The 72,089-nt window shown below is 37.8% G+C and overlaps 1 long non-coding RNA gene across 1 annotated transcript; it reads right to left on the bottom strand.

The window, feature by feature from the left end:
* Positions 1 to 25,724: 25,724 nt before the first annotated feature.
* Positions 25,725 to 33,575, bottom strand: LOC109118501. The gene is made up of 3 exons (XR_002025833.2): positions 33,511 to 33,575; positions 28,625 to 28,802; positions 25,725 to 25,849 (listed from the first exon to the last, which is right to left on the bottom strand). It is a non-coding gene; the product is annotated as an uncharacterized LOC109118501 (long non-coding RNA).
* Between the last annotated feature and the right edge of the window lie 38,514 nt (positions 33,576 to 72,089).

Here is a 72,089-nt window from a genome sequence, read left to right as displayed (position 1 = left end):
TTCTCTCTCTCTTTTTTTTAATTGAGTTTACTGGTACATTTTAAGTATTACAGTACAGTTACATTCATCATTGGGATCTTGTACCTCTACATGACAGGTCTTGGTTCTCATTTTTTCCCCTTGTCCCTGCCCTCCCTTCACCCCTCTCCCTTCCCCATTTACAAACACTTTATTTCCATTTTTTCATTTTCTCAGCTTCTCTTGAGAGCCCTGGAGGCTCTGGCCTCACACTAGGGTAATAAAAGAGCTCACTGGTGGTGGCATCTGTGGTGTCACAGCAGCTACTGCCCCCACTACTCCTTCATGCTGCCCGATTCCTCTGTCATACTCATTTTGTCTCTCTCACCTGCAGTATTTGGGTTTTTTGCGTGTGTGGTTGGTTGGTTGGGTTTTGTTTTCTTTTGTTTTGTTTTGTGTGTATACCAGGGATCGAGCTCAGGACCTTGAGCTTTCGAGGCAGGAGGCAGTACCACTTAGCTAAATCCCCAACCCTCACCTGCAGTGTTTGTGTTTGTGTACCTGGTCACACAAATCAAGAAAAAACAAAAGAGAGGTATTAGGTACTGGATTAAAATGTTGAAGACTTGGTCAGGTGTGGTGGTGCATGCCTGTAATCCCAACACTCGGGAGGCTGAGTCAGGAGGATCTCTGTGAGTTAGAGACCAGCCTGGGCTACATAGTGAGTTCCAGCTCAGTCTCAACTACACAGTGAGACCCTGTCTCAAAAAAACAAAACAAGGTGTTGAAGTCCTGTTGGATCAGGAACCTAAGTGATGAAAGCATTTTATATAAGGATTTTTGATCAATGCAAACAAAGACTTTGAAATCTCCATGCCCAAATAAGAAAACACCTATTTCACTTATCCTTGCTTCCTTCCAGTCTTTAAGATTCATTTATAGTCCTTAAAAAATGGCATTGTCTGTGTTTAGAGCTTGAAACTAAGAATTTAGTACAGAGGTAGAAATGCTTGCAGAAATGTGCCCAGGGCTTTGCCATCTCTGAGCACTTGCATAATAGTAAGGTGCACAGGCATTTTTGAAAGGAGATGGCATTCATCCATCTGAAGAGTAAGCAGTTGAGTAGAAAATGCTAATTCCAAGACCTGGTGCCCCCCAAAGACATTTAAATTCACAGTGGGAAAAGTGGTCAGCGGGTACATGCCCCTCTGTCAAGCCCTTGGAAAGAAACTGGGAAACAGGAAGCTCTCAAGGTTTTGAACTCTGAGACATAACTGTTCTATTTGCTTTTGACAAAGTGCAATCTAATTGTAATCTGGTGACCTCAAAGGGGACTCTTCGATGATTAAATTTTAGAGTCAAGAACCATGTATCTACTTTTTTCTTTCCATTTCCAAACCATAAAACTTAATGAGGTAAATGCAAGGCCTTGCAGAAGATGAGGATAAAATAAAAATCCTTACAAATAAGGAAGAAAAGCCCAGATGGTCTGATCAGGACTTTTTAAAGTTGGCTGAAACCAGTGTTGTGAGGCCCCCGCCATTATTTTTTAATCTCTCATTGACAAGACGAAGCTTCCCTGCAGACTGCGATTTGGGACTTGCTATCTCCATTTTATTGGCTTCTTTGCCAAGAATAGCAGGGCCGATAAAACGCAGACTTCAGTCAGCAGGGAAAGAGGAACGGACACTAAGGCCCTGGGGACAGCACAGAACAGCCGCTCAAGTTCCCCGTGGAGGCAGTGGAAGCTGCTTATTTAATAGTTGGCAGTGAAAAAGAACTAAAGGCAACAGGAATCAGGTGGGGCAGGAAAAGGAAGATAAGAACGGAAGGAAAGAGAAAGGGAAACGCATAGGCAGAAAGGAAAGAGAGAGATGAATCTGAAAAAGGAAGGAACGGAGGGAGAGAGGGAGAGAAAAAATGATAGTGTTTAAAATGGATCAGAATTCAATTACACCTTTGGTGCCTGCCTCAAAAAGCAAAAGTATTAAGCAACACTGTAAGATAATTCTTTCTCACTTGTATTTATGATGTTTATGAAATAAAATAAGGGATTTTTTTCCTACACTTATAATCACAAGGTGCTGTGAGATTTGTCCCTAGTAAATCTCCTTAAACTTTTGTCACATAGCACCCCCAAGGGTAACCCTAACCTCTGAAATTCCTTCAGTTTCTCAAATAAAATGTGCACATTCTTACTTCTCTGCTTTATTCAGGATGTTCCCACTGCCCAGATCCCACTCCTCTCCCTGTGCCATGTAACTAACTTGCATTTAACCCAAGATGCAAGGTTTTTGTGTTTTTTTTTTGTTTTTTGGGTTTTTTTTTTTTTTTTTTTTTGGCTTTTCTTTTTGACTGAGTGTAAAGGAAGGGTGGGCACAGGATAATTACATAGTTATCTGAAAATATCTCAAAATAATGGTTATCCTCAGATGGGAAGTACCTGATTTGGGAACCAGAGAATTAAAGGAAAGGCCAGGAAAAGGTGATGTGCGAAGGGTTTGGCAGGGTATTTCTGGAGTAACCTGTGAGGCCCCTCTAAGGGACGCAGGCAGAGAAGCGGAGAACCTGGTGGGCTGGCAAACTTCAGGGACTAGTACACCCCAGCCTGCTGCTCTAGGTGGTGGCAACTGTGCAACAACCGCTTGTAAGATAGTCATAAAATTTCATCTTCTGTGCTCATCCAGTGTCTACCAGATATCCTGATATCTCTGCTGACTGTGTCTCTGGACCCTTTGCATTTCCCCAGGCAATGGGGTCCCTGGAATCTTCTCCCAGTCAGATGGTTCCTACGACTCACCCAATACAGGCTGCGGAGTTTGGCTTCTTTGAAGTTGTTAAGAAGTGTCCCTCAAGCCCCTCAACAGCCAAAGTAGCTATATGAAGGAGCAGTGAATCAAAGGCACCGGGCTTTAGGGAAAACAATGACAAAAAACATTGCAGTAATTCTAAATCACTAACTGGAGTCGTGCTCTCCTGTTGACCCAGTGTACCTGCTGAAGTATTCCCCAAAACCGTGAATCCATTTTTTCAACTTTCTCAGCTGTTGGCCTTCTTTCTGTCACTTCTTTCTGTCACTTGCTCCTGTCTCATTCTTAACAAAGACTACTTTGGATTTCTTTAATTTTTAATCTATCCTCACAACTTTAGGCTAATAATCTTTTCCTATATTTTATCGAGCAAAACAGGAGCCATCAACCTGGAGTTTCAATGCTATCATGTTCAGATCCTTTCCTGAACCTGTAGAAACATCCTTCTCCCCATTTTCCCCTCTGATTCAAGGGATTAAGTATCTGTCCTCTGTCAGGGGACTCCTCACCTGTTCTGTGTATCACAAAGCCCCCACTACCACCACTATCTAAAGGACTTTACTCTCTCCGTTTTCACTTTTTTGCCCTCAATCGTGACATTTATTTTCACTAAATTGTTTGCATTTGCATATTAACACGATATGTCATATGCATTAAAAATAAAACAAAATAGCATAAAAGTCCTCCCACGACCTTATAGTTTCCTGTCATCTACAGGAAAATTTCTTGATTTTCTTTTATCCAACCTGTTGACATGATTGTCTAGCACACCATCTCTACTCCTTTAGCTCTTTTCATTTTATTACCCACTCACATTTATCTTGTTCCATTGAAACGGGTCCACAGGGCAGCAGCACTGCACACAGCTCCTTAGCACTGTGCTCTTCCCTCTTCATATTACTTAGGGGCACTGTCTCCCCCTTGATTTCCTCCCTCCTCTCTGATGTCTCCTCATTCTTTTCTGTAGGTCCCTCTCCTCTCCCTGAGATCTGGCTGTTAGTATCCTTTGGGGGCTTTACCCCTTCTTCTCCACTTCTTTCTAGACCCTCTTCTTTTATTTACACAGTTTTAACTGACATTGGCATTTTCATATGCAAAATTCATACTCGGTCTAGATTTTTCTAACAGTGGCTCCATTGTGCAGAGGCTACAGCTCAGCTCAGCCAATCATGAAGAGAAACAATGATCCACAATAAATTGGAACAACCGCATATCCCAGTGGCTTCATAGAGCTCAGGTGAAGGAGCTCTTGAGAGGACAGAGGTATCTCCCAAAGTGCTACAGTAAAGAATTCCATAAGCTGATTTCTGTGTGGCATCTGAATTTGCATCCAGCAGGTAAGTGGCTCCCTCAACAGTGCTGGGTGAGATCTCAGGGTGAGATCTCCCCCACTCCCTTAGCAAAGGCATCTGATGGCTTCCTCTACTCCCTCCCTCTACCTCCCTCAAAACACCTCTGCATATATATGATCGTCTGTAAAGAATTTCCCTTTAAAAATACTTTCACAGTCATTTTGACTTGATTTATTCTCAATAAAAATATGGCAAGTGGCATATAGACTTTGCTTTGGTACCATACCCTTCTACGAGCACACTCGTTTCTTTATTTAACAAATATTTATTGAACATCTAGCCTCTATCAGACACACAATTGCACCATGATTTACTTTCAGATAAATTGAATGGCAAAGAGATATGTTTTTCTTGGCTGCACATATCTGTATGTATATTTGTATTAATACACATGGATGGAAAAGATGAAGTCTATGAATGATATATATGTTCACATAATTATGCAGAAGGCTAAACATTAACATCTTTAATTAAAAGCATCTGGCTTGACAACAAAAGTGTGTTTGTATGGCCACCTACAGTTATATTCATACTCTTACATTTTGTGTTTTACAGAGGAAACCAGCTGTTGCCATGTGTTACCAGCACTACATCAGCAAGATCACAGGCATTAGTTAAATATTTAAATTTCAACATTAAGGTATAGGTTGTTGCTGTTTTCATACCATAGATCATTGCTATATTTGATGACTGACTCTCTGTCCCCCTCTCCTACCCTCTCTCTCTCTCATGAACCATTTGCCTATTACTTTCCTGCAGATAACCAGAGGATGGATATTTGCCGTCAAGATATCTCACGCCCTCGGTAGCTCAGCAAGACAGTTTGTGTGATGCCTGGGATTCCATTTGTTACAGGACCTTTTATGAGGGAATAGAAGATATAACTTTGCCTCATTTTTCATTTCCTGTTATCTCTCCGATTTTGGTTTCCAGCTGCTCTGCTTTCCTGTACCTCAACTAGAGCCGACATTATCAGAGCACCACCTGCTACCACCACTGCAGCTGAGGCTCTGTCAGGCTTTCCAGGAGGAAGACGCTCGCTTCCACAGCAGCTGGGCACTCCCTCTGGGCCTGAGCAAACCAAGTCCACATCTAGGTCTATCTACACAGAGCAAGGTGAAGATACTACTACTAACTCAGTTTCAAGCAGGAACATTCCTGGATTTGCAAAGCACTTTTAGTTTTATGGAACCCTTTACCATCTGTATTTCACTAAGTCTTCAGAGCAGTCTGAAAAATGATAAGTCTGATATAATTATGCCCATTGGCACTTGTATGGAGGAAATGTTTTACATATCCCCTGAAGTTAGAACTTCTTAGGCTTTGGGGTGCAACTCAAGGATGAGTGAAGGAGTCAGAATCAAGGATGAGGAGCTCAGGCTAAGATGTACAAAGAAATGTTCACACATGCCATGAGTAGGAAGTAAAGAACAGTGAACTGCTGTGATTGGGATCCAATATTTAATTTCTCAAATGAACAAAGAAAAGAAGAGAAGAAGAAAAGAATCAGTAGTAATGGAAAGGGAGAGAACCCAGATCACCTGGAATGACTTGGATCACATACTGTACAGAAGGAAAGGAAGGTGATGGCTTTGGACTAGCCTAGCTTGAGTTTTCGTGGATCTTAGAGTTTACTTCGTCGTGCTAGACTATGACAAATATATCATCGACATACAGATTCCATTGGTCCACCTCTTTTCCTTTGGAACTTACCTATTCTTTAGTCATAGTTTCCTTGATTAGAGGGTCTCATTAATTCTCAAAACCATAATAACAGGTTCTTGTCAACATAGGAGTGTGCAGGTTATGTGGGGGTCTTGCCCAGTCTGAGTCTTAGTACTCTTTCCTTTCCCCATCACTTTCCCTCTCCACCAGAACAATCCTGGGCCAACATCCAGTGATCACTCTTGGATTTTTTGTTCTTCATTTGTATCTCACAATCTGATCACTGAATAACAGTCTTGATAATAGGCCCACACCGTTGAATCCTTTAAAAACAGATCACTGCACAATCCCTGTCATTCTCAATAATGGCTATGGAAAGCTCTAGTGTAGGTTGTGGGTGCAGGGCACTAATGATCGGTTAAATCTCAAGAAACAGTTTCCTAATGTTACTGATTGTGAATCACTTCGTCTACCTAAATTTTACATGGCATCTGTTTGTCCTGCATGTAGCATTTTTCATGGTGGTTTGTAACCCTTTCTATTTGTTTTATATCTATAAAATTGATATCTTCTGGGATTATGCTTGTTACTACATTCCCTTAATATCTACTTTTTTTAATTTTGTGCAGGGAATTGAACTCAGGACCTTACACTTGCGAGACAGGCAGTAGCACCACTGAGCTAAATCCCTGGTTCCTTTAGTATATACTTTTAAATATTATAGTTGAACCTATAGCAGAATCATTCTGATCAGCACTTATTTAAACTAGATGGAACCTGAGGACCTCCTTTCTGATTCTTCCTTTTTCTAGTCCTTTCAACCTCCTGAACTCATGCTTTTTCATGTGTATAAAAGGTAGAAGTCATTGCCACAGTTATTACAAGATATTTCACATTTCAGTTGTACACTGAGAACATTGCGATGCAGCACCGTTTAAGCCATGGCAGAGAATTAGTTAAGGCTCACAAAGGGTCCATTAAGGTTTCATATTCTTGGACCCTTGAGATTAACTCTGCCAGTAAATCTGGGTTAAGCCTGTCACAGAGCCCTACATGTGGCTCTCTGGCCTATGCCACCTGCTTATACTTTCCGATGTCCTAGCCTGCCTAACCTGCTAGATTGTTAAATCCAGAGACTTGGCAATTCATAAATGACAGAAAAATTTTTTTCTTATCTTTCTGGAGGATGAGAAATCCAAGATCAAAAGGCTGGCCAAATCAGTGTCTGGAGAGTACCTGATACTTGGCAGTCTGTCTATCTCTGTGTCCTCAGATGGCAGAAGAGAGGGAGCTTTCTGGAGTCTTTCCATAAAAAGTCATGAGGTCCCATTCATGAGGACTTCACCATCAAGACCACCTCCTTATACCATCACATTGTGGGTTACAATTTAATCATGAATTCTGGGGCGATATAAGCATTCACTCTCTAGCAATGGACTTCTTTTACATTCTGAACATTTTTCTGCTTCAAATTGCACTGAATCTGTTATCACATATGCTGCCGTCGAGATTGTAGAAGATGAAACTTATGATTAATTGTGGCCCTAATAAACTGCTGATGTGAAAGATAGGTGACAACTTGCCATGGAAAAGGCTGAAAAGGATTTTGCACGGGGCTGAAGGTCGTGAGATGATAATGAAGGAACGATGATATTCATGGAGTTGTACTCCCATAACGCAAGAGAAGTGGGCAATGGAAGGCTGAGCACACGGCGGTGCTATAATTGAGCCTTTCACAGAAATACTCCTGCCCATTATGTCCTCCCAGGAGGAACTCTAGGTACTCAAGGTGTACTATTGATCCCTTGCAACTGCTCCATCCAAAGTCATCGTTGAGTTTTTCTCAGAATTTCTGATAAGTTCAGAACTAAACTTGGGTGACTTAGAGCAGCATTTCCTCAAGGGTGAAACGCTGCAGATAATTTTAGGTGGTGCACAAGTTTGACAAATAAAATTGAATCACATAGAGAGAAAGTTATTCCCTTTTCAATCGTCTTTTGATCCATCTAATGACACCAGGATACATTCTCAGTCTGGAATTGTACATCCTCAACACCGCTCTAACACTTGCTTTTTCCATGCTCTCTCTTTTTTCAGCAAAGAAAGTACAGGTTTGGAGCTCAGAGCCTTTGACAGACAATATGTTTCTAGAAATTAATAATGTTTAGTTGTATTGATTTTCATTTTTACTGCCTCTTATGGAAATTAATGCCAGCCATGTATTTGAGAGAATGAAATCAAATTTTCTTTAAAAGAAATAAATTTCTGAGTTAGGAAGAGTGAAGAGGTCTGAAGAAAAAAATTAAACTGATAGTACAATAATATGTTATTACTGATATAAAACAATATTGACAGTGACATGCAAATGACTGGCAGCTAACACAGCCCCGGGTCACAACCCACTCCCAACATTTTCACTTGTCGGCACAATTCCTCTTTCACCTTGCCTGGCCTTTATGCTACCCTTTTGCCCAAAATAATCATTCAGTCGAAGTGCGCCTTGATTGACTTGACAGTAAGCGCACAAGCCTCTTGTGTTCATACATTTCATGGTGGTGCTACAAGTCTCACTAAAAGCTCAGATATACACAGGGGAATGGGCGATTTGGCAGCAGAAGTGAGCAGCCTTTGCTTTTGGTGGTGGAGGAAGCTCATCCCTACAGGATGGGACTGTGTCCCCCTTGGCCCCCTTCCCCTCACTGTCTCCCACAGCGCGGAGGGACAGCAGGGAGGAAGAGGGAGAGAGAGACCACAGCCCATGTATTGGAGTAGTTGCTTTCTTAGAATGAAATAGCATCTTCTTTTATTTCCCTTACTCTCCCCTAATAACACCGGCATACTATACTCCCCACACTGAAACGCGGGTATATAAATCTTCGCAGGCACAGTAAGGCCTTGTTGGATTTGCCTATTGTGTCTGAACAGAATATAAGGGAACATAAAATGTAAGTGAATCAAGCCCTCAGCTAACATTTAATTGATAAGAACTAAAGCTAATATTAGATAACAAATAAATGGTCTGTTGCACAGGCATTTAATTAAACACCAAATTAATGCAGTAATGACCTACTGGAACTAACAGCCAAAATGCTTTACTGCACTCCAGCATCTGGACACTTTCACCTTCCTGTGCCCCTCCTCTTTCCCCCGCCTCGTGGACAGATACATTATAAAGAAATACATTTACTCACATCCTACATCCTCATGTTTTCCTGTCCCGACTCATCACACATAATAATTCCCTTTGCCCAAGGAATCTTGACTATTTAGCCGACTCTCTACCCAATCTTCCCCATCATAGATGTTCCAAACCTCAGCACTCAGGACTATTTGAAACCCTCGGCTTGTAACCCTTGGCTGATTACATGCTGCTGTGAAGATTAATTGCAGACAGTGTTTTAGATAATGGTTTCAGGGACAAGCATGGAAATCATGAAGACTTGAAGAATCGATACATGGCTTTTTCCGGGCCTGTCTGGGGCCTTTTAGTCATATAACAAAACACATAATAGATATAGGAAAGAAACTGATTCCACTCAGATTGACTCTGCTCATGCCTGTTGTCTTTCGTGTGCCTTATATGGGCTCTGCTCGTGCTTTCATCTTCCTGTGAACTCCTGTCCACGTGTGAGACATAAGCCCTGCGGGCACTTTGGAATACCTCTTGCATTCAGAGACTCACTGATGCCTATGGATGCTTCCTTCAATGTCCAGGATACTTCACAATCCAGTGGTGGACACGAGTATCTCTGTATAGGCACAAATGTGACTCTGGTGGAGAATGTCCTCCAGGTGCCAGCAGCTTTCTGACTACGCCTCTTTTCAATACAGGCTTAACAGCTGCAAGTGGATGACTTTTCTGGTACATTGCTGCAAGGTTTGGGGGCCCCACGTAATCTTACTCCTTCCCCTTTGAGAGTTGAAAAAGTAAGATTAGAGTGTCTGACCTGTGCTATATATTGACTCGGGTGGGGTTTTCATCTACTATCTGTGAATTGAGAGGGCCCTACAGAGATCTTTTAATTAGCAAGGAGTAATTTTCCCCCAAACCTCCCCAAAGCAACTGTACCTTTCTCTCACACAATTAAACTCTACTGGCTCTAGAAAGGACAGTATACAATGAAAAATCTCTAAGTAGATCTGTATATATCTGTGTATGCCTTTCATATAATATTATGAGTGACTAGAGATAGAGACATAGCCAAGGCTGCGATGTTTTGTTTATCTTGTGTTTTGTGTTGTGTCTGCGTTATTTTGTACTGGAATTGAACCCAAGGCCTTTACCCTGAGCTAAATCCCCATTCATTTATTCATTCATATTTATTGTGAGACAAGGTCTCACTAAGTCTCTAAGTTTCATGCGTTGGGCTGAAACTTGTGATTCTCCTGCCCCAGCCTCTCAGGTTGCTAGGATTAAAGCATATACCATTGTGCCTGATTTCAGAGTTAAATGGATTTTTTTCTCCCCTTCAAGATTCTCCTGTCTACTCTGCCACACTCCATTCATTTCATGTAAGCCAACATATCTCTTCCAGTTCCGTCATTATCCAATTCCCACATCTATCTCTCTTTTGAGATCAATACCTCATCCCTCCTCAGAATGTTGCACACACCGTAACATTTTCACTTCTCGAAACGATGACTGAAAATCAATAATGACTTCAATTAATTATCTTAATAATTTGTTTCCTTTTGTATGGAGATTGAGATGAGAAAGCTTTTAATGGTGGAGTTTCTAAAAGTACTCAAATGGCAGTGTGAGATGCCTGGGATAAGGGTATTCTAGCATCTTGGAATATCATATGTGTTGTTCTTTCCATGTAGGTCGAAGCTAAGAGGGTGAGAGAAACATAGTCAAATACATAGCATATCCTGTAACTATTGAATTCAGTGGCATGTGAAGTCTTCTTGTTGACCAAGAAATAATGACAGCTAATTTTATCAAGAACTTTTCATATGTCAGGAGCTACTACAATTTTAGGGAAGATTTTTTTTTTACAAAAAATAACACTTTGTATATGCTTTCTGTACATTTGCTCAGCATCTTGTTTTCTCGTTAATACATTAGTCAAAGAATGACTCCTGCCTTAAAATAACTGAATAAAAGTATTTATGATAATTCCTTTAATTTTTCAAATCATCTTTAGCATCAATTGTTCACACCTCTGCAGGATAAATTGGGCAGATATTTATACTCTTTTTGAAATAAATGTCTGAAACCCAGCAACGTCTAAAAACTAGCAATTTAGGGCTGGAACTAGAGAGAACACTTGACTTCCAGGACAAGGTAGTTTTTCCTGGTGTCACATTGTCCCTTGCCTTGACAGGCTGCTTGCTATGCACACTGTTGAAAGAAAGTAGCCAGGAAAAGGCAATCATGTGATAAATTTCAAAAATAAATACATACAAAGATATTAAATTGTCTCCTCTAATTTTTGTTCCTCAGTCATATGTTTGATCCCAGGATAGCAAATTGTTTACAAGCAATTACAGTAATTAAGCATAAATACACCCCAGTGAGGCAAATATTATTATCCACTTTTTAACAGATGGGGAAGCAGAAGTGGAAAGAGCTCTAGAATGACCTGCACAAGGCCAAACAGGGTGTATGTTTCAAAACAGGGAGGGCCTGGAGCTTCAGAAACCCCAGCTATGTCCTTAGACTTCTGGAGGGTCAATGTGTTTTGACATTTTTTTTTTAATTAAGGTGAAAAGAATATAAAGGATGAAGGTAGTTGTTGACAATTCCAGGGAGAGAGATGCCAGAGGTAACAATTACCAAAAGGGAGACAGTTTAAGAGTTGTGCTGTGACACAAACCAATGTCTCAGAGTTGTCTCAGTCATAGTCTAGGATCATCCTGGGGCTCCCTCAGTTTAGCAGCAGAGGTCAAAGAAGGAAAATGAGAGATTTCCTTCTATGAAATAAGATGGCCAATGTTTTTTCCAGATTTGCATCTTCAGTATGAGCCTGATCCTGTAAAATGAAGATCACTGGAACCACAGAATACAACAATGTGCTCATGAGGAAGACACAGTTGTCCCTTCTGAAGGGCGTTGGAATTTGTGAGTCAAATGCATAGTTGCATTAAAATTAGTAAAAATTGCATCCAGGGAAAAAGAACAAAAGACAAGAAGGCTAACTCTTCATGCTGAGTCTTCCTACCCATTATCACATTTGATAAACAGTTTTAATTCAAGCAGAAAGTATACAGTTGAATAGAAAAAGATAGTAATGAAACAATGGTGTTAAGAGTTAACAAAACACATCTGAAATAAGAAGTCAGCAGGAGAGGTTCATGTTACATTCCTGAAATCCAAAACAGTGAAGCCAACACAAATTCTTTTTTGATTCTTTTGTGTTGAAACATTTGGGAAATTTTTTATCCTCTTTGGCATCACTTAGCAATGTAGGATGGATGCAGCCTGCAATCAAACAAGGAGGATTTGAAAGCCTCCCCAAAACAGCTTAATGAAGTTGCACAGAGAGGGCAACATGGTATCTAGGTGTCCATTTGTGAAAGAAAATTTCTATGGGATTATTTCTATGAAACTTATATGGCCATTATATACTAACCAAAAAAGAGAGAGGAAAAAGGATGAGAATGAGATGGAAGGAGAAAGAGTGAGGGAGGGAGGGAGGGAGGGAGAGAGAGAGAGGTGAGAGAGAGAGAGAGAGAGAGAGAGAACTTTATTTCCAAGATAACTGGCCTGTATATGCACATGTCTCAGAAATGCTTTGAATATGTGTATTGGTCACTTTCAATTTTCTCGGAAGATGCAAGAAAACTTTGAGAAGGGTGTGTATTCTTTTGGAGAATTCTTTATAAAAATTAATTTCAGTCAACATTGGAACAAGATGGACTGTTATTAGCTATTACATGGTAATTCCATGTGAATTTAATAAATTCTGAAAGTATTTTTAAAAAATTCAAGTGTCACATGAAATACAGAATTCTAAGTTCTTGACCTAGTGCCACTATTTTGGGGAGGGTACTGGGGATCAGCCTCAGGACCTTGCACTTGAGAGGCAGGTGGTGGAACCACTGAACTAAATCCCCAACCCCCTAGTGCCATTTTTTAAGAACAAACAAAACTTAGGTTTCTGTTTCAGTAGTGGAGGCAACAGTCTTTCCTGTCTCTCACTGTTCATGAGATGAGCCTACATGATACCAGAAGAATGAACAACCTGGAAATAAGAAAAAAAAAAAAACAGGCAAAGCAAGGTGATTGAGCTATGTAGACTGGCACCAACTACAAAAAATTCCACTCAACAATAAATCTTTAGATGTTATATGGAAAGACTGCATAGATCAAGTGTGAGTAAGTAGAGCAAGGGAGGATGGCTAGAACAGTAGAAAGTGTTGGTTCTTCTATTTCTACTCTTTTGTGGGCTTACAACTAGGAATTTCTGAGTTTAGCAGTGTGTATGCAAGTTACCAAAAACCACCGGGCAGAATGAAGACATGAAGGGATGAAGAATGAATGAATTCTGCGTAGACGTATTTGCTCTATTTGAACCAGTTAGGAAATTTACAACTTCTGATGTTTGAATCCTGAATGATCCTAGACCCTATCTTAGACTGTTCAGACATCGCCTTCCTGTGTGACATATTACTTGACACTTGAAAGAGTCCATCATACAACACTGTGCAACATCTAGCAAACGGGACTGTGGGGCCAAAATGGGCCCTAACTGAGGAATCTGGGTTTTGCTTAACTTGGATGTCCACATTATGTTCTATGCAACAAATCCCTTCCGGGTAAAACAGCTTTTCTTGCATCCAAAACATTGGGTGCTTGTCTATGTAGCAGGCTTGCTTTCACCTTTGAACTCAAGATATTAATGAGTCAGGGTGTTTCTATCTTTTTGCTTACTGAACAAAAGCAGGATCCTCTGGAAGCAATTACTAATCCTGGCGGTCAGTAGGTGAGCTATAGTTACTGTTACCGGGGTGTTTTTCAGCGATATGAGTACACATTCTTCTTCTATAATACTGTCCTCTACTGCTTGCTTAAAAGAGAAGCTCAGTGAAAGGAGTACCGAATGACCTCTCCGGCTGGTGAGTCTCCGAATTTTCAATATGACATCTGTACAGTGCAGACTTCTCGGGCCCAGATTCCAGCTCATGTTTTGGTGAATCAGCCTTACAGGATCTCCAGTTTCTCTTCTACTTTCCCCGGATTTTACAAATATTTACAATTCATTAGGGTCGTAGAGTGACAACACGTACTTTGGACAAATGAAAGACAATCCCAATCTCAAACCATTGCGCTGTTCCTCCCAGCCTCTCACCTTGACATCTGGAGGACTGAGGTGACTGAGGACAGGTGCCGCAGGCTAGATAATTATGAAGCTTTAATTGATTTATTTCCAGGCCAGCTGTCACATCAACCTTTGTTTGTCAAAAATCTTAAATTTCTTCTAGACTCTTCCTACACTAATTAGCAATGGCAGGACATTAAGTAAATAAAAATTAATTTTTATTAAGAAAGCAATGAATTTTGTTTGTTTTGCTAGTACGTACAAGAGGGAAAATATTTGTTATTGTTTTTTTACTTGTCTTATAATCAATTTTCTCTCCATCTTCCAAATATGAGTGTCAGGTACATTTAGGACTTTCGTTTCTTTTGTAGTTCTAGTAGTACAGATCTCATTCTCTGTCTCAACAGTGGTGGAGAAAATGTCAAGATGATCTTTAACAATGAGTCAATGCAATTTGATGATTTGAGAATATCACCACTTTTTTCTCACATAGTAATAGTTCTTCTCAGGACAGACTTTGAGTCACAAGTCCTTAAAGCCTAGAAGGATAGATTTTTAATCTAAACAGATCGATGCCTAATGGTGTCACGGTCATATATGAAATAAGAAGCTGAGCCAAAACGGTCCATCAGAGTGGTGGCCTTAGTAAAATCTGAATCTAACCCTGACTCCCTGCAGTGCATGTTGCAATGGATCTGCTGCTTAATGAGGAATCCGTGCCTCTCGTGATTTGGCTTTTGCCACAGTGCCACATCAGTTCCACAGTGCCACATTCCCTGACACTGTCTTTGGCAGCAACACCAAACTGCACACAACACGACCCACTATTCCTCCAACAACCCTGAACATTCCCCAGCCCCTGCACATAGCATGCTGCTTTTCACGTCCCTGAACACCTCCCAGTAACCCCACACTTACTGCACTACTTCTAACATTTTGTACACGCTGATCTCTGCATTCAGTCTGTAATGCTCTACACTCATTCTGCATAGGTCGCAGCAGTGTGTGTTTTACTGACTTACAATTTTTATGAGCAAAATTAAAACATGATGTCATGAGATTTGCATTGAGCGACACTGCAAACCTACTTTTGTGTGGAATTTTTTATAGATTTCTAGGTAAAGAAGTAAATGTTGAATGAAAGATTTCCTGAATATGAACTCAAAGTAAGAATTTTCAGCTGAAAGCTTTCAGAAAGAGTTCATTGAAAGTAAAAATGATATTCAAATGGCAGATCATTAAAAATCATTTTTTCTAATCATTGCACATCATTAAGCAAACTGCATAACACAGAGCCAAAGGCCACAGTGTGTGTCCCTAATAGGCTCACAGCAGAACTGAGATAAAACTCCCACTGTCACACCAGGCAATGGCAAACATGAACCACCGAATCGGTGATGTCCAAGCAATGGATATAATGGGAACAGTGGCAGCACTGCAACTGTTTTCTGGTAGCTTTTTTGTAGGGTCTGTGGTTAGGAGCAAAGAATCTGGACCTAATTCAGTGTAATTAGACTGACGACATGTATTAGAAAGTGGTCTAATACAATGAGTGGAGAGAAGAAAAGAGATTGCATCTGTTTGTTTCATGCAGTGACCCGATGTTTTCACATAAGCTGAAGCACTGTCCTCTGAAGATGATTTGCGACTCTACTTTGTCCAGCTTTGACTTTGAAATTCACTTTCCCAGCAGTACGAAACTGTTTAGGTATGGATCAGATTGCTTGTTCGTTAGCCGATGACTCTGTGGCAGTGATAATCTAGGAGAGTTAAGTGTATTATTATACTGCAAGGAGTTAGCAGTCATAAAACAGCGATGTATGGAGTAGGAAATGCCGATGAACCATGCCCTTTGCATTTTTTTCCCTTCTCTGCTTGTTATCTTATTTATTTTTGCATGAATTCCCCCCAAATTAAAGCATCTTAAAATATAGGTTGTCACTAGCCACAAATTTCCAGTCTATCTTTTTCCTTGTTTGCCACCTGGTTACAACCTTCAGTTTTGCAAACGTCAAAGATAAGCTAAAGCAAATATACATCAGAAGCAAACACTTAGCAACGTCTACCTGGAGGAAAATAAAGATGGGTGATAAATTTTTGTCCATAACTATGATAGTTAACTTAGAATCAGGACCCTTCTGTGATATAAAATCCAAATTTAAATAAATAAAATACACTGTCATTTTCTGAAAATATTGAAATCTAAGAACCTTTAGCTACAATGAAACTACTGACTGAATATGCAGCTAGTGAAATAAGTGTTTATGTTCTAAATTATGGCTTAACTCATGTCTTCACATCCAATAACAAAGACAAAGAACAAAAACAATTATCTGTAAGATTATATACCCTCCATTGGCATTTAAAGTTCAAATGATCTTAGTTTTTCATATTACCTTTTGAATGCTCTGTGAACCTTTAAAATATTATATGTAAAAAGATATATCTAAAATAGTTTTTTAAAGTGTATAATAGCTCAGCACAGGAATACAACTCTTGCAATATTCTTTCCATTTTCCCATTTTCCATTTTCGATCTTCCAGGACTACTTCGCCTCTCTGCTTCTTAAAATTCCTCTGCAGTACACACTAGAAAGACGTTCTTGAACTTGTCCACAGCTATTTCTAATTTGTCTGATCTTCGTCAGTCAGTTTAAAGGAGCATAAAATGTCATCTGCCTCATCCGTCACTGTGTGTGTGTGTTAATGTATTTATCTGATTCACTTCCCCTGACTTGTCTGAGCTTGATGCAGTTTTGAATCTTTCCCATCTCCTAATTTATTTCAGTCACTCCTTGGGTGTACTGGCACTGAATTTCTCAGGTAGACTCGTCTGAAAAGATGCCATGCTCTAGCAGTTCCATAAGCAATTATCAGCCTAATAGCTTGCAAATCCTATTTTGTATATTCACTTTTGGTCTAGTGCCAGGCAGAGGTCCGTTTAAAGCGTTTTCAGAAGCTTTCTGAATAAAGAAGCTATTGTTTGATTTTGGGGGGATGCCCAGAGATGGTTCATGATGCTATATCACTAAGCAGAGTTGACATGGCCACTAGCACAGACATTTGATGGTTATATGGTTACAACTGCCAATACTGAAAAGTTCAAGTCAACTTCCTGCTGCAGTCAAGGTGGTAGAAGAGAATGGTCAAGGCCACTGTATTTTCAGATAAAGCCAGTACAATGTTAGAACTTCCTTTTTTGAAACCACCATCACCATCCATTGATTGCTTCACCAAAGCCTAACATTTACGACAAGCTTATTTTACTAATAGTGTAATATTAGGTCTTATGCATATAAAAAGTGGTGTGATGAAATAGATAAACATCAATGTAAAGTAGCAGATGCTGTTTCTCAGGTGAATGCTATAGATACTAAGTGTCACAAGATTCCAGAGCAGAAAAGGGACAGTCAGGAAAGACGCCAAGATATCAGGAAGCTGATGGAACATTATCTGGCCCTGAAAGGACAGGTGTGGGAAGAAGTAGAGGAGGCAGGAAGTGTGTGGGCAATGACTTGGCAGTCATGATGTGTTGGAATAATCGATAGACCAAACAGTAAAAAGAAAGCATGAAAAAGAACATTAAAAATTATAACCATATAAGTGAAACATCGGTTATGGAAGATTTTGGATTCTTCAGTGTGAACTTTCACTGTACATAGAAGATGCTACTAAGAAGAATCATAATTGCTCAAACCAGGCCCTTTGTCCTGGAACTGCTATTTCCCTGGTATGAAAATCTTCATATCAAGTAACTCATTCTCTATTTAGTAATTCAGCAAAGGACTCTTAAGTAACTACTGCATGTTAGGAACTTTTCTAGGTGTCTGGCTCAGCAGGAAGTAAGAGGAAAATTGTCTTTTTCAGACTATATTATTTTACTGGGGCTTTACTGCCACAGATTGGATAGTTTAAACAAAAGAAGTATATTTTTTACAGGTCTACAGGTTAGATGTCCAAGATCAGGGTGTCTGTGGAGTTGGTTTTCTCTGAGACCTCTGCCGCTGGCTTGCAGGTGGCCACCCTCTGGCTACTTCTTTATCTGTTGTCCAGTATGCAGAGTTACTCCATTATTTTTTAACCTTTTATAAGGTGAGAACTACATTAGTTAAAGCCAGCTAGCAGCCCCATTTTAACTTAATCATCTCTTTAAAGATGTATCCAGGGCTGGGGATTAAGCTCTGTGATGCTGCTGCCTACCTTGAAAGTGCAAGGTTCTGGGTTCAATCCCCAGTACCAAAAAAAAAAAAAAAAAAAAATATGTTCAAATACAGTTACATCTGAGTACTGAGGTTAGTAATTTCAGCATAAGTTTGTGGGGGCACAATTCAACACATAATATAGAGCCAGTAATAGTGAGAAAATCCTCATATTTTCAGAAAAATAAACTTATTGGGTGCCTTTATCTAGGTTCCCCTCATAGGCAATGCTCCTGAACCTCAGGTTGAGGTTTGTTTGTTGCTCACATATGTAAAACTCTTCTCTCCTCTCCCTGGCATCATCCAGGCAAAAAAAGGAGAAAGAAATGACCCATGGCTTCCAGATCATTCCTGTTGTGACTTACATTTTCTTCAACGGTTCTGTTGATATTCACTTTAACCTGCTTTCTCTTGAGACCGATGAGACTGACACAGTGATATTTGGCCTTGGATCCACCTACCTAAGGGATGGCTCTGATGACAAGGCTCAAATAGGAATATAGTAAGAGTTGGAAATGCTTTGAAAGGAAATACACTACATGTAACCTAAATTTCTCACTTTCAGCAGACTGTGGGTAAAATGAGGTCACATTAATACTAATAATCAAATTTTTTCTGGCCTGCAGCCACACCTGCAGAACTGCAGATTCTCATTCTTCATTCCCCTAGCCCACATCTCAAGGCCTCTGATCATCTTTTAGTTATTTCTAGAGGCCACAGGGTAAGTCTCACCTCATGTTTCTTCAGGAATAAATGTACATCTCTTCTTTCCTTCTAAATGCTTGCTGACGTTCACCCATCAGGACTTACCTATCTAGCACTACAGCTGATAGTCTTCTGAGAGGAGTGTTTCTATGCCAGTCTGCCCTACCACTCCCTGTTTTGCAGCATTTGACCAGGTTGTCTTTTGAAAACTTGGAAATAATGTCCTCTCTTAAATTGTCATGCCCTTCATCACTAAGACATGCAGACAGCACTGAGGCTTTCCCAGGTTTCACACAGTTCCTACTAGCTTGGCCCCTGGAGATGGAGAAAATAATGCATTCTACCCCAGCCCCTTCTTCAATCCAAAACTTCAAGCCCTCAATCATAAAAACAGATGACTCCACCAAGAAATCTTTGTGGAAGAACAGGCATACCTTTCCTTCATTCAATTGAACTTCATTTGGTCTACCTTAGATAATCAAATAAGACAGTAAATTCGCATCACTTAAAAAAATGTGACAAATTTCATATCAGGAATTCTATCATTTTGACATTGGTTAAGTTTGCAAGATATTTTTTGTCAAGTTGAAAAATAATAACTATCCTATATATTTTTCTATAATCAAAATGAACTTAATCTATTTCATTCATCATACTTTTGAGGCCTGAGATGTGCAAGGTCTTTTGCAAAAGTAGATCATTGCTATGTGTTCTGGATAAGAAAATAGCCTTAGTTACTTTTTCATTGCTAGGATAAAATACTCAACACTCATAACTTCTCAGGAGGAAGGTTTCCTATGGCTCGTAGTTTCAGTCCATGCTTGGCTGGCTCCACGACAGAAACAGGATGGTAGAGGCCCATGGCAGAGGAAAAGGTGCTCTACCTGTGGCAGCCAGAAAGCAAAGAATCAAGATCTTGGAGACAAGAATACACACTTCTAGGTCACTCCCTCAGTGACTCACCTCCTACCAGGCCCTAGTTTCTAACAGCACATTTAGCTATTCAACTCATCACTGGATGAATCTACTGACCTATCCACCATGATCTAATAACATTTCATATGCTTAAGAACTTTAGGGAATGTTAGGTCTAAACCATAACAAAAGTCTTCCTTACTTTTAAAATAAATATTTTTTGCTATTTTTAAGGGATCAGCAGCACCCAATTCTATATTTTTTTCTATAGATTTCCTTCTTTTGCCCTAAAATTATTAGAAACAATGATAAATGAGATGTATGAGCCCTGAATTAAGTTTCAACAAGTCAAATGTCTTATCTCCAAGATAAAGCAACAGACATTCAACTACGATCTTTTTTGTCCATTATCCAGGCAAGTCAGGTAACTTCATAAACCAAGGAACTAACAGCTTGCTTTTCTCTGTATGTTAGCATATGTGATATAAAAGCATTTAATCAATCTATTCTAAACAAAGGGAACTAGTAAAACCAAGTTATCAAACCACTATCAAGTACATCACTGATTGACCATTCTCTTTTCCATTGTTTGTTGGGTGCCGCACTGGCAAAATTTGATTTTTCAGAATGTCCCCATATGTAGTAAATCAGGCTGATTTCTGTATAAACCTATGCTGAAAGGTCATTTCGCACCTCCAAAATTAAATTTTTCCATAAAGTCAACAATAATATAGCAGAAGGTTCAAACAAGTAAACCCAAAACTCCATGTTTAACAAGAAATCTAGCATTTTCTTAGAGCTCTACTGGGTAAGCTATTGTTAGTCTTTTAATAATTCATACAGCAATGATTATTATCTGAGGCTACTGGAAAAATGACAAGCATGGTGACTTCTGCAGAAGAATAATGATAAAAATTTACTTTTGTACAAATTCAGAATTTACATTTGTATGTCCTATATTTCCTGCCTTATTTGAATATTTCATAACCCTAAATAAATTATATGGAAGTATAATTATATCTATCTGACAGTTGTGGGACGAGACTTAGAAAGGATGATTGCTTTACCCAAAGTTATTAGATCAAAAGAAGCTGCAGATCAAGATTCATAACTTCTACTATATTCCTTTTGTATTGTTGTTGTTTTCTGTTTTGGTTTGTTTGTTCAAGCTGGCCTTGAGTTCACTATATGGCCCAGACTGGCCTTGAACTCATGGCAGTCCTCCTGCCTCAGTCTTTTGAGTGCTGGGATTACAGGTGTGTGCCACCATGCTCAGCTAATACCTAGTGTAGTGTTTCTGCACTGCCATGTCTCATCACTAAAAGGCATCCGTGTAGCTTTCATGTCTGGGATTACAGGTGTGTGCCACCATGCTCAGCTAATACCTAGTGTAGTGTTTCTGCACTGCCAACTTTGTCTCATCACTAAAAGGCATCCGTGTAGCTTTCATACCACCTGAGTTTTTTCATCCTTTCCCCCTTTTAGAACATATAACCATATAGGCAGGAGTAGTTATCACTGAGTTATTTGTAAAATTTTTATGACAGCAGTCACCCTTAAATGACAGTATTTTAAATTCAATCCAAAGAAAAGTTACAGAACATATTTTTTCTAAACTTTTCTAGTAAATATGAATTAAGTATCATTGAGAAGCATAATTCAAATTCCTAAAACTTACAATTCCTAATAATATGTAATCATAGCATTACTAGATATTCAAAGAAGCAGGAAAATGAAACTTAATACCAGTAAGGAAAATTAAGACTAAACATGTAGTTCAGTAGTAGAGTACTTTCCTACCATGTGTGAGGTACTGGTTTAATCATCAACAGATATGAAGCAGGCAACCAAGCATGTACCAAAGAGAGAGAGAGAGAGAGAGAGAGAGAGAGAGGAGAAAGAAAGGGAGATCAAAAGAAAGGAGAGAAAAAACAGCAGGAATAAAAGAGAGAGAGAAAGATCCTAAGACAAACTACATGCTGACATTAGTAGCCAAAGGCTACATAATTAGATATGACATGCCTATTCAAGAAATTATTTTAAGAACTGTCATCTTACATAAATAGATAAAAATGGAGAAAACAAAAAGAAATTCTATAACTGATAAATACAAACTGTGAATTGATAAAGAATTAAATGGGTTTAATAGTGGAGAAGAAAGAATAAGTAAAGCTGAAGGCCTATCAATAGAAATTATTATGCCTAAAAAAATCACAAAAAATAAATGAACCAAATCTTAGAGATGAATATCAAGAGATTTAACTTACATACAACTAAAGTCACTGAGTAAAGTAACAATAATGGGGAAAATATGTGAAGAAATAATGGCAAGATTGGTGAAAAATATCCAATTATAGGTCTGAGAATCTGTATAAATCCTGAACAGGATGAATATTTTAAAAAGCTTTGCTTAGGCATATCAGAATCAAACTGCTGGAAACTGAAAATAATCATAAAAGCATCCAAAGGAAAAAAAAGATATTATATATGGGGGAAAATCAACACCTAACGATGGCAAGGTTATTATTAGAACCAATGAAACCCAGAACACAATGAAATGCCATTTTCAAGGTGCTGTAGAAACAAAACAAAGAAATCAACTCAGAGTCCTATATCCATTGAAAAACCTATTAAAAATAAAGGTGAAATAAAGACATTTACAGATCCATTAAAGCTGAGAGATTTGTTGTAAGCACACCTGAATGGTGATAAATGCTTAAAAGTTATTCATCTTGAAGGAAAGTGACATCAGACGAAAACTTAGATTTGTAGGAAGTAAGTAGAAATAAGAAATATGTGGCTAAATGTAAAATGTTTTCTTTTTTTCTTCTGTTTCCTTTTAAGAAACTGAATACTTACAGTAAAAGTAGCAGAGTTTTATTCCAGGGCTTAAATAGTATACAAAAGTTAAGTATTTGAAAATAAAAGCACACAGTGGGGGGAGATAGTAAATGAAACAACACTTATAAGGTCCCCATATTACAGTAGTAAAATACTAGCTCTAAATTGACTGTGACAAATTAAAAAAAATCACTATCAGCCATTTCAAAATACAAAAAGATATAGCTAAAAAAGCTAATAGATCAACAAAAAAGAAATTCTAAAACTATGTGAGACTAAAGGAAAAAAACAATACAACAATAATAATAGATTAGAAATATAAAAATATACAGCCAAACCATACTAACCAATGAACACAATTGAATGGAACTTCACATATATGCTTAACTAATTTTTTACAAAATGTCAAAAGCGATTCAATGAATCTTTCAAATAAGTTGCACCGGAACAATTGGATATCTGTGTGCTATACAGTGAGGCATGTGGCTGAAATCAGAGAAGTCCAGCAGAACACAGCAAGAGGACCCCCAAGTTAGAGGCAGACTGGGCAACTTTGTGACTTAGAGAAGCCCTTTCTCAAGATAAATTTTTTTTAATTTTTAAAAATTTTTTAAATTAATTTTATTGGTACATTTAAGGTACACAATATAATGACATTCATCATTGGAAATTTGTAGCTTTACATAATCCATCTTGGTTCTTATTTTTTCCCCATTCCCCTGCCCTCCCTTCAACTCCTTCCTATCTATAAAGACTTTGTTTCTACTTTTTCATTTTCTCGTATTAATTCCATTCTCTTCTATCTCTTCCCCTACCCCTCCCATTTCCCCTTCCCCTTTGCACCTTTTCTTCCCATTTCACATTATCTATTACACCTTTAATCAAGATAAAATTTTTTAAAAAGGGCTGGGGATATAACTCAGCATCAAGATTCTAAATTAAGTCCCTAATAACATATACATAAAAACATCGTCTTCTGTTTCCATACATGAAAATTAACTAAAACTGAATTATGAGCCTCAGTGTGAAATCTAAAAATATTAAACTTAAATTTCTACTAAATGTATGGGGAAATCTTTGTGACTTAGTTTAGTCAGGTTGATTTGCATACAAAATCAACTATTCATAAAAGAAATGTATTAATTTGACCTTATGAAAATTCAGAATGTTTTCCCTTTGTAAGACACTATTAAGAAAATGCAAGACAATCTGTCATAAAGTAATTCCAGAAATTGGGAGAATATCATCCTTTATCTAATAATGAATGGGTCTGCATCATTTTTGTAATGAAGAATTGGTCTGAATCAGAATTTGTAAAGAATACTCAAAAATCAAGAGGAAACAACAAATATAAAACATGGGCAAATGATTAAAATGGATATTTTACCAAATAAAATATAAGAATGGAAAAAAGAGACAAAAATGATCCCTTACATCATTAGCTACAAAGAAAATGGAAATGGAAACCACAATGAGATATCACCTTTCCCTATTTGGTGTTTCATGTAAATTATTAGTATTATTTCATGTAGCAAGTATTGATAAGAATGTGGGACAACCATAATTTAGTTATATTTCTGATGAGTAGATAAAATGATACAACCAATTAGAGAACTTTATAAAAAGTTAAATATACACCTATTATTTTACCTCATCTTTACACACCCAGGTATTTACCATGAGAAGAGTGAGCATACCTCCTCACAAAGACCTGCCCCAAAATATTTATAGTAGTTTTATTCATAGTAACCAAAGTCTGAAAATGACTCAGATGCCCATCAGCAAGTAAATAGATAAAAATTTTATGCAATGGAACCCTTATTGCAGAAAGATAAGCAAAAAGATACAAACTACATACTGCATTGATAAAATACTGTAGAAAATGCCAACTCATCTACAATGATTGAAATTTATGGTTACCTGACTATGGGGGAGATAAAGGAAGGGGTTAGAAGAAAACACTACAAAGAACATAGGAAAACTTTGGGGAGTGATGGATACTTCTCTAGTATTGAGTAAAATGATGAGTTCCTGACTGCATGCATACAAAATGCTTATCAAGTTGTACACTGTAAATATGTGCAATTAATTTTATGTCAGCTATGTCTCGGTGAAAATGTTCTAAGTGGGGAACAAAAGACTTTGTTGTAATATAAAAGCAAAACATAATGTAATAGAAGTGCCCATTAGCAGTATATAAATACAAATTTACATTAAATTGGATGCTATACAATAACAAAAATTTTAAAAGAACATATACAGTTTCATGCAACAACACTGATATAACTTCATACTTCTGAATAAAAAACAGCAAATTACAGAATCATAAAATTATTCCAGATGTAAAACCTGCAGATATAGGTAATTAAATAATACGTTTAAGAAAACCATGATTGTTGTAACAAAAAAATAGAGAAGCAAGGGGGAAATAACTACATAATTCAAATTCGTGAGCTTTCTGGGCGGGTATAATGGAAGTGGGAGGAGGAACACATCCACAGAGCTTCAAAACATAATTGTGATGTTGCATCTCTCAAAGTTAGTGGTGGCCAAACTGAGTATTCCTTACAATCCCCTGCTTTATACTGCAGACATGTTTTTACAAGTATCCTTATAAGTATTCATTTTTATCTAATCAAGATTTAATGAAAGATGTTGAGAAGTCTTAGAACATAATGTTTTGTTTAAAAGACAGACTTTTGACAGCATAAACAAAGAATGACCTCATATATTCTGTCAAGAAATTGTGCACTAAAAATACCAAGGCAAGAGAGGTTCTAATTAGAAGGCTGATAAAAAGAGAAAAAATAAAAAAAACAATCATCACTAGAATGTTGGTTTGTCTATATTTGCATCAACATAGTCTTGATCATAAAGAGCACTATCAACAACACAGAGGACTGTTTTATAATGATAAGAGAATCAATTCATCCAAGTACCGATAATCTACAAAATACGGGCAAACACCAGGGCAAACTGACAGAACAATAAGGGACACAGAGGGATTATTTCCTTCTTTGTTGTCACTGGGAATCAGAGTAGTGGGAAGGATCATATTTCTGTGGCTTCATGTACCCGTCATTCCAGTCTTGAACTGTCTTCCTTCAGATTTCCTTTACATCTTATTAATAAACTTTGCTACTATTAAAAACAGAGAAACAAAAATTTTAGTAGCCCATCAAAAACAAAAAATAAATAAAAGTGTGAAATTTTTAACAAAGCAATCAATTATAATTATTAGCATTTCATAATTATAACACATTTCATAATATTATTATAATATTTGCCTAAATTCTAAAACAAGCTGTTCAGAAAGTGAAATTTTTCTTTCTGCCACTGTCTGCGACTTGCTCTTTTGCTTGGATATCTCTTTTTTTCTATTGGATTTTATGTTTGCACTTAAATCAGGAATACAAATATCGAACTCAGAAATAAATTGATAGATGGTTGAACCTATATGTGATCGGAAAAATCAAAATCATTTTTCTTTTCAGACAAAAGTATTGAAAAGAATTGCCATCCTGGCTAAGTGGAGACTTTACAGTGACATGAGCAATATTTTAAGTTGCTGCAAAAGGCCACAGCATTTGCTGGTTACTTGATGGTAAGTGTGTCAGAAACAGGGTTTAGGGACAGATTTCATCTAAAATCATTTCCACTAAAGAGAAGAAGCTGGTACCTTGATGATTGTAGGAGAATAAACAAAACAAAATAACTCAGGCAACTGACACAGGCTCAGGATCAGTACAAATTACCAACTTCACTGGCCTCTCTCCATCCTGGCTTCTCTCTTAATTTACTTGTTGAATTACATCATGGGTGGATTTATCTTCTTCAGGTATTCAGAGCTGAAATAGTTTTCCTAGTTCTGCTCCCTCAAGAAAGAGGCACAGATCCATGTAGCCTGAGGTTTCGTCCCAGAGAGATCCCTGAATCTGCATAAGTGTCCTTCTCCTTGACAATCTGAATGACTATTGGCCTTAGACAGGTTGGTAAGAGCTGAAGACACTAACAAAGCAGTAACATTACTTCCAAGATGGAAAATGTATTTATTCAGCTAGTGTGTAACCACTGTCCAGATACTTTCCAACAGTTGAGATGTGAGATGTGTGTGTGTGTGTGTGTGTGTGTGTATGTGTGCTTTTATGTGATTTGCTTAAACTACACTCAAAAATTCATGGCAATATTTAATGTTAGTGCACACATGTACTCATATATGGAGTGGGAGTTTAGCAAAACAAATATTTTCACCATCCATCATCTCAACACTTATTCATTAAACCTTCATTGAACATCTATGATATATCTGGCCATAAATGTGATGGTATGGAAGCTATGAAGATGAATTAGTCATAGACTCTCCCTTAAGTAGCTTATTATCAAAGTCAGGGGATAAACCAAGGACCCAAAATTTTACTTCTAAGAATAAAGTGGTGCATGCCTCAGGCAGGCAGATTAAAAAAAGGTGAAGGGAGTCTTAGAAAGGGGAGACTAACTATGAGCGCGCATACAGTGGAGAAAAGACACCAAGGAATGCTTTGTAGATGAGGCATGTTTTTGAAGAAGGCCAGAAGATCTGGTTAAATTTCAACAGAGGCAGTTCACGGAGATATTTCCATTAAAAACAATTGCAGAGCTGGGGATTTAGCTCAGTAGTTCCACCACCTGCCTCACAAGCGCAAAGTCCCAAGTTCGATCCCTACTATGAAAAAAAACAAAAAAAAAACCTGCATGCACAGAGGTGCAGAAATCAGAGTGAAGTACATTGTCAAAGATGTGGATTTGTCTAATTTGAGTAGAGCACAAGTTTACAAATTGTCCTAGGAGATGAAGTCCAGGAGAAAAGGATTTAAAATAAAGGGTAGTGGATGAGGTGAAGCCATTTGAGGAATCTTATTATGTATATAACATCTATTGAAATGTGAACTTCTTCTCTTCTTTATTTCTGTAAACTTGGATACTCAGAGAGCCATGCACTTAGTAGTTTTTCAATAGAATAATAATGTTCATAACCTATATTGATCAAGCACTTACTGTGATCCTGGTCCTGTTCTAATTACTTTGCATATAGAAGTTTATTTAATTCTCACAGCAGTGCCTGTGTGTGTTTTTTAAACTTTTGAAATGTTTAATGGAAACAATAGTTGTACATGTTTATGTGCTGTGATGTGACATTTCAATGCATATATACAAAGGGTAATGATAAGATCAGAATTGGCAAATCCATCAGCTAAGACATTTATCATTTCTTTGTGTTGGGAACATTCAAAATGCTCTGGACTATTTTGACAGATAAAGTTAGTTCATTTTCATTCACCATAGGTATCCTACTATGCAATAGATGGTTAGAAAATGGTCCTTTTATTTAAATGCACCATGCATGGTAAACCATCCTTTCCCTCCCACCCCCAATACCTCTCAGGCTCTAGTTACGACTCCTCTGACCTCTGAGATCAGCTTTTTCACTTCCATGTTAAAGCAAAGAGCCCATGTCTCTTGTCTATACTGAGATGGTTAACGTGATTGTCTCTGTTTTCTGGTTAAACTGAGATGTGCCACTTCAGCTAAAACTTAAGCAAATTCACACAGCTTGCCTTGCACACAGAGCAGAGACTTAGGCCAATATCTCAACTGGTTTTCTCTATTCCTCAACAAAAAGTATCTGCTAGATAAATGAAGACCTTCACTCCCAGAGAAACAAAACATTATACTCTTTCATCTCATCATTACTTGAAAGATGAAAAGTAGGCATCAGGCACTGTGCTCACTCACAGCCTTGGATGCTAAATTTTCAGTGACCAAACAAAAGGAACTGTTGTTTTTACACAAGTTCCTGTTATTATGAAGAGAGCATGGCATTTGTAGCTTGTTTTACTACTGAATCATAAAATGTGCAGAGAGCTTTCTGTCACTTACCTCTGGTCCCTTGTTCTGAGGTGGCTGCCATGGCCTGTGCTGGACACTATGGCTGTGAGAAAGAGAGCTTCAAATGTCTCTGCGTGGAAAGGAACGTACAGCAGAATCTCTGAGTTCCTCAGGATGCATAGTGTTTCCTCCTCAAAATTCTTGCTGACACTGGGATCGTAAAGTTCTTCTGTAGTTGACAGACACAAGAGGGAAGGAAGAGAAGCTTGCTGTGGAAGGTTGGTGTACTCGCAGGAAAGCAAAGCTGGCTTTGTTAAGATGTGCTCACTTCCAAGAGTGATTTTTGTCTCTTTCCAAGTAACACAAATGATTTAAATCACTCTTAGAAGTCATGCATTGAAAGCTGGTTGTAGTGATGCTAGTATGTATTTCCAGGAACCTGGAGGATTACAAAATTGAGACCAGCTTGGGCAATTGGTAATTTAGTGAGACCCTGTCTCAAAGTCAAAATAAAATTAAAAAGTTCAGGAGATGTGCAGGCCCTGGTTTCTATCCCTGGTAGTGGAAGAAAAGGAAGAGAGACTTGGCCTTGGAATTTCTGATAAAAAGGCATCATTCAAGCCATGTTTGGAAGTATTTCCTGAGTGCTACTCATGAATCGCTCAAGGACATCTCCTTGGGAATTAGAAGATCACAGGATGCTACAGTGAAGAGAAGAGCATGAACTGTGACACCGCATCAAAACCCACTTTGGCCTACAATGGCTGAGGGGCTATGGTCACGGCCTCCTAGCACTCTGAGCCTGTTTTTTCTAGACTGAACATAGAAACTGGCATCTACATAATACAGGGGTGGTAAGGTGGTGAGATAATATAATGAAAGGGTTTACGAATACTAAAATATTCAATATGTCTGTGTGTGTATGTAGAACTGTGTGTGTGTGTGAGTCTGTGTGTTTCTAACCGCACTCCCAATGTATTTCAAATTAGTCTATCATTAAATATGTCTCCTTCACATTTCCTCAGATGACAGAGCTAGGTTATCAGGATTCAGCATAATTCCAGAAAAACCCATCTGTAGTACATCTAACAGTGGAATGGCTTAAACCTTCTCGACTTTAACAGGCAAACACATTGACAGGCAAGTCCCTTTCTCATCTCTTGCTTCCTGTGTTTCTGAGCCATTGAAGAGGAAGAGAAGAACATAAATATTTGCTAGTAAGGAAATATTAACAGAGTTTTAGAACTAATTCAGATGAAAGCACACGAGATGGTATGACGCTGCAGTTCTAGTTGTATGTCCCTTTATTGTTTGTGTTAGTTTCCTCTTGCTGGTTTAACAAAGTGTGAGTAACATAACTACTTAAACACTTCGGGTTTCTCTATATATATATATATTCTGAAGGTCAGAGGTCCGACTGAGCTGCTCGCAGGTGCAGAAAGGGTTGTGCTCCTTCTACAGGCTCTGGGAGAAAGTCTGCCCTTTGTTATCTCCATCTCCGTCTTCTAGTGAGTTCTCCCCTTCCCTGTCTGTTGACCATGCTTCATATGAAAAGTCAGCAATTGCATCAACCTGACCTTTGCTGCTGTTACCATATCTTGTTCTCTGACTCTCCTTTCTTTTTCCCCCTAGAGGTAGCCTTGTGATTATAGTGTATCTACACAGATAATCCAGGATGATCTCCTCATCTCAAGATTCTTAACATAATCACATCTGCAAAGTGCAAAGTCCATTTTGCTCTGGAAGATAACATATCCACACAAGCCAGGGATTAACTAGTTGTCTTGACTGCCTCTTAACAAATACCTATTAAATAAACAGACTCACAGACATTTTGGAAAGCCACTGTTTATAGGTTGGTTTTGTTTTATTTTGTTTTCCAGCCCACGTGTCCCCTCTCCAACAAACCAGCATTGGACCTCAGAAATGTATTAGCCTTTGAGATGATCTCACCATGAGCTTTGGTCACCTCAGGAGGGAAGGATCCTGAAGTTTCTTAGAAGTGGAGTCATATTGAATCAACATGCATGTTTGCAGAGTTTTTTTCATTTTCTTTATACTTTGGCTTGGGTATTCACCCTGGATTTCTAAAAGCAGCCCAAATTCTGGTAAACATATTATCTATTTTGAATTGCTCAGTTTGAAAATATAAGTATCTCAAAGAGCAGACATAATAGTGACCTACCCCTTCCTGAAAATCAGGCTTGTGTTCAACACTTGGGCTTAATGCACATAGGTTGCTTAATAAAACAGAGGATTATGTTTTCTTCAAATATATTGCTATAACCACAGCCAAAGAAAAATGGTGCTGAAGGAAAGATTTTTATTACCTTTTATTTTACCCTCTAAAATCTAATTCAGAACATGAGGAGAAATGCTTGTGCAGAGCCAAATTTCATGTTCATTAATGTAATTGGACATTAGTGCCATAGCCATGTCCTCACACTCAGCAGCAAAAATGACCCTCTCCCCATATTATCATCAATAACAGCACAGTGATAGCCTAGCTGGGACTGACCAGATTGTAACTAAGCTCTCCATCCCTTGGGCAATGGGGTGATTTTTATTTACAGTGACAAGATGATCTTTACAGTTGTTTCTCTTTGGACTGTACACACACGGCTCTATCCATAAGCCAAAACACAGCCATGCAGGCTTTTTTTGCTCTGCACTTTACTTAACTGACGAGGTGTCAGCATTAATTTCTTGACTGTTGGAAAGTTTCATCTCTCTTGCCCTAGGGATGTTTTCTTGACCTCTTCAGTCCTGTGATTGGGAATGGTTTGGTCTTTTCTCATAAGCTCCAAACATTTTCTTTCTTTTCCATTGCAATTATTATCTCCTGTGACATTTACAAGGACCAGTTCTGCTGTAGCTAGAGCTATAAACATACAAAGAGCTTTGGTGACCCCTAATTCTTTTGTGCTTGAACATGCCAGTTAATAACCAGGGGCTTTCAGGATGAATTAATGATTGGACCCCTCTGAATAAATACCCTGCTTCAAAAGTAGCCTTTGTCAGTAAGACTCTTCAAAAAATATGTTTGAAAAAAGTTATAATAAAGCATAATTATGCAAAAGAAACATCACATTTTAAGTTAACAAAACATTTAATTGCTCAATTCTATGATCCTGTGTAATTATTATTTTAGTGTAAGTGAAAGAGGTTCACACAACGGATGTGAGAGGGTTTGCACTGGGGTTTAAATGCAAACCAATGGTGGGAATATCCAGTGAGCTGTCTTAACCACCTCTGAGTTTTGCCGCATTTGCCAAGTCACCCATTTCCTTCCAACTTCGTTTCCTTACTGGTGAAGGAAGGGTTTCTTTTAGCTCTGATATTCTGGAAATAAATAAATAAGCACCTGGATCCTTTCTACATTTATTAATATTGTCTGTGGGAGTGTGGCTTTAATGTTAACAGATGAAGAATTCAACAATAGAATCCCCCTTCTGTGTTGGTACTGCCGACCTCCCAACTGTAGACCAGAACAACAAGCTGGAACCAGCAGGTGTCTGCCTTATCCACAGAGAGATTCATTCAGAGGCCTTGAAGGGAAGTAACAAAACACCTAGCTGGTCTCCAATTCATAAAGATGTGTTCTCCAAGGTTCAATGGCTTCAGTTAACCATTAGATAACCATTTAATATTCTGAATATATTTTTGTCTTCAAAGTTTTGTCTTTATGCAGAAACTTTGCTCCTGTGCAAGATAAGCACTATTGGTCAAGAGTCATACAGTCCTCTGCTTTCAACATCACTGAATTGTCTTGCCACTGATTTTTTTCTTTTAGGTTCTTTTGAAGTTAAAATAGAATTTTGCCCATATTGTCTAGAGGGTGCATTTATTCAAAGAGAATTTGCTATGTTACATGGCACCTGCTTTCTGAGTGTTAACATCTGTTGTGTTGCCCATTCCTCAGGCAATATCCTGTCCCTTATGCAAGGCCCAGTGAGCACCTGACCACCTCCAACTCACCCCAGGCATCCAAATCCAGCATGCTCTTGGTAATAAAAGGACAGGCATCATGCAGTTTAGCTCTGATACACTTTTTAAATCCCTCATTATAGAAAATTATTCTGAATTAAGTGATGAGAGCACTGAGAACAGAAAACATGCTCTACTCTTTTGCTTTGGCATGAGTAAGTAGTCAGTGAATATTTAATGGCTACTCTGTAACTTCTGGCATACAGAGGAACAATCTTAGATAAAAGTTTGGCCATATTACTCTCAGTGTGGGGTCCCTGAACCAGCTGCATCTGTATAGTCTGAAACCTTGTTCGGAACAAATTCCTGGGTCTTATTCCAAATTTTCTGACCCACTTTCCTCCAAACTGAGCATTCTGCAGAAATTGTAATGGTGTTACCCAATAGTCTGTTTTGGTGATCCTTTTAAATGATTCTTATGTCTATTGATGTTTGAGAGTTAGCGTCACAGACCAACCCTTAAATCCTAGAAATTGGGTGGTCTCACCCCATTAAACTAAACATGGTAAAACTTTGCTCACATCTGTAATCCCACTACTGAGGGAGGCTAGGGCAAGAGGATGGAGAGTTCAAGCCCAGCTTGGACAAGTTAGGGACTTAGTGAGATCCTGCTTCAAAATTAAAGACAGTAAAAAGTATCAAGTACACAGCTCAATAGAAAGGCTATAGTAGGTTCAGTCGCCAGTATCAGGGGGAAGAAATCTTTGTTACTTATAATGGAAACATGCAGTGAAACAATTTAAAGTTGTATTCATTCATTCATTTGTTCATCTTTGGGGGGAAGGTTTATTGAAGAGATTATGCAGTACTTGTCACCCAGTCCTTCACCTGTTGGTACAGTGTTAGTAGCAGATGCTAGTAAAGGCCTTCCAAAGAAAATGTTCATTGATTTTTTACAACTGAAAAAGTATGCTTGACATTATCGTCTTACTATGTTAGTATTTACTTACTACGCTCAAATGCGGCTACAGTCACCACGATCTGAGGCTATTCTGTGGGGATTCAACTGATTTGGCTGGAAGAGTGGATGCTCCTCCTTCTCTTGCTAATCCTGCAGTTGTCTCCAAGTTGAGCCTGCTTAAGAGAAGATATTAGATGTGCAGTCATGAAAAATCCTAATAATGTACTGTACATCTTCATTCAGGGTTTTCCTGATTCATCTTCATCAAGAGCTGCATGTAACCGTTAATGATTAATTTTTATTTTTCTTTATTATTTTGCAGTACAGATGATCTGTTTTCTACCAGGAAATCTCCATTTATTCATTTGTTGGACCTGTGTAATGGATATTCTTACAAACAGGAAAAGACCCCGAGCATGTGTGGTTTGGAATTCATGTGTATGTTTGTGCCTGGACAAACATTATGAAGAAAAAGGATAAAGAGAAAGATTTATTCTCCTAAAATACATCTCCAAGATTCCTGAGGGTTAATTACTTATTTTGAGAAATTAGCTTCAATCTGTCACTGGCTTACTGACAAGCAGCGATTTCCTCTGGTAGACACCTGGAAGCAATTGCTTTCAGCTGCCTACCTGTGATTCAGACGTATATAGGTGCATGAACACCGTAGAAGTAAGTTTTTACTTAAAGTCATGCAAATACAAAGGAAGAGTAAAACACAGATACTCAAAAGATTGAGGGATTACTGAGAAAAATAGTCAGTAAATAAATTCAAAATATTCAAACACTTCACTTTCCCCCGAAGTTAAGCTGAAAATAGTCACGTTCTTCCATGGTGTTTTGGGAATAAGGCACCCCAACTGGGAGTTCAGACAGTAGGAAAGGAGGTAGGAACAAAGGAACAAAAAATGAAGGGAAAAGAAAAAAATGGAGGAGGGACAGGAGAGAAGGAGGGAGGGAAGAAAAGAATTAATGAAAGATGGAAGGAAGGAAGGCAGGGAAGGGGAAGAATCATATGGAAATGATTATATATAATACACAAATTTAAAGACTATGTTTGTTGGAGTTGAATGGACAGACATGTAATTTTTCCTGGATTAGTAGGATTTGAGTGGGCCATAAAGGGCAAAGAGATGGCAGAGAAAAGAAAACGTTTTCTACCAAACAACGACTTTTCTAAAAATTCACTCTTTTCTGATTAGACCAGAAAGCAAGGAGAGCAGATGCCTACCTCTTTTATTTGAAGCATCCTGACTATTTAGCTCCTATCAGTGAACAGATAAATTATATCACTACTTATCCCTAATCTCTCAGTGGGTTTTGATACTGCAAAAAGGACATTTTTACCACAGGCAAATTAATCCAGTCCTTCTTTAAAAGTAATGGATTTCTATTGATATATTTAAAGCATCTGTCAATTCCTGTGCAAACTGCCAAATCATGTGTTAAATTTAAAAATAGAGCTGAACACTTAAAACTCATCAGACTGTAATAAATGAGCTTAGACTTGTAGGAAGAAATATGAATGAATGTAAGGCATGAGAACTAAGTTAAACAGAGCTCTCCAATTCTGTGAAATGTAGGCAGACTTCACACATCTTATGGAATATAAACCGCACATTGCTTTCCGCAGATGATGTCAAGAAGACTGGTACCTTATATAAGCAATCAGAAAACTATTTTTCCTTAATACCTAATAAACAGAAATCTCAAGTAAAAAATTAAATAATTTTTAAAATTTTCCATCACAGTAGGACCATGGCTTTCTGCTTCAATGGAGAAAATGTTTCTTTAAAATATAATTTAGCAAATTTGACCTCTGTACTATTTGCTATGGAATTTTATGCACACATTGATTAATATATTTCTTTTGGGGGGCGGGTACCTGGGATCGAACCCTGGGACCTTACATTTGCAAGGCAGGGGGCAGAACCACTGAGCTAAATTCCTGGCCCTATTCATATATTTCTTTTCTTTGTCCCAATTCTGCATGAACTCACTATAGCCTTAATACCTGGTAAAAATATCAAGAATTAATATAGAATGTTGGTTCTTCAAGAATCGCCTCTTACTACTTTATAACCAATTGCTAGTGTTAGAGGACAGAACTTATCTGTCAGATAAACTAAAAAATGACTGTCAGATGTTCATTCTGTGCATGTCAAGAAATTGTCAGTTTCCAGCTTTTGGGATTTAACATCAACACTGGAAAAGAGATAAGAATCAATAAGACATATTAAAAATAAAGACAGAATTCAGTAATAATCCATTATTTAAAAGCTATTAAAAATTAGGTACCCACACAAAAGCTTTAAAAAGCAAGCAGCTTTCATAAGGCTTTGAACATAGCAAACACTCATAAAGTATGTGTTGAGCAATAATATCAAGCAAAGATAATAATACAAAATATACTACTTCTCTAAGTAATCTAAAACTGTACAGAGAAGGCTCATTAAGGAAAAATGATTTACACTTCAGAAGTACTTTTTTAAATGGGTGGAATTTAGAAAGAAACATGGTGAACAGAAAGTGTAGAAGAGAGGAAGAAAAATCAGCAAAGTCTTCAATCTGCACTGTCAGATTAAAAACTGCCAGTAGTTGTGTCCTGCAGAAGGCTGTAATACTGATTATGCCCAATTGGCTTGTGTATGAAGTGAGTCTGGCTGAAGCCTATGTGCTGAGGTCAGAGTAACCCAAATTCCAATCCCACAACTAAAACCTTCAGGCTAGAAGGACAATGTTCTAATTATAATCATATATTTTGTTTATTCTGTTCCTAATTTGAGAATACTTTGTCTTGTCCTTTATCAGCCTGTTCACATTAATTTCCATAGAAACCACACATTGCCATTATCCCAATTGATTGTCAATAAAAAGTCAGTGCCAGGGACTGGCCAGGGCCTTTGTCATTTGCACCAGCATTGGTCATCTTGGCAGCCCACTTTCTCTCCTAGTTAAGTCTCTTAGTGTATTCTTTTTCACAGGCCTGCATTGCACACTGGGAAGGTGGGTACTGGAACCTGACTACAGGGATCTCTGGCACATACAGTTCATTGAGTCACACAAGCCATACTTCAAATACTCATAGCACCTGTAGCCAGGGCCTCCAGATTGGGTAAAACAAATGCACAGCCTACACATCCATCACTACTAAAGCTTTTATTGGATTGTACTGGCATAGACTCTTGAAAATACACTGTGACTGTGTGTGTGTGTGTGTGTGTGTGTGTGTGTGTGCGTGTGTGTTGAGAATGAGAAACTTCAACAGGTTTTGGCTCTCTGAATTTTTTTTCTCATAAGTGAAACAAGAAAACAATCTGAACTTTGACATTCATGGTTCTAAAATTTTGGAACTGTGTCTACATATGAAGTCAGCAGGACAGCTGATTTATATAGAGAAAATGCATGTGAAATTTTTTGAAGGAATAACAGAAAGAGATTACTTAGAGAGCTTAACAGGGCTTGTGTTGTATCTATGGGAAATGGCAAGACTTTGGCAACCTTCAAGGAGAGAATTAATAGTCATTGTCACACTTTGAAATGTTTTGTTCATTTATGCAACATTTCTTTTTCTTTATCAGCTACTCACTAGGTAACTTCTACTCCTTCCTTTAAACAATAATATATTCCTAATTTCCAGATGTGTCATTTACTTCCTCTGGGAAGCAGATACTTAGACAAAAGTTAAGAGGAAAAGTGATTTATTGGGACTAATGCCTGTGAATGATAATAAGAGAGGCCAGAATTAGACAGGGAAACCACTCAGATTGTCATGCAAAAAGAAAAGCAAACCTGAAAATGGAGAACAGTGGGAGCAGAATGGGGCAAAGAGAGCCTCAAATCATGGTAAGGCTCTGACACATTCTCACCCAGTCGCAGAAGCAGCTTGGGGCAATGAGGGTGGAAGTCGCCAGGTCAGAGGCCTTCCACTGAGCTTAATTTCTGGCTGTGTACTACCTGTGAGAAGTGGTTTTGGTTCAAGCTTTGAGGCAAATCTTGATGGTGCTGTGGCTGACAGATGTCCACTAACTAACTGCACTCCTCACAACTAAGTGGCCCATTGTCCGGAGGTGGAATCCGTGGGGAACAAATCCACACCTGCATATCCATGTGCAAAATGCACCCCCCAAACTCTTCGCACAATGTCTCTATTCTGCATCCTCTTGGGTGGGTGTGCTTGTGTGTGTGTGTGTGTGTGTGTGTGTGTGTGTGTGTTATTCTGTTTGGGTTTGTGTATTTGATTTTGCTCATCCTCTTCCCAGAAAGTCATGAGGTAAGGCAATTAAGATTGAAATAAGACTGCTGTTAACAGAAGGAGGAGGAGGAGGAAGAGGAAGAGGAAGAGGAAGAAGAAGAAGAAGAAGAAGAAGAAGAAGAAGAAGAAGAAGAAGAAGAAGAAGAAGAAGAAGAAGAAGAAGAACAACAACAACAACAACAACAACAACAACAACAAGAACAAGAAGAAGAACAAGAACAAGAAGAACAAGAAGAAGAACAACAAGAAGAACAAGAAACATCAAAGTAGAAAATAATCTCATGGAGAGATTTCTTGCTTTTGGTCCTAAACCATTCTTATTGAATTGTGATGAGCCAAAATTCTGTACCTGTAAAACTGTCCTCTCCTGTTGGGAAGGGTTAGCTGGATTCTTAAAAGCAACACAAAGTTGAGTAGATCTGAAAAAGGCCTTTGCGTTAGTTACATTAGGACATATGTCCTTCCTCCTCACATCTATATAAACCCTTCTGTGTCCAGGGAAAATTCCATTACCTCCAAATATCCATTCCATTCAAGCTCCTACTTGTGTGATGACAAAAGTCTCTTCCAATTATAAAGGAAAGAAAAATGTCCCAAAGCCATATCCTTAACATTAGATGAAGAATTGAATATAGACCTTTCAAATTTGGGGGCATTTTAGACAAGTCCATAAAGAAAAATGAGGTCAAACAATATTTTTGTCTGGCTCCTTGTATTCAGCATATTTAGTTTGTACTCACACTCTCTCTTGTGTATCAAAATTTAAGTGCTGGATTGTATAAGAGACATATACTTACCTTCTTAAGAATCCAAAAAACTGTTTCTAAAGTGCTTGTACAATTTTACATTCTTACCAGCAGTACATGAGAGTTTAAATTTTTCCATATCCTTCTTCACCTCTATTTGGTATGATTTTTCTTTATCAATTTTAGTTATGCTAGTATTTAGCAATATCTCACAGTGGTTTTAATTTGCATTTCCCTAATGACTAGTAATATTGCTCATTTTTTCATATACTTCTTTGCCATTGTTATTTTCTTTAATGATGTAACAATTCATATCTTTAGCTCATTTTAAATTTTTAAAAATAATTACGTGTTGAAAGTTTCCTATGTCTTCTGGATACATCTTCTTTATCATGAAGATAATGATCAAATATTCTTTCCAACTTTTAGTGAAAAATCTGTAAATTGTTTATCTAGCTCAAGGTTACAAAGATTTTCTACTATATTTTGGGTTAGAAGATTTATAGTTTGGGGCTGTACATTTAAATTTAAGATCCATTTGAGTTAATTTAAGCATAAGGAGGTATACATAAAAATTATTTTACTTACTGTTTTAATTTTATCTTTTGCATTCAGATTTCTAACTGTGTTAATACCATTTGATGAGAAAGTATAGCAGTTTTTCTTGTAAAGTGCCTTTGTGATTTTATTGAAAAATCACTTTTTCCTATTTGTTTATTTCTAGAATCTATATCTGTTCCATTAAACTTCTTATCGACCATTACTTAACATTACCACATCTTGATTAATTAAGCTTCATAAGAAGTCTTAAAATTGTGTAGTGCAAGCCTTCCAACCTGATTTCTTTTTCAGTTTTTTTTTTTTAGCTAATATATATAAAACATCCAAAACTAAAGGGAAAGTTCAAAAAATTGCAAGAAAAACTCTCAAATTATGAACACTTTCAGAGTTATATAGCTGAAATTTTTAAGAAATTATCTGTGTGGAATAGTAACAAAGGTTAGGAATTCTTAGGAACTCAATATAATAAAAGTTGTAATCAAAGTTCATGATGAATGTTCAATTTAAAAATAAACTTCATTATAGTACATTTCCTTTTACTTCAAACACACTTGCCATTATCCTTGCCACTTTCTGGAAGTTCACTTCAGTGAATGTTTTTAGGAGGTGAGACATGATGAAAAATACAGTGAATGCTATTGCCACGTGTCATCCAATGGAAAAGCAGCCTCTTTAAAACATTATTGTATGCTCATCTGCCTTATTCACCAGATCTAACACAGTATCGTGTGACTTGTGACTCTTCCTGAAAATCAAAATGACCATAAAAGTAAATGCTTTGAATTAATTCATGGCATTGAGAGCCATGACAGCACAACTAAAGATACTTAGGAAAGAGGATTTCCAGAAAAGCTTCAAAAAGTGGCAGAACAATGGGATAAGATAATGAAGTGAGAATATTTTGAGGGTTAATGACAATGTGTCTTTTGTTGTGATTGTATTTAAACATTCACTGTATCTCTTGATCACACCTCATACACACTGAAACTTAGGAAGGTAAAGATCTATCTAACAGCATTTCAGAAGGGTCTTTGACTATACGTGCCTTCATCCTCGGGAGATGTTTGGAAGATACAGCACTGATTTGCTTTTCCTAGAGGCATAGTGAAAGAATCTAGATGAATCTTCTCAGTGAATGGGAAATATTAAACTGGGATGGGATGAAAAGATAATTTGAGAGATGGTAAAAGGAGAAACCATAAATCCAGTCTATGGAAACAGAGCAGGAAATTTAGACATATGTTATTGAGAACAGAAAAGTATCATATGGGGCCAGGGATTTAGCTCAGTGATGCCTCTGCCTGACTCACAAGCACAAGGTCCAGAGTTCAATCCCCAGTGTAAAAAAAAAAGGAAAGAAATGGGGAAAAAATAAGAACCAAGATGTGTTATGTAAAGGTGCAAATTTCCAATAATGAATGTTATTATATTGTATGCCATAAATGTACCAATAAAATTAATTTTTGAAAAAGACAAACTCTGCAAAAGAAATGATTTAGTGAATGCAAAGGCCTCTATTCTATATACAAGCTATATAGAATAGTCCTGCTGCATGAGTGCTATTAAAAGAAAATTTGAAGCACATATGCACACACAGGATTTAAGTAGGAATCTTGAACAATATATAAAGAGATGAAAAGTGGCAAAATATGACCAACTGTCAGAACGAAAGTAGTGTTATAACTATTGTCAAAGGTCAGAGGGAGAACTCTTGACGGATGGGGTGGGTGAGAGCATTTTTATTTCAATGTAGGAAGAGAATACAATCTGAACCCTTGCCTACACTTAGTGTGTTCATGGTCACTACTTGTGTTTGTCCTGAACAGCCCCTTCCATATTTGAAACTTCCTGTTCTGTATCATGTCTCTGGCTCATTTGTCATTTTTCCAGACTGACCATCCTCACTATTTCCCCTCAGGAGCAGGGCTTCTCCAGACACCTTTCACTGTACCTTCAGCTTATCCCTACAACCTGAACATAGCAAGTGTCATTTTGTTGAACTGAATTTTTCCTTTTCCTTTCTGTTTATCTGTCTTACCTTCTCATCCTTCTATAAAGCAGAGACAATAATTGAGCATTCAGGTATGGAATTGGCTATGTTCTGCATGCGTGGTTTAGTGGCAGCTGACTGAAAGGAACTCTACATTGACCCTGACTTCATAAGAAGAGGAGAATGTTCCTGGTCTTTTTAGGCTCTGAACAAAGTCATGTAAGGTAAAAGTAACACGGAGAGATTAAAGTCGTCATGAAATGTGTGTGTTAGAGTGCTGGTATAAAATGGAATGGAAGAATCCAAAACTTCAACCTTAACTGAGTCAGACAAGTGATACTAAATACATGAAAAGAGAATATTGCAGGTCATGAAGAAGTGAAAAAGGGCATACCCATCCTAAAAGCATTCCAATTTGGTTTGAAAGTACAATTCTAGTGAAAACAACTCTATTGCTCATATTTGAGGTCAGAATTGGAAATAAGCAGGCAGTGAATCTGGTCAGAACCTTTTGTCATTCAGTCTTTCAATCATCAGTCATTTATTAAGACCTGTGTTAAACACTAAGGACATAACGTTAAGTAAAAGCCAATGTTTAATTATAAATAGCTTATAATATATTGATAGGCCAAAACATGTGTTTGAGAAAATAAAGTAAGTCTCTCAGATGAGATGACACTTGATAAGGTTTTATATACCTGGAACTTGATGAATCAGAAATTAGAATTTAAGAGCAAGTATGAGTGAGACCTGCTTCATAGACAGCAAGCTGTGATAACATTGTCCCATTTCTTGTGAAGGTCCCCGCCTTGTTTGTTTTGCTAGAGAAGTGCTAGGCAATGAAAGCTCTGATCCAATAGATATCTAGGATTCAATTGGAAGCAATGAACTTTATCTTTTACACAATTTCTATTATAGCTAGCCCAGTGTCTCCTTAGAAACACGAATATTAAGGGTGTAAGATGTTATTCCTTTGACAGCCTCCACAATCCAAGAAAGACAAAAATTGTCCATACACTATCTTTAAGTAAGCAGAGCAGAAACTCAGCTTGGTTTCAAAGTAGCACTGGATTTATCTTTTCTTATTCTCTTTCTTTGCTCTCTAGTGTCATGTGGAGTGCTTCTGGACCAGCCACAGGGAGAACTGCGTCACAGAAATGTATCTGGACCCTAATGTTGGCTGCTGAAAGGTCACTGCATTTCTACTCAAATGTGAACTAGTGAGATGAGGTGAATTTGCCTAGAGACTTATTCTGGCCATAGAGAAGCCCAATATACAAAAAAGAAGCACTGCTCTACTCAACATGCTCAGAACAAACTGAGAAAATAGAACCCACTTTCCCCTCATATGCTTTATTTTCCTCCATAGATTTTGAGCAAACTTTATACTTTTGACGTTCACTCAGGTAAAGGCTGGGCAATTTTGCTGGCCTCTGCCAAGCCCTCACTTTGATTTGGGACTAGGGAGCAGATGGGCCAAAACAGAACCTGGCACATTAACATTTCCAGTCTACCACATAGAAATCTCAGCATTTTCAATATATATTTAAAATAACAGAGCAAGACAAGCTGCTGCCTTCCCTCAAAATTGCCAACGTATGCTCCAAGATCTCCTGCATTTTGCATTGTGTCAGTCTATGTCAGAGGTTTCAGGAAAGGTAATACAGAAGATGAATGAAAGTCTATCATTGCAGTGCCAAGATGAAAAAGTGACAGCTCATAATGAAAAGAAAAATAGTTTCCATTTTGGGCCTCTGTAAGTAAGAAAGTGACAGAGTCTTGGGAACTGTGAGCCTGAAAAATGGTCCCTTTGACAGACACGCCTGTAAGTGAAAGGGCCCCGGATATAATACCCCTTATAATAGAGGGAATAATGATTATTTTAGGCATTGCATGATTTTGAATAAATCCTTGACTACTCCCCAGAAAATGGAGTTGAAAGGAATCTACGAAGAGTGGTGGGTTAATTTGAGGAATATATGAGCACATTTTTTAGTCCTTTAAACCTAAGTTGGTTAAATTTATTTCTGTCAGAATTGACCATAAGCCAATAGTATTAATAAAAAGAGAATTACCTCAGCAGTGTGAAGAAAAAATATCTCTCCGGAATCTTCCTTCAAGGTTTTATTTCTATGTGGCTTAGTCAAAGAGAATTAAGTTCTAGATTGTCTATCCTAATTCAGTGTTTTCAAATTAATTAAATTGAATTAAATATGAAATGAGAGAACAATGCAAGATACTGTTAATTTTTAAAAATTCAATATTAAATTTCAGGATGTTTGGGATTATCTAAGAAATAATTTCTTTTTTTTAATAGCTGACATTGCTTTTGGATTCAGCCTCAAGTGTTATCTCATTTGCAATGTTTACAGTTGCTTATATGCTTAGAAATTTCTTTATCAACTTTGACACAGAGGCAATCAGAAACACACCTCCAACTCCTTTAACAAATGCTAGGTCAATGGCTCTTTCCTTGCACATTTGCTCTGCTGAGAACACATGCTACTCTATTGATTTCCTTAAACGAGGCTATACAAAATCTATGATGGAATTGAGGCTCCTAGGGTTCCCACTCTCTTGGTTTCAACCACAAGCTAAAAGAAATAAATGATCACTAAAAGAAGTAATCGCTACCCATTGAGAGATCAAGAGTGAAGCCTGAAGGAGAATGTGAATTCATCTGTCAGAGTGAGAGCTGGAAGGGACCATAGAGGGGCCCACTGGGCTGTGCTGAGCACTCTGGTGGGAGGTGCTGCAAGCTCCTCACCTGCCCGTTCCATTCGGAGTGACTCTGTCCATGAGTTTCCTGATTCTAAGTCAATATCAATCTTATCCCCATAGGTGTACTTTGTCCTGTCTTACCCTCTAAAAATAAAGGAAAAGAACCTATCCTGGCTCTAAATGATAACTGTGAATATTTTTATTAGCCACCTTGCCCTACTATGCAAACTTCTTAGCCATCTTTTTCCCATGTTCCCATGTTCAGAACATAGAGAAGAGCCATGAGTGAGCCATTTTCCTCTTCTTCCTCCAAGTTTTCCCAGGAGGTTGCTCCTTACCCCCTCTCTTGCTGCACAATGATGTGTGCTTGTCCATGTGTGGGCTGTGGCACACATGTGTGTGAATTTGCATCTTTCTCAGCCTTTTAAAGTTCTTGTGAGCACAACCCCATCATTGTACTTTCTCAGCTCAATCTGCCAAGAGGAAACCACGTTGGTTCAATTGTAAAAAATTAAGTCAGTTAACTTATATAAAGTTCCTGGATAACTGATAGATAATAGTCCTTGTTTCCCCAACTTATTTCGACCTGATTCCTGGACAAATGTTATATACTGCATTCTCTGGTGATATTTGGGGAGGTAAGAAAGGAGAGAGAGTAAGAAAGGAGAGAGAGTCCCATTTTACAGTGGGAATTATGGAGCTCCAGTGGTAACGTGGGAGTGTCTGAACTGGCTTCTTCTCAGCTTTTAAATTTTATTTTTAAATATACTCTGTCCCTAAATTACAGCAAAATTGGGTGCTGGAACACAGTGCCTGGGGCAATTACTGCAATCTACCTTCCCAGGGAATATTCCTGAGCAAAATCCAAAATAGGAAAGACAATGAATACCACTGAAGAAAGTACATCTTGGTATAACCAGTGTCAGACAAATAAAGACTAAAATGCTAGGTGAGTACAAAGAATCAGGTCCTGATGCTGAGATCTATTAGCCAGGGACAATCTGTCCAACTAAGTGCAGGCAGCTTCCGCTCCCAAAATAAAAACCCAGAACAGACAAAAGGCAAGGGAAGGGATTGTATTATGCTGGGAACAATGCAACTCTGAAAAGATGGTGAAGAGATGCATCTCTAACATTTGTTCAGTGAGGACAAATAGTACAAAGAGAATCAGCATTTTCTTGAGGTGCTGGGAGAAGGAAAATAATTTCCTGAATAAAGATTATTGCTAATTAAAAGGAGTGTTTTGTGAACTCCTGAGGGCATCAGTATGCAAAGGCACTGGATCACTCTTTCGAAAAGAAAAGAAAACAAAATATTTTTCATTTATTCAGTTTTTGCTAGGTATTATCCAGCTTGCTTCCTGTCTGCTGATCTCCAATCAGTGGGTTTTCTCTCTATAGTTGCCATCTTGAACTCTGCTATCATTGTTCAGAAACAATCCCCACCTTAGTACCATAACCAGCACACATACACACACGCTCACACACTCACACTTTCTCTAAAACATGCACCAAATGCTTTTCTGTTTGTCAAAATTGAAATCACCTGCAAGATGTGACTCAGTCTTAAATATCACCCTCTGCATAAATGCCTCTCAAGCTCACGGAGCTCATAGAACACAGATTGCCAGTACCATCGAACTTGGCAACCAGAGTGGGGGGATGGGAGAGGGAAAGAGAGATGGAAATAGAGACCTAGAGAGACAGAGATGGAGAGAAAGAGAGACTAGGACAAGGAGAGCCTCTAGAAGAGGCTTTGTGAATGGATTAAAAGGAATAAAAACACCATGAAAAAGATTTTCATTGAGAGAGAGATGATGTCAGACTAGGGAGGAGGATAGGGCTTCAACAGCACCTTGAAGCAAGGATCTGACTTAAGATAAGTAAAGAGGAAAGTGAAGCAATTTCCTAACTTTCTACTAGAGCATTCTGCCCACAGATAGGGGAATTTTCTCTCCTTGATTCAATCAAGATAGACTTCATATTTAGCAGCCTTTTGATGTGATGAATCATACCTGGTGGAGGCTCTCAAAACCCACACAGAATGTCCTGCCTTAGTAAAATGTCTGGATCTGTGTTCATCTCAGATTTAACCCTAGATAGTGGCTTAACTGATGAAATGAAAAGGCCTAAACTTAGACAATGAAAACCCAAATTAAGATTTTGCAGATCTTAGTTACGGTTAATAGGTAAAGTGTTTTGATATGGGCTGGCAAAAAAAAAAAAAAAGTGACCCAAGTTTTATTGTTGCTGCAATTGTATAACCCTGTCACCATGCTGAGTCCTATCGAATCCTACATTATAAGTTTGTGAATGTGTGGTATGCAGATTTTCAGTTCAGTAAAGTCGTCTGATTTAAAAAACACATTTTGTAGATTTGCTGATTTCTAATTCATTGCATTTCAACTACAGCGAACCTTTATTGGTTTTACTTGGACATACTGCAGTTGTGATGTCGCAGAGGACTTTGGGCAGGCCTTTAGTTATTTTTAATTGTTTATTTTCTCATTGAGTTCATGGGTATATTTTAGGTATACAGCACAGTTACATTTATTGGGATCTTGTACATTTACATGACAGGTCTTGGTTCTCATTTTTTTCCCCATACCCCTGCCCTCCCTTCACCCTCTCCTCCCTTCCCTATTTACAGACTTTGTTTCCATTTTTTTCTTTTCTCATATTTTTCTTTTCCCTTATTTCCTTTCCCCTACCCTTCCCACTTCCCCTACACCTTTAGCCCTTTCTTCCTATTTCACATCATCAGTTATACAATTTGAACCTTATTTACACTTTTCGTTTTTCACACCAGAGAGCCTATTCAGTATTTACACACATGTGTCCTATTCACTTCACTTAAGTGTATGGCCTCGATATGCATCCATTTTCCTATGAATGACTCTTGATGGCTGAGTACTATTCCATTTTTATAGAAAAACCACATCCTCTTCATCCAGTCTCCAACTGATGGGCAATTGGGCTGTACAGCCTCTAGTTTCCAAATGCCTTCTTTGTTCCTCTCTGTCAAGGTGTTAGTCACGCTCTGTAGTTGCTACCATTGTTATTCATAGATTTCTTTTATGTATTAAGCACTTTTTATCTACTTTGCATTTCTTCATGTTACGTTTTCCCTGTTCAAGTTACAGATGTGATTTCTGTTCCCTGTTTGGACTGTGGCTAATAAGCACAACTTACTTTTGCCTAGGGGGAACACCTTTTCTTTAACCTACGAAATAAAAAATAAATATAGAGGCAGTGCTACAAGTAGAGAAAGAGAGGAAAAAATAAGAACCATCCTTAGCTTTCGTATAAACTCACGGGACGTCCAATTGACTGTTGTTACACATGCCCTGTGGAGGATTCTTGCCATCCCTTCACTCTCATCGGTTTGAGCTCAGAACCATTCCGTATCCTCTCCTCTCTCTGCTTTGTATTACAGAGGCCTATTTCCCTCCTTTGGCAACTAGGTTATGGCTAATTCAGTTAATGGTAGAAATTGTAGGAGAGGAATATGGGAGAAGTGTAGAAATTCCCTCTCTCCTTCTCTCCCTCCCTCCCTCCCTCCCTCTCTCTCTCTCCCCCCTCCTCTTGTACTGCTGCCTCTTCTACTTGGTAGAAGCTCTCAGTGTAGTTCCAATACCTTGTGCACCTCCTGGCCCTCAAACTCTGGTCACATCACTTTTTCCTTTCGTCTCTCCAGTTCTAGGTGTAGAAGAATCTTACTATTATCACTAGTGACTGACTACAGTTTTATCAACAGTATGTAGAGTAGTAGTCTAAAATACTTTCCCACTATGGAACTACCTGGCAGAGGCTATTTTTCCAATTGGACTCTAAATGATGTATCTTCAAAAGTACTTCTTACATAATCTTTATCAATTCATGTATTTAAAATACTGTCAAATATTTTCCTATTTTTGACTTAATTTTCCTAGGTAGCACCACGGCTGCTTCAGTAAATAATGTGACTTAATTCTTCCTGTCAGTTTCTCTTCTTCTTCCTGGTTGTTTTTAGCAATGATCACGAAAATGAATAATAAATAAGCCAAGCTGAGTTTCTTCATGAAATTCTGTACCCCTGCAGAGTGCCTCCACATGCTCAAGAAAGGAATGAAGTCTCCATTAAAGCAAATTTTTGTTCTAGCAAATCTAGATAACTAAGCAAATGTGCTTATTCCTCTTTGACTTGTGAATCGCTGGTCATAATCTTCATCTCAGGTATGAAAGAGAGGACGAGGAGGAGAAACAAGTAAAAGAAGAAAGAAAGAGGAAGACGGCAGTAACAACAATTATAATTAATTGAAAGCAATTAATGCTTTTATTTAATTCCCATAGTCCACGAGTTGGATATAAATATTATCCCCATTTTGCAGATAGGACAACAGACTCAGAGAAGTTAAATAACACCCAAAGTCATCAACAGGTCAGTGTCATGGACCTAGGGTTTGAATATATGTCTGCCCAATTTTAAGGCCAAATTGATAGGTTTTCATAGAGAATTAGGGAGAAAATAAGCCTGGAGTTTGAGCTCGAAAGACAGAGGGACAACCTCATGACCTATTACAGGCCACCATAAGGACCCAGAAAGTGGGTAAACTTTATCTAGAAGTTAGAAACCATGCGGGGATGGGGAGAGGCAGAGAGTAAACCATGCTACCTTCTTGTCTTTGTCTGGCTTCAGGCAGTGGAAAGGGAAGCGACACACTGGTAGCAACTGTACAAAACACATTCTGGATAGGAAAAGTAGCTACATGTGAGAAATGAGCTTGACCTCCATAGTGAGTTCCACAAGACCATGACGTCTTTTTAGCATGCGCTGTCCCCCTAATAGGTAGGTGATTCCTTTGGTACCCTGGTGAAGAGGAGTCTTCAGTTTTGGGTACCTTATTAAGATATTTGCAGACCCTGGGGAGTTCAGAGAGGAGCAGGAATATGATTACAGGGCTGAAGGGGTTGATTTATGAGGCAAGATGGCAGGACTGGTGCTGTTACTGCTCAGATAAATAATGGTTAGGGGAGGCATAATGATATCTATAAATATTTGTAGGGCAGAAGCAGTGAGAAGAGCAAGGATTCATGTGCTGCTGAAGGGATACAGTACCCTCTACTTCCCTTTCCTGGAAAAACTTTCTGACAGCAGTGTCATCAGAATCACAGATAAATCAGCCACCAGAGAAAGGGTGAAAGTGACAGCCCAGGATCACATAAGACTAAGCTCCAGCAAAACCATGAAGGGTACTGACGGGCATCACTGATGAACTCAGAGGTGGAAGGGAGAGGCCCATGTAGATCTCCAGTGGAATCCACATTCATCTTGCCCTAGCCTTTCTTCTGTCCCCTTTGCAATCACTAAATTCACTGTACCACTATTCAAACTTTTTCCTTAGCTTGAAATCTTCCCTGCCAAATCTACCCATTCTACGTTCACGGCTAATGATGTCACCCATAGGCAAGGTCTTGAGTTAGGGGTATGAACGTAAAGGCAAAGAGATAACCATCCCAAGCGGATGGCTCACTGGCAAGTTAGTCAAGGAAACACAGGATCAAGGGTATGATGCAAATCCAAGCCCAGGCTACACAGGGATAAGTGTCACTGGATCACTCTGAGGAGGTCTCCCAAAGAGGAGATGGAAAGCTCAACTCACCCTACTGAGTAGGTTCTTGACTGCTTTAGGACATGTCAGTATGAGACACAGACTGATTTATTAAACCGATAGTAATGAGGAATAGGAACAGACCAAATGTGAAGAGTTAGAAGGGAAATTCTGTGATGAATAGGATCAGACTAGGCCCCTCCCCAAAGAACCAGCTCGGCCTTTATAGATTAGCTAAACTGGTCTAAACTCTGGTTGGTTCTGATTTCAGTTTTGCTTCATCCTTACAGCTTCGGGGCCATTCTGTTCCCTGGAAATGATTATTCTTCCTTGGGAATGGGATAGCCTTAGTTCCTCACAAGGGTTAATTGCTTTCACTTGGGAAGATGATCATTATGGCACAGTCTCCCAGGCTCTGCTTTGTCTGGAATCGCTGTAGGTATCACGCTACTGAGTGACCCGATAAACTATGGTGGTTTATATTTAGATGTCCCCAAAAAGCTTCTTGTACTCATAGGTGGGACTTTGGGGAGGCAACTGGGTGATGGGTGCATGATCTTCATCGAGAGATCAGTCCACTGAAGAGGTTATAGCTGGGTGTGGTGGGAGGTGAAGCCTGAAGGGCAGAGCCAGGTGACCATGGGCATGACCTGAAACGGTGTATTCCCCTCCTTCCCTATTTATCTGCTGCCTCTTGCCATGCCGTTTGCTGTTTTTTCCCACCCCATACTGCCTTGCCTTGCTAGCATACTATAGACTGAAACCTCTACAAACTGTGAGTGAAAATAAATCTTTCTTCCTTTAAATTGTGAGTGTCAGTAATTGTGTCCCGGGAATGAGAAAGTAACTAAGACACAAAACTTGAAAACTGCTTTAGTCAGTTCTTACCTTGGTGTCCTCAGTCTTGAAGGGGATGAGAGAGGCTAGGTAAATTAAGGATAATAGACCTGATAATATGGAAGCTTCATAAGAGATTAGCATAGCTATGTGCAGAGCTGAGAAGGGATCTGACACAAAATTTTAAGATAATAAAGGAGATAACACATTGAAGACAGAAATTGCAAGTTTGATGACTGTGGTATTCTGTCTCTTCTGTACGTGTCTTTATTTCTTCTACCATACTGCAACCTGAGTGAAGAAAATGGCAGTAAGTAAGAAATCCACCACCTCTCATCTTCAGGCGGATGGATCACGCTTTCCCTATATAATTACAACAAAAGCCTTGCCACTCTTCTTACAACTTCCTATGGGACTCAAAGATGCCACCTTGATTTACCTGTGGCCAAGCCAAATAGAGGCCTTTCCTCTTTTGCCTCACCCTCCAACACTCTGTTTTTGTTTTATGAATTAGTAACTAAGATAGGCGTCCCCCAGAAATTGATTCAATTACTTTTTGTTGGCTGAGACTTCTGCTTACAAATCATACCACCCATACTGGTCCGGTCCTTTTTTAGAAAAGTATAAAGTAAAGGCGTACTCCTAACAGTCTAGGAGCTGAAGGCTGGAAGATCACAAGATTGAGTCCACTCTGGGAAACTTAGTGATTTAGCAAGGCTCTGACTCAAAATTTTTAAAAGATGGGGGAGATCTTGGAATATAGTTCAGTGCAGAGGTCCTGGGTAATCCATGGAAGCAAATCTACCTTGACAAGACATTCTGAACTTTGGATCTGGAATTCTGACCCTTTTGCAATACCATGAAAATTTGTTTCCTTATTTGTTTGATATTTGTGCTTAAGAAAAGAATCTTGAAAAGTGCATTTCAGTTATGGAAAGAAGATGGGGTATATAGAAAGAAATTTCATGGGAAGAAAGTATCTCATACAAATCTTGAGCAGAGAGCCTGAAAAGTACGTTGGTACACAGAGCAGGGAGGCAGTTAGGCTGCCCAGATACTAAAAGGCATGACCCTAGGCAAGTGTGCTTTCTCAGTTTAGCATAAAAATGGAGGGAAATAATAACTTCTTATGAAATAGATCACATGGACCATGCTCCTGGCACCTGAAAAATGCTCAGTAACTGAGTAGCATACTCAGGAGAGTGCTTGTCATGCAGTGGTTCAGTAAGAAGTATTTCTTTAAATGGTGGAGGGACTAATGTTCCCACATCATTTCCTAAACTCAAGTAAACTATCATAGCAAATTGGGTTGCAAAGAGGATTAGAGGCCAATCAGAGATTGATCTGGTGAGAGTCCCAACCTGGATTAGGATGTGCCACTGTGGTTTAAGCATCTTCAAATACAAACAAGAACAGAGCACGTGTTCCTGGAGGGCATCAACCCACACTAAGGTTAGCGAGATTGTGTCCCTGACAAACTGAGCAGGGCTGAGCTGGTGTACGGACCCCCGGGGTTCACACCAGGGAAGAATATTGGAAGAATACCCTGTGTGAGCCCAGCCCCAGCTGCCTACAGCCACTCATCGAAGCAGCAGTGAATATAAACAGGGATAGAAGGGTTAGAAGGGATAAAAATGTATTCCTAAGCCAACCATACTGTGTACAATATATTTTTCATACATTTAATGGAACAGAAATTTTTATTTTAACCAACACTTCTGAGCATTACTAGTATTCTGTGGAGGGAGCAGAAACCTGGAGGAGAGAGATAGCATGTATGGGAATCATATTATTTTTATCATAAGATTAGGGCACTCTGTTTCCCACTCCCAAGGCTCCTTTCTCTACCTCTCAGCCTGGGAAAACAAGAGATTACAGATGAAGGCTCCATACAAAGCGCCTGCTCTGTTAACCGTCCCTCCATTGCACTCCCAGAGCCAGAGATCACATTATTTAATGCTAATGTATTGTTTTTCCATTGCCTGGCTCTGTGAGATCCAGATTTTTGGCGCTACAGATTCAAGCATCAGCCAAAGCAATAAAGAGGAGACAATTCTTCATTATCATCCCTGGAAGCTACTCAGTGACAATAAGAGAACTGTGGCGTGGGTCTGTGAGTGTTTTTATACATATCCAGAAAGCACATTCTGAAGCTGAGGTTTTAGTGACAATCAGTTCTATCCGTTCTGACTATCCCTCTCTCCTGCTTTGCTTTGAACACTAGGGCTTTCAGGAGATCAACTCAGATGATAAATTTGGAGGAATAAAGAGTGAGACAAAGATCTCATTGCTTAGTTTTCTTTTCTTTTTTTTAATTTACCACACCTCCATAACTTTATATCTTTTGCCTCCTTTTCCCCTGCCATATCTGTCACAACTGATTTTTGCTCAAATGTAAGGAAAAATGGTTACGAATCAGCCTCTACCCTTCAATGTAACCTTACCAAGTTGTGTTAAGTGTGCCTAAATCCATCACTCAGGCCATCGTATCCTCTCCTGTAAATGTGGACCTCATGTCTCTGTAGTTTCTCTGTACACTAAATAAAATTCCATATGCTCCCTCTGTGTCCTTTACTCTATGGCTGTAAAATCAAATAGAGCACTAAATAGGAACTGTTGTTTTATTACTCCGTCCCTGATAAAACTGCAAAATAATGTCCAAGTATCTGGTGGTAAAGTCATCTTTGTAAATTGCATAATTCAGTATGGACCTCAAAGTTCAGTTTCTAAATAGTGTTTAATATTTACACAGCATCATTTGCTGAGCTTCTGTGCAGCTGGCCAAACACGCTGAGCTGACCATTCTCCTGGATATTGTGGATAAATGAATACCATGAATCAAAGGAAATAAGGGCCAGTCCTTGGAAAGCCAAGGACAGTTCTGTGAAAGTAGTTCTATGCTTATAGCAAAATCCAGATAACCTTTCCCAGTAGCACAAATGGACAAGGACACATGCAAAGTTACCTGGTCCAGAAATGACATCCAGTGGATAGCCCAACCTCCTGTCTCTGCTCCCCATCATCCTCTGCTCTTTGTGTGTTTCAATTGGGGTTTAGAGTTGTGAAATATATTCCCTGGCTCAGAAGACTGTGGGAAGGCAGCCTGAGCTCCTTTCATCTTGGCTCTGATACTGAAAACTATACCTTTTGGAAATTGTGAGCACATCACAGATGTTGAGTAGGTGAGCTTTAAAAAATGGGGCTCCATTTGAATAACCCGTCAAGCTACAGAGGACAAAAAGCTATTTCTGACTCCAGTCGGAATGAGTGATGATTTTGATAACAAATTAAAACAAGCTTGGAAATTGGAAATTACCAGAATTAAGCTATCTCCAGTGAATGACTGAGCTCCCTCCTTCAGTACATTTTCTTCTATATTAGCCATAAACATGAGCTCTTCATTAATAGAAATTGGTTCATTGCTACTGGCCACAAGGGGAATCTGTTGGATGTGTGGCACTAACTTCCAACCTGATCAAGAAGACAACTTGTTCTTAATGTGAGTGCTTTCCTGGGAACTTAAAAATTCTTTATATCCCCTTTGGCTTCTTCCATACACCACCAATTGTAATGTTCAACTTTTAAATGCTCAAATATCTTCTCTGTATGGGATGTTTATGACAACAAATAATTTCTGGATGATTACTGTTTTTAATAACCATCTAATTACAGTATTAATCAGAAAAGTCCTTTTGGCTTATAGAAGGCACGAGGGACAGAGGTAAGAAACAAAGATAATCCTGTTCCAAACCACTTGCTCACAACTTCGGAGCCTCTTACTCAGGAGGCGCAGGAGTGTTGCTCACTCACAAGATCAATCCATGTGAATAGAAGTCTCCCTGTTAACTGATCATCCAAGCACTCAAAGGAATGGGCATCTTGTGACCTCCCAAATTCCTGTCTATCCAGAATGCTTCATTGTATCATTCTTTTCTGTTAATATTTTATACAGTAGAAAATGTCAATTGGCAGAAATTTTATTCAGACACGGTCTGTTGCTGCTTTTTATCCTTGTCCTAGCCTTACCAGGTTTCGATTTTAGTATGTGACATTTGCCACCTGTTTTGCTCGCATGTTTTGTCTACATCACAATGACAGTCTTCTCTGTTGTCCCTTCCATCTTTTCTTCTTTGTTGTAGCTTTCCATGGAAGACATGGAAATGCTAACAATACTTGTTCTAGCTCTTCCTCCCTCCCTCTTCTAGCAAGAATGTAAATGTATACATGCTATGGGTGTATGCAAGCGTATATGTCGTCGGTGTATCTGTATGTGTAAGAAATACCGAAAAATGGCCAGTGAGATTTTCCATAGTATTGGGTGTTTCATTAGTGGAATTGCACTGATACTCTTTGCACTTGATGAGATGGAAATTTTCTTGCTTCTCTTTTCACACTGAGCTTGATGGACAGGCCCTTCTTTAATGTACAAATAATCTTTATGACCCTTGTAAGCAGGTCTGATGATACTCAGCTGAGTAATGTACCAGAACTGAAATTTCCATCTACTTGATGTTTTGCACAGGGGTTTTGATGAAGTCACTGTCACCTGCTATTAACTTAATATCAAGTCTTAATAGGGTCCTTTTCTCACCATCTTCACGCTGTTGGGGTCCAAATTAATTACTAACTAAAAATTCTGCCACATAAATCCTCACTTCCCAGTGAGGGAAAAGAAGTTTTAACTTCATTTAAAGACTCAGAGAGCATCGTGTGAAAGATTTGCCTTGAAGACATGTCTAAGAAGCCTGTGTTTAAATGAGAAAACCAGAATTCCCTGAAAAGTAGAGGTTCCTTCTTTCCTCCTGCATAAGACCTCTATATTTTTTCCTCAACATCTTTATATTTTCTTTCAAAGAATCACCTCACTCTTCACTTAGTGCTCCATGGTACTGAACTACGGATAGGGAAAATAGCATATCCCTCCAATTACTTAAAGTATTCAATGTTTCAAAAAACTATCAAATGAGATGTTCAAAGCCTCCTCTAATCCTAATATTTTGAAAATTATTATGAACTTATAAAAATAAGAATTTTAATAAGAAAGTCTACATAATTATTATCTGATATTACTTCAAATTCTACCATGACAAATGAATTTGTTAGTAAATGATAATGTCATAGAGGATCAAGGGAAGTGCAAGAGAGTATGACGGGATTAAAAAAATCCTTAATTTCCATGAGACACATGTAACTTCAGGTAAATTAGTATCACTGGGAGTGATGACAGTGTGTTAAGTGTATTTAGAAGGGTGCAGATTAGTGAGGTACACAATAGTGTTTGATAAGATAGTGGAGGAACTCTTCGAAGGTTTAGTAGACCAATGAAAATAACCTTGACTAAGTCACAGTTCTGTCATTTCATATCTCCAAGGACATCAGAAGAAAAATGGGGTGTGATAATATTAGAGTCTGTAAATTGGAATCTTATGAAAAGAAGATAATAATTAAAAATCTCAGAGACACTTAAAAATCCCACTAACATATAGAACCCTTAAGTTTAATTACTTATCAGTTGCTTTACAAAAAGCAAATTACTCAGTTCACCCTTTCTCTGGAATCAAACTGCATTTTTGAAGCTTCCCATGTATCTCATTGGATTCTCTTTACTGTGTCTTGTCCCATGTTTTTATTCCAACTGACCACACCTGCAGCTCTTCTTTGCCTGGATTTTTATCATTGATTTCTGAAACCAATTTGCCAAGTCAAGAAAAGTCAAGAAATACCTACAGTTTGAGTTGCTCAGGATCTTAGCCAACAAATGACTACTGGGCTACAGCAGTAGGAAATTCTTGCTTCCTTGCCTCACATTGATTGAACATAGTGGTACAACCCAAAATCTAGAATTTTCTAGAATCAGGCTAAAGGGACTGCTCTAGTTCCTTTCCTGAAATTTCAGCCTTGTTTGTTTTTGTTTTTCTTGTTGATTTTGATTCTTCCCTTTTTCTGACCTGCTTCTGCATTTCTTTATTTTATTCTCCTTAACACATCACTTGCACAAAACTCATGATTTCATCATCTTCTGGGGAATTAAACTCTGAAACATTGTGGCTGACTATATCCCCCTAAAGATCTGGATGAAAATTCCAGTTTATTGTGGCCAAACCCAAGTGCATCTTCAAATCAGATCATTTGCTCTTTTCTTTTAGAATGCAGAATTCCCATAGGTCCCCAAGCTCAAAGATTTGGGACTATTTTTTAAAGGTTTCTTTTCTATCTGATGACTTGCAATTTACTTTACATATTACAGTTTGCAAAATATTTTAATTTATTTAATATTATTTGATATTCAAACTAAACTGTGGAAATCTGTAGGTCAAATTTAACCATCTCAGTCTTAGAATAAGCTTCAAAGGACAAAGAAAATTAAACAGCAAGCAAATTAAATAAATGGAATGAGTGCTGGTACCTTTGACTTTGATTGACTACTTTCCTACAAATCCAGATGTTCTTTCAGCATATATTTCAGATGCCTCCTTTTTTTCCCTTTTTCTCCTATATAACCTTGATTTAAGACCCTACTTTCCTTTCTCGGGTACAGCAATTGACTTCTAAATTGTTTTTTGCCTCTATTTCTCCTTGTTTCATGCCTGCACATACCTGCTAAATTACATCTTTTTCTCACTTCATGATCTGGATTTACAGATATTTCTAGTTCTTAACCCTTACTCATCCTTACTGTCTTATTCTAGGGTTTATTTTTACCAAATCATAGCATAGCTTTGCTGAATAGTACAGAAATGGGTATCCTGTAGTCAGGTGGTACTGTAGCAAGCACCTAGTATGTGTTGCATTAACGTAGCACCTTTGCAATGAGAGGTAATAGAACTCATGAGGTTGGAGAGATGGTCATGCATGTTAGGCAGTGGAAAAACTCATAATAGAACTATCACCTACTATAACTTGAAATCAGATTTCATGTTTAATGAGCTTATTACACTAGGGAAGGGGTTTGAAAATTTAAACTTAGTAGTGTGCATTGGAAAAGTGATTAAACTATCATCAGTAGAATGTCCACAGAAGTGATGAAGCCGGCACTAGTTCTGAACCTAAAATCTATTCTATGCCCATTCTCCAGCTTTTTTTCCTATGGGGACTCAGGTGCTCTGGTTTCAAATATGTTAGAACTTTGAAATGAAAGGATCCCAGATCCTCAGAATCAGTGCTGGAGACCAACTTCTAAGAAAAAGTGCCAGAATCAATATTGACTCAAAGTAAAAGTAATCTGTTGGTGTGCTAACCCTTGAGACACTGGGCCTTATTTTTATATCAAATATTCCCTGCAGTATTGAGTTTGATAGCCCATAATGCCTACACTTTCCATTCTAGCTCCTAGCACAGTGTTATGCATACAAGTAAATGTTCAATGCTTATTAAATCTAACATGAACAAAAACTCGTAATGAACATATTTCAATGAATAAAATGTATACAGTCATACTTGTATACTAGTGCACAATGACTCTATAAATAATACTAGAAATAAGCAGCAAGAACGAAAAGGGTGATTATGTTTATTATCTCAAAATAATTATTCTTAATAGCTATGAATTGAATTATTCAATTATAATAAAGTGAATAGAAAACAATAATTAGTTTTGACATTTTCAGAAAAATACTCATCATAATACACCCAAATTGTTTTTTTATTTATGTAAATCATTAAGTAAATAGATAAATATATAGCTACATTCTTTAAAATAAATCTATTGTTTTCTTAGTTAATGTAATAATAATATTCTGGTGATATTTTATTTCCTCAGGGGGTAAAAGTTATTAGTCAACAATTTTAACAAATAGCTCAGAGCAAGGGAAGCCAGACATCCCGGTGTCTGTGTCATCTACAGCACTCACGATTATATTCATAAAATTACTTTTTCAGTGGCTCATTGCTGCAGTGTCAGGTTCTTGTAGCCCGATCTGCTGTATCAGTCAAAGTGAGTTCCCTAAACGTGGCAAAACCCAACATGGTGACAGTGTTACAAGCCAGCACAAAGCCGAGATCACAAACTTTTAAAGTGACTTTCAGAAACATCACTTCCCCCACCCTAGTGGCCTCCAGAGCTGCCAGCTCTGTCTCAGCAGAATGGATCAGCCTCCTGTCCAAGTCCCATTGCTGAGAGCTCAGGTATCCGTTGTAGTAAGACCAACCTAACGTACCAGGGCACCATCATTTAACTTCTGCCCAAAACCAGAGAGCTGGTTCAATAACAACCATGAGACCATGGCTTTATGTCTTACCTTCCCTGTGTTTTATCTTCTTTCCATGCCTTTCTGCTCTGGCACTCATACATACACCCTCCTGTGTTCCCTCCACACAGGCCTCCAAACAATGCCTGGCTCAGAAGGGTGCTGTAGCGACCCCTGCAGGGAGCTGTCCAGCACCAACTTCAACTTTAGAACTATTCAGACACCCACTTAGTCCTCTCACATGGAATATTTTCACACTTTCACCTCACATCTGCCTTTTTTTTTAAATTATTTAAAACAGGTACCTGTCAGAATTAGTTGAGAAGGTGAAAACTGATGAAGGTACTTCTAGACTGATGGAAGACTTTTGTCTTCCTCGGTGCTTAAAAATAAGTTCAATATGACATGAAGGGTCTCTGCTGCTCTGAGTTACTCTCCTGCACCCAAATGCAGGAAACCCTAGGTCTTAAAGTATTTCCTCCCTTTCCCCACTCAATCCTCAACTGTTTCAGACCCCTATAGTTGGGTTCCAGTACCTGTCTGCCCAGTGTGTGATGCAGGCCTGAGAAAAAGTATACACTAGGAGACAGAACTAAGAGAGAGAAAATGGGGTGGCAGGATGACCAATGCTGGTGCAACTGACAAAGGTGCTGAACAGTACCAGGCACTGACTTTTTTTTGGCGATCAGTTGAGGTAAAGGCAACGTGTGTTTTCTATGGAAATTAATGTAAACAAGGCTCATAAAGGACAAGACAAAGCATTCTCAAATTAGGAACAGAATAGACAAAATATATGATTGCAATTAGAACATTGTCCTTCTAGTTTGAAGGTTTTAGTTGTGGGAATGGAATTTGGGTGTGATTTACTCTGACCTCAGCACACAGGCTTTAGCCAGACTCACTTCTCAAAATAAGCCAATTGTGGCATTAACTCTTCACAGCCTGCTTTGGGATAATCAATATCACAGTCTTCTGTGCTCACCCTCAACACCTGCCCATCAATGACCTCATGGTTCTCATGTAAATGATATAAATGAAGAGTGCAGAGACATTTTCCAATGTTAATTGCTGGAAAGATTAAAATATACATGGTTTATCTTAACAGAAAGAGTGGTGATATACCAACTGCATTGTGTGGCACTACTCACTAATTAGATGAGATAAAGAAATGGCTCTTTCCTAGAATTTTGGTAGCTATATTTATAGATCATAGGTGTTTTATATCTAGGTAATAAACCTAAAGGATTAACCTCAATGAATGGACAGAGCACATGTCTAAAGCTCATGTGGCCTCTGATTTCCTTTGATTTCCATCTGTAAAAAGATGTTTTTGTTCATTGTATCCTTTTATATTTACAAATTATATATAGGTACTATCGTATGGATATATAAATAATAAAGCACCCACAAGAAATATAAATTTTAAAGGATGAGAAAGAGGAAAAAAGAGGCTCATATTTTCCTCCTTCTCACTTGCTAATTTCATCCACACTCCTAGGGGTAGGAATCCCACTTTGGTGGTGAATATTCTAAGAAAAGTGTGATAAGTTATAGGTGTGGCACTAAAATGAAGAGTCATATGACTCAGTTAAGAAGAGACACAGAAATGTCTATGTCTTAATTGCTGCTCTGTATCACAAAGAAAAAGCCCTTTTTGCAGCTATCATGTGCATGCATCACCTGTGTCTCCCCTTTCGTTTGTACAAGCTATTGTAGATGCCACGGGTATATTATTGGTCACCATCTCATCACAGAGGAACCTGTGGAACACACAACATTTCCCACTTATCTTTGTTTCTTGGTTCTCGTGCCTGAATTCTTTCAATTCATATTGCACCCTTGGGAAATTCTTCCTCCCTTTCCTTGCAAGACTTCCTTCTCATGGACCATCGACAAGAATCCTTCTACAGGAAGATGTGAGATGTTGGGGGAAAGAGGATCCACATATCTTGGCATTTTTGTTTCCATATAATAGGCACCTACTGAAACCAGCTAAAGGGCATTGTGAGCTGTCCTTGACTCTCCAGAGCACAAATAGCATTTATCTCTGGGCAGCGGGCAGCGCCAACGTGGGTTTTTGTCAACCTGTCAATTTTTTTTTTTTCTTAAACAGAAAGCAGAGTTCAGTAAATAAAGATAAATGATTGTGCTCCTTCTCTGCAGACCCTGGAGCTAAACTGAACAGGCCTCTTATGGTTTGGCCCTGCTTCATTGACTGTTCAGACAGCCCAGTAATACGACAGATGTACCCAGCCGTTCCCTCTTCCCCGCTGTCCATTAGATTATGTTCATTTTGTCTGAGATACCATTAGAAGTCTCAAGGTCAAAGAAGTCACGGGAAAGAAAGAAGGATGACTGATTTTTTCTTGCAGCCCTTCAATGCCCGAAGAGCTTTCGGACAGGTGGGCTTCTGCTTTGTGAGAGGCTCAAAGAGGGGGGAACCATGCAATTTACTTGAAATAAAATGCAGGTGTGCAATTAACCCAGACACACTTCTGGCAGCAAGCACGGCTTGGAATTGGAAATTTTATTTGAATCAGGAGAGAATATTATTTGGGATATTTTCCTAAATGACAAATAAATGATTTACCTGCAGCAAGGTGATGAGAAGGAGCTGCGAAGCCGAGGAAGCTTGCTTTTCTTCCTTCCTTCCTCCCTCCCTCCCTCTCTCTCTCTTCCTTTCTTTCCTTCTTTCTTCATTTAAAAATGAAAAAGGTAATAGTGTTTACATCCTAAATAGTATCCCCCTTGGGATTTCTTGAGGATATTGTGCAAATAGAGAATTTATCCCCACTTAGCATCTGTGATTATGCATGTAATGGTCCTTGAATTTATAAAGTGCATTACTCCTGAGTTCAGAGCATTTAATGCACATGGCCACATCATTAACACTTAGAATCACAGAATGTGGAAACCAGAAGAGACTAAGTGGATCACCTGCTTCAACTCTTCCATACACAAAAAACTGCATCAAGCTATTTTGTAAGTTCCTCTACCTGATTTCTGCACATAGGATGGATTGCCTTCTAAATGATGGCAGGGGTTATGTTCTCTTCATCTTTAAAAGCCCCACAGCATTATGTAAGCCCAGCAGAAGATACAGAGCCATACCCTACCCCAGCAGTTAGAATTATAGAATCACGTTGTGAGAAACTTAGAGATCATCAAATCACTCCAGAAATCTAAGATTTCTGTCTACATGTCCATAAAGGAGGAGCACAAAAAGGAAATTTGGTGTGAAGGCTCCGTATTTTCATTACTATTTGAATGAGATCCATTCTCATTTCATTTTAAATATTTTTGAAATACTGTATGAGTTTATGGTTTGAAGAAAAATTGCTTTGCTAAGGAGGAAAAACTCCTAAAAGAAACCTTCATATAGCATCCTAGGCAGATTGTCATCAAATACTGAGCAAATGTGAGTAAAATAGCAGAATTTAATTCCCACTCCACAGCACCTTATTGAGTTGGGGCTGTGAAAGGCAAAGTATAACAAGGCAGTACAGCAACCATATGTATACTGGTGATGCTTTTGTTTCTATATGACTGCATAAAAGTGTTCATTGATTACCTTGTGCTTATCATTACACTGAATTAAAGGCTATGCTGGAAACCCAAACTATGAACTCTAGGAACCTGAACATTTCTATGAAGTAAATTCATATAATGCATAAATAACTACACATTTAAGAATGTAAATCAGTATGCACAAGTCAGAACAAAATGAATCAGATGAAAGATAGAAAATAAAATATAAATTTCTTGGGAATTAGAAGGGAACTTGGAGACCATTTCTTTAGCAGACCAGTAAGCTGAAGATCAGTGAAATAATATAACTTCCCTAATTATTGCCCAACTCAGAAAAGACCTAACTGATACTTTTCCACATTCTCTTCACCTTCTCTTTAGGGTTTTTGTTTTGTTTTGCTTTGTTTTGTTTTGCATTGTATGCCATCTTCTTTAGACTATGAAGAAAGCAGGATTTAAACCAAGAGAGGAAAGAGATTAAGAACCACATCACAGGGCTCAGTGGACCTTGAGCCAGATGAGTGTTAAGGAATCCCACAGAAAGCAACTCCACTAGTGACTAATCATTGAGCAAGGTCTCAGTGTAGGGCACTGCTGTGAAGGTGACAAAAAAGAAAAAAGTAGAGATGGCAGCTTCCTCTCTTCAAGAACACACGGTAAGGAAGTGAGAAGTACTGAGAGGAGTCTGTGACTCTGGGTACAGTGAGGTCCATAACAGAAAGACAATCATAATGTTTCAATAGCTGAAACTATGTAAAAAGCTAGACTTAATGGTCCAGACCCATACTTACCTTGTTTTGACATGTTTATCTGGACATCTTAACTATCCTCAATTCTAAAACATCTAAATCTAAATTCACAACTCTCCGTACTGCATGTCAGATCCTTTCTCCTCATTTTAGGTGCCCCACTTCAGCAACACTCCCCAGCTGCCCATTTACTAAGTGGGGAAACCGTGCCCTACATCATCCACCCAGTTACTTGAGCTAGAAACCCGGGAATTGGCCTTGATTCTTCCTGTCTTTCACTCCTTATATCTCACCAGTTCTCGTGGTTTTGTGTCAGCTCTTAAATGGCTCAGAACTCACTACAAATGAGCTCACGTACTATGCCATCCTCCCTCTCTCCTGGATCATGGCATAATTGCTGTGGCCCACACTAAAGCTTCCTGGCTGCTCCCCTTTCAATCCAATGCTTTCACTAGAACTTAAATGTTTATTCTTTAATTCACATCTAATTTTATATTTGTTCTTATTTATGCCCTTAGGATTAAATGCAAACTGGTTCACGTGTTACAAAGTTTCCCCCTATATTTTCCCTATTTCATCTCCCACTAATTTGCTTCGCCTTTATATCTTCCCATCTATGGCATTAATACCGAGCTCTGCTGGATTCCTTGATATTTCCGTTTTCTCCTCCTCACCCACATTGTTTTCCTTTCAGAAACACCTTTATATTCTTCCACACAAGGGAAACAGGCATACACACAAATAAAAGGCGGAAGTATACACCCATTCATATGGCTACTTCCAATTCTTCTTAAGATTTTGCCTTAAATCTCAATTCTCCCAGTCTCCCTGACTTCCCGATATAACTAAATATGGATTCTGTCTCCATTGCATCTTATTTACTCTATCATAATATGTTCCACATTTGATAGTTCTTTCTTTAAACAAAAACATAGGAGGACAAGAAGGTCTAACTTTTGTCCTGTTTTATCACTAGTGTGTAGCACAAAGCATGTATCTGGTACTTAATAAATATTAAATGAATGAGTAAATGAGTGCTTGATTATATACAGAGCATTTAATCTCAGGTAAGCAAGTCTCTGAAGATGGGGGAAAAAAAGGAAACTTTTTAAGTGAAAATCAACTATGTTGGAAGCAATTTAGAAGAGCTTGTCCCAGCAGGCTGGCACCATGGCTGGATCAGCCCACAGCTGAGATCGTCATTTTCCTGAGCATTAAATTCATTCACAATTGTTAATGGGACTGAAAAACATAATTACAATGGTAACAAATTAGGGTTCTGTTACACTAACTTTTCTCTATTAACACAGAATTTACTTTGAAGAGCAAAAAGAGCCAAGTGAGCAGATTTCATAATTACGGAACTTTATTTTCACTTTGCTCTAACTTTGCCAGTGAAACAGAACATAAAGAAAGCCTTTTGCCAATGGATAATTACACGCCACATCTCAGAATTATGAGATACTGTGTAACCTTTTCTCCTTCCTTTCTAATGTGACTGAGGCCATCAAAATGTAATTCCTGCCCTTACGTAGGAAAAAAAGCCACTTCAAGCCACTCTTCATATCTAATGGCACAATTTCCTGTTTATTAACACACACCCCTAAAATTTACAATTTTTGCAGTACCTGAAGAGAACATACAGATCAGCTAATCCAAACTTCTATTTTAAAAAGCTGAAACTAAGGTCAAGAAAAGTTAAATGTCTCCTCATAATATGAAAATTCTGGAGTAAGAGAAACTTAATACTGAGTGAACAGTAGAGTCTGCCTTTACAGAGATATGAAACCTTTAGGTGCAGAAAGAGACAATAAAATTGAGACAGATGTGAAAGTAAATACAAACTAAAATAAAATTTCAAAAGTTTGCTTGTTTAGCTCAGATGGTTTAGGACAAGCCATGTATTTAACAGGTAGTCCCTGCACGCACAGAAAGGGAAGAAACTATCCCTAACCTCAGGAGAACAGAAATTGGAATCACACTGATTTACCTATGACTCTTCATGCGTCCCAACTCCAGCCCTAGAGAATTTTAGTGCATGGTCCAATTCCTTGTTATGCACATCAACACAGTGTGTTTTGGCCAACATCAGTAGCTGTACCCATTCTCATGATCAAAGTATTAAGAACTTAATCATACCTGTGGGCAAACTCTACTGCAATGGTAGCTTTTAACATGCTTTCTCCCCTTCTTATCTAAGACTTAAGATCAATTTTGAGTCATTTCAAATCTATAGACTCAAAACTTTATCTCTCAGGCTTTCAATTTGCAATAATATCTATCAGGTTTATTATGGGCAAATAAATGTAGTTCAGGTGTTTGTTTGACGTTGCATAGATCAAACAACAGATTCACGATATCTTATATTTTCTACATGTTGCTCTTAAACATATCCATTTGAAAAGTTTTGCATGGGCAAAAAAATTAGTTCATGTCTTAACTAAACTCAGAAAACCAAATTCCAGAACAAAGTAAAGTACAGTGGTACCGCAGTTCATGAACGCTCTTGTTTGTGAACAATTTGGTTTGCAAACAGAAGCATTTGGCAAAATTTTGTTTCTGTATGTGAACTTTGCATTGGGCAGGAAACACAGCTGTGGGCATCCTTCCAGCACGAATGTGAACATGGCCATCTTTTCCAGAATTGGGGAACAAATTCTGTTTGTCGACTGAGGTACCAGTGAACCAGAAAATTCATCAATAAAATCAAGGAAAGGAAAGTTCCATAAAGATATCTGCTTCGTTCACTTGTTCATCTTTACAAGTAAGATTTTGTGATCTTTTTCATGAATTGACTAAAAATAAAAATTCTTGTTAGAGGTAGCAGTAACCCACATATTGGTAAAGTCAATGACCAAATTTTAAGTCAGCATGTGAACCTTGCCACCAGCTGCATTTGACACAACTAATCACTTCTTCTTTCTTGAAGTTCTTCTCTCTCTTGGCCTTTGAGACACTGTTCTTATTTCATGCCCTAGCATACCAGTTGCTGTTTCCAATACTTCTCTTCTAATTTTTCTTCATTTCACCCAATGAAATATTGGGCTGCTCCACGGCTGAAACTTGGATTTCTTTGTCATCTTCCTACCTGTCTTCAGTGGTTTCAGCCAAGCTTGTAGCTTTAAGTGTTATTTAAATGCTGTTGGCTTCCATCCCTGACCTTTTGCACTAGATTTCACAATCATGTAATCAACAGCCTTTTCAATAACTACAATTGGATATCTAATAGACACTAGACTTTAACCTATACAACTCTCTTGATTTTATCCCAAAGCTGTTCCTCCTACGGCCTTCTCCATCTTAGTAAAGGGTTGTCTACTTTTCTGTCTGTTTCAATCTAAAAGCTTGAAATCAACCTTGTTTCTTCTACAGAACTCAAAACTTACCTCTAATTCCAGAGAAAATTCTACACTCAAAATAATATCAGACTGTAACCCATTTTCTGCCTCTACTACTTTCTGGTGTGAGCTATCATCATTCCTCAGCAAGAACACCGCAATCCTTTTTAATATGCTTTCACAAATTTTATCATTACAAAGGCTACATATTTTAAAACTTAACTTTGATCCTAACTCTCCTCTACTCAAATTCTTCCGTTGGCTCCCATTCTCAAGGTACAACGACAATCTCCCGTGATCGACAATGTTTTATGTAAGTGATGGAAAGCATTCTCTCACCACTCCCTCTTCACTCTGCTCAAGTTATGATTTTCTATCATTTTGCAAGTATCCCAGTAGCCAGGGATTTAGCTCAATGGCTCCGCTGCCTGCCTCACAAGCACAAGGTCCAGAGTTTGATTCCCAGTATCAAAAAAACAAACAAACAAAAAAAAAATCCTAAGTCCACTACTGCTTCAAAATCTTTCCTTTGGTAGTTTTCCATCCAAGAAAATTCTTCCCCCATATATGTAAGTGCTTAATTCCTTAAAATTTCCTCTATTCTTACTCCTCCTATTCTTATTTTTCTGGAATACCTTTATCCATAGCATTGTGAGCATCTAGCACATTGTTATTTGTGTTTCCTTGCTAGCCCCATACAAGCTCCATACAAGCAAGACATATATTTGATCCACTATTAATGCTGACTAAATTGTATCTGGTACATTATAGCTGTACAATAAAAAAGTCATGTTTGAATGAATTAACAACTGACATTAAGTGTTAATTTAAGCATAAAAGAACATGGCTGCTTTATAGTAAATGCTGCCAAGGAAAAAGGAAAAAGGGGATTCTATTTGTTAGTCTAGACCCCAGACACTTCCAAAATTGGATGAAATTTGGGAAAATTACTCAGCCCAAGGAAAACTCTTAAACTTAGTGGCACTGAGTTTCAATTTCATCTCTAAACATTAGAAATATGAATGGGGGAACTATCTCACTGTTAAATCCATGGAAACAAAAATCGCTAATTTGGCTCAATACAACACAATCAGAAAAACACAAAATAGTAAAAGCCATATTCCAAATAAAGGAAATCAACACTTTCCATAGACATGACTTTCTCACCAGAAGAAAAGCAAACAAAAACCCAAACTCTTTTTTTCTATGCTAATGCATTGTCTTGACCTCTGTTAAGATGATAATCATGTGAATCTATTGCTTATTATTTTCTATGATTCCAGTGTAAATGTGGTGATCCTGACTAATTTTGTAGTGATCTTGGTTAATACAACGTTTCTTGTTTTACTTTTTCTTTCCTTAAAAAATTGTTTTTTCTTTGTTTTGTTTTGTTTTTTAAATTTTATGAGCTACTTCTGAAGTCTCTGTTTGGTTGTAAATATTTCTCTTTTCCAAGTCAACTTATGACTAAATTTTTCCTTTGAGTAATATCTTTATTGTCCTTCGAAATCATCAGTACATAACATAGCACCTAAGAATATAACTCTTTGACACTGTTTATTGCAATTTCATGTATTCACTTTATGACAGCACATTGACTTTTATGTATTAGATACATAATAAGTGTTTTTTATTTTACATTAATAATGATAAAATGAAGTTCTGGATTGGAAACTAAATCTATTCATATCCTGAGTCAGTTGTGTATTAGCTAGAGAACTGTAGTCAGACAGCTTGATCTCTTTACATTGAGTCTCTTTGTGAAGGATTCTGATGTCTGTCTCCATGTAGAAGGCTGCTGGGAGGAGTAAAACAGGTCATTCAAGTGACCCATATCTTGTACACTGCAGATGTCTCTGATGTTAGTGGAACCTAAATTAATTTTTTCTTAAGAATGGTGCTACAGACCCTGAGTTTCCAACCCTAGCTATGATAGAATCATCTTGAAAAGACTTTGAAAAATCGGTGATACTCAGTCTTCATACCAGATTTTCCTCTAGGAAAGAACAAAATTTGGCCATAGGTGATTTACAGAACTGTCCAGATGATTCCAGTGTAAAAAAATGGCTGAGACTAACACCCTGGAGTGTTTGCTTAAATTTAGAATCAAGATATACCACTTACCTGGTATGTAACTTTCAGTAAGTAAGTTAATCCCTCCTGGTTTAAATCTCTCAGCTTATAAAAATAGGTTTGTAATGGTTCCTTTGATTGTTATGAAAATTCAAACAGATACTCTATAGAAAACACATAAATACCAGTTGAGACATACAGCTCAGTAAATGAGAGATAAAATTATTAGTAAAAAATTCAAATCTCCTTCATCCTCAAGATCAGGGTTTGTGTTGTGTCCATTTCTTATCACAGAATGAGACCAGTGATTACCTGTATTTGTGCTAATAGACCTGTTAGGGTCTCTTTCAGCTATATTACCATGCAAAAACATAAAGAATGGACTCTCAGCATAAACTAATGTTCACTTACAGACTGGAAAAAATAATTTAGGAATCATTTAAGGTAACATGTGCACTGGTAGGGGGAGGCAGTAAGAGTACACAGGGAAATGAGCCACCATGCATCCTAAGACTTTACCCTTGGCTGCCCTTAGTGGAGAGCCAGTGGGAAGGGAAACAAAGAATGTATTTTAATATATCTAAATTGTGAAAAGTAGAAGGTTAGAGAAATTTCGGTCTTCAAGATGAGAGAAATATCAACTATGGGTCAAGAAACCCTAATAGCTTACTGTTACCTCCTTGACATAAAAACTGAGTTTTATATTATATAGAGGATTAACAAGGTGAAATAAAAATCAGTCATAATCTATGCTTCAATCTTCAGAGAAAAACTTATCAAGAAGGATGTGGTGTACAATGGTTAAATGGTGCTTTCTTCATTATATTGGCACTTTACAAATTCAAAAAAGAACATTTACTTCATACCATTTGTTTTCCTTAGACAGTTCCAGAAAGAAAAATGCCAAATAATTATATTTTTATTATACTCAAAAATTTTCATTTGGTATTCAATATGAAGACTAATATGAGGAGACAGAAAATAATTTTTCTTCACCTATGTGTTATAGTTTACTTTCATTATCCATTTACTAGAAATTCAATAGACTACTTACAGTTTGCCTTTTAATCCATGAACTTTGCATTCTGCTGATTCCCACACTGGCTACATAATACCATGAAAGTGTTTTTCAAAAAATGATTTGTAGTAACAGTAAGTTGACATATGGTGAATTGTTCTATTTTCTGGCATTTTTATTGAAAAAACATGATGCTTGGTACATTATAGTAATGATGATGATTATTCCCAACATATTTAATAAAGTGCTTTAGATTTGACTATTTCTATTAAATTAACCAGATGGTGATAGCACATAATTTTACCCAGAAATGTACATTAATTATTAACAATAAACATAGGGCAAAACAACAGACTTCAGTAATATAACTGCACATCTGCAAGAGAGATTGTTGGTGATTTGAAAATGCTAATTCTGTGATTAATCTTCCATTTGGCTACTGAGCAACAGAAGTGATACAACAAAGAGCGCTAAGATGAATGATGGCACATGCAGACTTCAAATCATATTCTTATTTCAGACAGCAGAAGGGCATTTTGGTAGGCAGGAGGAACTTCTCACCAGAAATGTGTATACTTTTGTCACAAACCAATTTTGAAGAAGATGCGTTCTGTTGTCATTACTCAAAGCATCTGTCCCTGGGAAAATATAGGACATTATTTTCTTCCTTCTCTCCAAGTATTTCCAACCCACCCTCCTATAACCTCTCTCTTTACAGAATCACCATTTGCACATAGCCTGCAACTGCCTTTCCACAGCATAAGTAAAATTATTCTCTACTCTTACAAAACCATGGTGCTTTCACATCTGGAATGCAACATGTAATTCGGGGCACTCCACCTCAAGGGAGACATAACGGTAGTGGAAAAGTTCCAGATAATCCAGAGGACCGATTAAGGACCTTCTGTGTGAGTATAGACTGGAAGAAGAGGTCCTTTCTGCCCACAAACAAAGGAGAGAAACACAAAAAAAGCCTTTAATGTTAAAAATCATTAAAAAAACATGTATCGGTGGAATTCATATTAAATGAACAAATTTCATATGTCTGAAACATAAATAATCAAGAATGATCATATTTCTTCCCCTTGGAGCTGGACATTACATTTTATAGCTTAAAAAGTAGACTGGGAGCATATTATGAAAGTCTATGTTTATAGAACTTACTCATCTTCATAACTGAAGAAAGAATACAAATGAAAAGTATACTTTTAGAATTTTAGTCTTAATTCTCAGATAATACATGTGTAATGAGTTATGAACTCTTTTAGGAACGTAGTAGGCTGAAGATAATTAACAATTTATTTTTCTGACAAACGAGTGAACATGTTACAAGTCAGTAGTAAGAAAACTCAAACAAGGTCACCCTATTTCTTACTAACAAAAGTGTCAGCAATCATAGTAAAATTAAAAACTTTACCTAGTCTAACCAATAAGAACGAGAAGACTCTAATTTCTAAAATCAAAAATAAATGAGAGATTTAGCTGGGATTTAGCTCAGTGGTTCCACCACCTATCTTGCAAGCACAAAATCCCAAATTTGATCTCCAGTAAAAAATAAAAAAAAGAATAAGGGAGAGACCATCTCACAAATAGCACAGTGTCCATAAAAGGATAAAATAATATACAATGTATAATTTTATAGCAATAAATTTATAACCTAAATAAAATGGACAAATTAATAGAAACAAAGTACTACAACAGACTTAAGAAGAAACAGAAAAGCTAAATAGACCAACAACTAGATAAGAGATTGAATTGATAATAATAAAGCACTTCCAATAAAGAAAACCCCATCATATATTTTCACTGGTAAATTATATAAAACATTTTAGGAATTATACAAAAATATTTCAAAAATAAGGTAGAAGGGAAAATATATAGATTCATTGTATGAGGTCAAAGCTATCATGGTGCCTAAATTTTTTAAAAAAGACATTTCATTAAAAAAAAACTACAGATCAATATCTATTATTTACATAGATACAAAATTTTTCAATGAAATAATGTTAAACTGATGCATTAAGAAGTATGATTTATCCCTGGAATGCAAGATTAGTGCACCCTTTGAAAATTAATTAATGTAAATTATCATACTAATAAAGAACAAAACCCACGTGATAATCTCCATAGATGTAGAAAAAGGATTTGGCAAAATCCAGTACCCTTTCATAAAGAGCACCAAAACAATTTTGATAAAGAACAGCCAAAACAATTTTTGATAAAGAGTAAACTTTTGAACACATACTTCTATATTTTAAATTCGATTTTTAGATAAATATAAAATTAAAGTAATCAATTCACTCTGGTACTTACATAAGGTTGACATCATTTATTTAGGTCAACTTAAAAGAATGTGGAGTCTGGAAATAAACCCTGACATTTATGGTCAATTATTTTCAGAAAGAATAGTTTTTCAGCAACAACAAAAAAATTAAGCTGGATTCTTATCATACATCATATACAAAATTTGGTTTAAGGTGGATCATATACAAAAGTATAAGAGCTATATCATAAAAAGTTAGAAAAAATGACACAGGAGCAAAACTTTGTGATCATGGACCAGTTGTTTCTTCGACATAACACCAAACTCATGAGTAACAAAACAAAATAAAACAAAGCAAATATAGACAAATTGCACTTTACCAATATGGAAAATTTCTATGCTTCACTGGACACTATTCAGTGAAAAGATAACTCAGAGATTCAGAGAAAATATTTGCTGATCCTATACCTCATAATTGCCTTATACCCAGAATATATAAATAACACCTTAAACTCAACAATAAATAACCAAAAGAATTTAAAAATTTGGAAACATTCTAAAAGACATTTCTTTAAAGAAGCTGTACAAGTGATCAATAAGCACGTAGAAAAAAAATGCTAACCATCAGTAGTTGTTAGGAAAATGCCAACCAAAACCACAATAAAATACTTCACTAGAATGACTATAATCAAATCAAAACAAAACAAATATATTGAAACAAAATTAGTGTCAATGTAAATGCAGACAAATAGTCACCCTCCTTCACTGGCAGT

This window comes from Fukomys damarensis, unplaced genomic scaffold (assembly GCF_012274545.1).
Source record: "Fukomys damarensis isolate Sample0158 unplaced genomic scaffold, DMR_v1.0_HiC HiC_scaffold_30, whole genome shotgun sequence".
Classification (NCBI taxonomy): Eukaryota; Metazoa; Chordata; class Mammalia; order Rodentia; family Bathyergidae; genus Fukomys; species Fukomys damarensis.
This window is presented reverse-complemented; position numbering and strand designations above follow the sequence as displayed.